The sequence below is a fragment of the Talpa europaea genome, assembly GCF_964194135.1.
Source record: "Talpa europaea genome assembly, chromosome: 16".
Classification (NCBI taxonomy): Eukaryota; Metazoa; Chordata; class Mammalia; order Eulipotyphla; family Talpidae; genus Talpa; species Talpa europaea.
In genome coordinates this window covers 24,435,492-24,507,580 of record NC_140084.1, presented here as the reverse complement: position 1 = coordinate 24,507,580, position 72,089 = coordinate 24,435,492, and positions in this window count along the sequence as shown.

Sequence of the window (72,089 nt, the reverse complement as noted above, 5' to 3'; positions counted from 1 at the left end):
CAAACCCGCGCTGCAGAGGCTGTGGACAGCCCCATAGTGCAGCACTCAACCAACTGCCTGCACCACCAAGGAGGCCCTAATAGCCTTTCTTACAGAAGGTAGGATGTTAAAGCAAAATCGGGTGGCAGATTCAGGGTGCCGGGTGGTGGGTGCCATACCTACCTTGGCTGTTGCCTCTCAGGGCTGGTTGGGCCTTGCTCCCTGTGGACTCCAGGCCTGCTCTGGGTCTGCTGTGCCTCACACATAACCAAGGAGACACTTCTTGCTCACACTCTGAAGTCACAAAGTCTCTGCAATAATGTGAATAAAGTTCTCCCCAGATACCCACATCCTCATCCTGGGAACCCATGGGTATGTTACCTTACATGACAAAAGGGACTTGGCAGATGTGGTAAATTTGACAATCATGAGCTGGAGCTACATCCTCTTGGGCCCAATGTAATCACAAGACTCCGTGTCAGTGGGAGGCAGGGGATAGAGCTAAGGAGATGTGACCTTGGAAGCAGAGGCTGCAGCGATGTGGCCATAGGTCTCCAGGAGCTGGCGATGCAGGCAGCTTCTAGAATCTGGAAAAAGCAAGGACCAGATTCTCCCCTAGAACCGGAAAGAACACAGTTGTCCCAAAACCCTGACTTCAGGCCTGTAAGACTCATTTTGGACTTCTGACTCCCAGAACAGTAAAATAAGTATGTCTTCTGTTTGAACTCACTTAATTTGTGGTAGTTTGTTACAAAAGTCATAAAACCCTAATACCATCCCAGAATCCCGCTGCCTGGGTCACCAGGCCTCACAGAGGGCTGGGCAAATGGGCCTTCATCTTCTTGTGGAACCCCCCTCTTCCTCTGTATATCCGTGGGCCTGAGCTAGAAAAGGAGCTCACGCCCTGCCCTTCCCCTCAGCCCCATGCTCTCCATCCCTCATCCTCTCCAGCCCAGCCCCCATCCCTTAGTCCCTTCCCCCACCCCATTCCTGCCATCTCATCCCCCATCCTTCAGTCCACCTTCCTCATGCTCTATACCTCCTCTCCTCCTCCCCAATCTGTCCATCCCTACCCCCATTTCCTTGCACCATCTGACATCCAAATCCATTCCCTACCCCATCCCCTACCATCCTACCCTCATTCATCGCCCCCCCATCCCTCCATCCCTCCCCTAGACCCCCACTCAGACATTATCTGTCTTGCTTAAACCCTCTGTTGGTGGGCTCTTTGGGGGAGGGGTCTATGCTCCTCTGAGGGGGGTGCTCAGCCAGCCTGTCTCTGCTGAGGCTGCCCAAGACCTCGTCTCGTCATACTCTTCCCCTGTGGAGTCTGGTCTTTAATTTTCATGGCATAGGCTCACAGTGACCCACAATCCCTCCCAACCAGAGAGGCACCTGTAATTAGAAAGCCCCGGGGTGTCACCAGAGTCAGCAGCTGGGTCCCTCAGGCTTCAGCTCTCTAGGGAGGCAGAAAGCTGCTCTCCAGCAAGGCTGGGCCCTGAGCCCAACAAGCCGAGAGAGAAAATCCAGTGAGGGTGGCAGGACAGATGGCCTTCTCCGCGCGCCCCTCCTGTGCTTGCTCCCACCTCTGGAGCATAAGCGCAGTAATGCAGTGGTGAGGTGCTGAGCCCAAGAAGAAAGCAGCGAATGCACAGCTCTGCAGATGTTTGTCTTTGGTTCTCAGCATGTGCCTCAAGGGAGCATTGAGGAAAGGGTTTCCTCAGGCTCTTTGGCACCAACCCTGGGGTCTGTGACCCTGAGGAACAGAGTTAGAAGAGGCTGATGGCTACACTCTGCCTCAGAGAAGCAGGACTCCTGGAGCACACAGTATAGGGCATCCGGAAACACTGGTCTGCAGCGTGTCTTTCCCAATAGGCCTCTGGGCACACCTGTTTGAACCTGAGCTCCATTCTCCTCTTCCTCTGCTCACTCACCCATCTGCTTCTGGTCTGAAGTAGAAATGGCACTGGGTCCTTCCTAAGTCGTAAGTGTTCTGCTGCAGGTCCACTGCCTACCACCAGCTCTCACTGACCCATGAAGACTGCTACAGAAGCTTCCATTGGCCAGCTCACATGCCTGTGAGGCTGGGGCTCACCTCGCCAGACCACTCAGTGCCAGATCACACACCCGACAGTGTCAGTGGTGGGGGCAGATTCTGTGAGAATAGGTTGTGCTCAAGGTTGACATGCAGGCAAATGTCCAATATAAAAGTTTGTCCATCACCAACTGCCCAGAAAGAAGATGAAATATCCAAAGAATGCACAAGTACCAACCAGCCTGACTAGAGGATTAGGGGGTTGATCTCTCTCACTTAGGTGTATTAAGACTAGAGTGAAACAAACAAAAATATTAAAAGGTACCTGGGCAGGGCAATGCTTCAGAAAATCCATCCTGTCTCAGCTAATGAGCACTTCACCCCCTAGTCTCAAAATTCCACACCTCACCTCATAGTTTATCCAAATATAGGGTGTGGTCATCATTAGGGCACACTCATGGACATGCTGCTGGAGCTCCAGAGAACATTCCTGGATTTTCTTAGAACCCAAGGGAGGAGGAGCAGGCTCCCCAATGTGCACCGCAGCACCCCTTCCACCAACAAAGGATAGTGGTGCTCAACTGCCCCCTCCAGGGACATATTCTTGGCTGAAGAACAACCTTGCCCAAGATTACCTTTCCCAGAGCAGCCCCCATACAGTGACCAGTCAGCAGATTGACAGGTCCCGGCCCCTCAGCACAAGCAGGGCACCTACAGGATGGTTGAAGGGGGTTGCCTGATTGGCCAGAAGCCAAATCCATGCTCCCATCAGTGCAGCATCAGTGCAGATGCCTGTGAGCTTAGTGAAGGGGCAGCGTGGCTGCCTGACACAGCCCTGGTCCCACAAGTGTGCTTCCTGTTCAGCCTCTTCCAGAAAGAGTGATCAGCAGGGACTGCCAGGAATGTTGTCCGCCCAGTTCCAATTGGCTGAGATCGTGTGATCTTGAGGAGAAACACAGGTTTGTGTTGTGATGTTGACGCTATGAATGTCCAAGGGAAATGGTAGTCATGGAAGGTCAGTCTGCTCTCTACTCAGCCCTTGGTGAGTGGACATTCACAGTCTTCTGTGGGCTGACCCTTCAGCAGGATGACCCTTGATCAAAAAGCTGGCCTTTGAGATGAATTGGTCAGTCCCTTGACCCAGGCAGGTAGAAAACTCCATATTGGGAGTCCCAAGGGTGTGACTTCTGCAGAACCCCAGAAATGAAGGGTGTTTTGGTGGAGTATTTTGGCCTCTCAGTTGATTACAGGGAATTAAAATTCTTCCTGACTGCACATTGCTCCCCTGCCCCAAGTAAACTCTCCCCACCCCCACCCCCAAAAGAAATATGTTATAAAGGTCCAAGAATTTTCCATTCATGCTGCATGATTTGCAAAATAAGGACCACCTAGGGTCTTTGTTATTTTTATGTGACACCAATAAACCATTTTTACTCCCCTATGTCACTCCCCCCCCCCCCCCAACCCACAGCCACTCATCTTTTTGCACACAGAAGCAACTTTCTGGAACTTCATTCCTTTATTATAAACAGAAACTACTCCCAGTTGGTCTTGGTCTTTAAACAACAGTCTTTAGTTCCCACTCTTCCTGCAGCTTCGTCTCCTCTATTTTGTATTTATGAGGCCATCACGGGACACTACACTGGAAATGAATCTTAACTGACTGTTGTTTTCTGAGAATGCTCATCTTAATAATTCCTAAAATATAAAAGGTCTGAGTCCTTATGAGACCGGAAATATACATACCTATAGTTCTGAGACTCACAGCCCTCACTGAGATTTGAAGAATGAATTTTTAAAAAATGTGGGCGTTGGTGAAAAGTAGCACCCCCCCCCAATCTGCTTCTGGCTTTGGGGAGTATAGCCACATTCTCCTTCTGACCTGGGCCTTTGTCTTGGGAAGTGTTTTAGTCAGTCTGGGTTCTCCAGAGAGATAGAACCAGTGGGAAATGTTTTTATCATAAGGAAATTGTTCACATGATCATGGAGGATGGGTTCTACATGATCAGATGTAGACCCAGGAGAACTGAGGGCCTAGCTCCAGTTGGAGTCCAGTCGGAAGGCAGGAGAAAATGGTGGCCCAGCTCTAAGACAGGCAGGTAGAGAACAAGAATTCTCCCTCACTCAGCTCTTTTTTCTATTCAGGTCTTCACCCACATTGGGAAGAGGACGCTAATCAGTTTTCAGATTCAAATGAAATCCAAAAACACCCTTATGGACACATGCAGAAATAATGCTTAACCAAATATCTGGACACCGTGCCAGTCAAGTTGACATAAAATTAATCATCACAGGAAGATTGAACTGATCATAGGAAGGATAATTCCAAGAAACCCACACATTCACAAGTCCTTTGGCAAGACTAGAACCAGAGAAGCAAAGAGCATCTGTGTGCAGAAGCAGCACTATGCTATAAGTGAACAAGTGGGAGTATGGTGGGTGCCTCTTAGTGCCTCAAGCCAATATGGAGGTGAAGCAAATAGAAAGGCAGGAAGGGAGAACTTGTGTTACAGTTCACCTTTGGAGAACAGGAGGGCCGTTCATGTCACTTCTCCAGGATTGAACCCATCTTCAAGCCTTGTAGACCCCCTGGCTACTCTGGCTGAAAGATCTCTCTCAGTTCCTAGTCCTGGTCCATGATTCACAATCAGATTGGGATTTTCACATCTGCTGGGTCCACTCTGTCCATAGAAAAGACATGGAAGCTGGGGGCCTCTTCCTAGGGTCTTCTGGAGAAGTTAAAAGTCAAGATTTTCATTTGGGGGCCTCCCTGGTGGCACAAGGGGTTGAACGTCAGCGCTATGAAGTTATCCATAACTACTGCAGCACGAGTTCGATCCCCAGCCAGGGACCTGACCCATATGGCACAGCAGACTTCTCCTGACTTGCCCGCTGCTCTCCTCAGCAGTGTATTTCAGTAGATCTGCCTGTTCTGCTCCCCACTCTGCCTCTGGTGAATCCTCTCATCCCCTGTACCTCTGGCCTACACCCCAGTTCTTGTGTGCATAAATAAATAAATCTTTTTTAAAAAAAAGTGATTTTTAGTGGGACAGGACAAAGCTCAAGCCAATATGGAGGTGAAGCAAATACAAAGGCAGGAAGAGCACACTTTGGGCTCCAGTCTTCCAGGGATTTCGCTTAAAAAAACATAGAAAAATAAAAGCACCTAAGGCAAAAATAGTAATGGAGATATAAGTAGCCCAGTACTGTGTGGCGTGCTACACAATCGTTGTCCTTAGGGACTTAGCATCCTTTCATCTTGCAGTCATGCTGATCCCTGCGGAGGAGTCCTCAAGGTCATGACTTCAGGATGGCAGCCGCTTTTCTGGATGGCAGCAGAAAGAAGAGAGTGTGGGGATATCTGGGATATCTGGGTGGTGGGTCAGTGTCACCTCAATCTTCTCTCCTCTCTTCTAAAGAATTTCCCAGAAGTTCTACCCTATGACTTCAGCTTGGGTACCCATATCTGTGAGGGAGATGGACTTTCTTGGTGAAACAACAATTCTTCACTCCATATGCCATCCATGCTCACTGGTGCCATTGTCTATGGGGTCACCTGACCTTCCTTGCCCTTTTAAACTCTCTTAGTCTTAGCAAAAGATTAATATGTCAGGCCCTTTGTTCTCTGTCCTGCTTGTACAGACAACAGCTGTGTTTTAGTCATCATGGGCAACATAATACTCTAAGCCAGAGGGAAATTCATTGGTTTAAGCAACCACACTGTGGAAGAGCTGCGTGGGGGTTCTCCTTCGTAATAATCCCTGGAAGACTGGAGCCCAAAGTGTGCTCTTCCTGCCTTTGTATTTGCTTCACCTCCATATTGGCTTGAGCTTTGTCCTGTCCCACTAAAAATCACTTTTTTTTAAAAAAGATTTATTTATTTATGCATACAAGAACTGAGGCATAGGCCAGAGGTGCGGGGCATGAAAGGATTCACCAGAGACAGAGCGGGGAACAGAACAGGCAGATCTACAGAAATACACTGCTGAGGGGAGCAGCAGGTGAGACAGGAGAGGTCTACTGTGCCATGTGTGTAGCTCCCTGGTCGGCTGGGGATCGAACTCGTGCTGCAGATGCTGTGGAGAGTTTCACAGTGCTGTGCTTAATCCCTTGCACCACCAGGGAGACCCTAAAATCAATTTCTTTACACATCAGCCGTCAAGGAAAAGGGGTGCATAGACTCACTTGTTAACAGCTCTATAACCAGAGCAGAGGACCATGCCACACCTACTTCGGTATGAACAACCTTGGGGAGACTGCCCCAACTTGGTGAAGTGTCCTTCTTTTGCCTACTCATGATGGGCAGGGAACGATGACCTCTTCCAACCCCATTGCTAGATCAGGCCTGGGGAAGGGCAGTCAGGAGGGAGAATGATTTAGGTCCCAGAGGCTGAGGCACAGGCAGAGCTACCAGTGGTGCTTGGCCAGACAGCACCCCTGTGACCCGTGCCCTAAGGCTTCCTATGTCAGTTCTGTGTCTGTTTTCCCATAAGTTCATATTTCATCCTCCCACTGTTCCTTTCTCTACTGCAGGAGGCCTGACTCCTGCAGGCTTCTTTTCCAGACTTCCATATCAACTTTCACTGGACTTCAGTCAATGGAGAAAGTTCTTTTCTCTGGCTCTGGGCCCTGGTTGGCTTCTCTGGCAGCACTTGATTTCCTCTGTGGCCACAGCTCTGGGGCGCAGCTCCCGCAGTGTGGGGCCTGAGATTCACAGGGTGACCTTGGTCCCTGAGTGTCCCAAACTGCCTCCTCCCTTGGTCCCATCAGCCTAAGGGAGTACTGACTTTCTGTTCTTGCTAATCTCTGGGTTTATGTCATTTATGCAATCGGTTGACTGCACTAACTTTCTCCTGTTGTAAAAACATAAAGGGAGTTGTTTCCTGGTGAGACCTGATTTGCAGACCTCCTTAAGCCACACACTCTCCCCCTTCCCTCCAGTGGACATCTGCAATAGAAACCCTGTCTCTAACCCGGTAACCAAAGGGCTCCTCTTCTGGGAGCAGCTGCAGCATAAGGGCTGGGAAGAGGAGGCTGCTGCATGTACCCCGTCCCCACTAGGCAGTCACCTATTCAAGTGCTCAGGGAAATGCAACCAGTTCTCAATTAGTTGTGAGTGGATGAGCCCAGAGAATGTGTACAGAGACCTGCATTCCCTACCTGTCTCCACCTGCCTGTCAGTGAGAATGAAGACTTTTTAATATGAGCAGAAGCAAAACCAAGAGCAGAAAGTAGACTAGCTGCAGAACAGCCAGTGTATATGGAAATCACAGCAAAATGGTTCAAGGGATCCTGTGTGACCTGCATTCTCTGTTACACGAGCAATTGAAAGTTGACACAATAATGGATTTTTTTACATTTGATTGCATACACCCTGGGATGTCACTCCAAGTAAAGATCACACTCCTGTTAAACCAGCTGGGGAAATAGCACTGGAACATTTTTCCAGCAGCTGGCTTCAGGGAACAGAAATGGTACTTATACTGTTTTTCCTTCTGGAATATCACTACATGTGAACTTATTTATTTTCTCAACATTACACCCCAAAACGACATTAAATTATGTCCCTTGCCGCCTTCTTTCCTCCTATTTTAATTAAGAGAGGATTTCTCTACTAGTCAGGATAATCCAGTTACTGCTGTGGTAACAGCATCCTAAATTCTAGGAGGCTTATAACAATAAAGACACTTAGTCCATTGAGGTTTGGGGCACTGCTCCACGTATCCTCATTCTGGGCCCCAGGCTAGTGGAGCAGCGGCTGTCTGGAATAGCAGCGGTTGTTGTGGCAGACGGAAGTGACAATACCATACTTACCACAATTCAAAGTCATAGAATGCCATCGAATCATGCAACTTCTAATGGCCATTTTATTTTCCCAGAGTTGTAGCTCTAAATTTCCATCTTGGTCTTAATAAAAATCTCTGTCGTTTTATATAATCTCAAATGTAATGTCAATAAAATGGTGCACATGATTTTTTTTTCACCTCTAATTACCCCACCTCAGTTAATTATATCACTTTCTACCCAGTTGCTTAAGTCAAACTTCTGAGCACCATCCTGATTTCTCTATTTCTTTCAGTTGCCACATTTAACCCATCTATAAGACTTATTGATTCAACCTTCAAAGCAATTTTAGAGTCTGCCTACTTCTCCCTGTATACATGATATCCATTTGTCTTAGTTTAGGTTTTCCCCAGAAGTAGACCCTGATGCAAGGATTAAAATGCATCCAACTAAAGCTTAATCTTATAAGGAACCTCTGGGAATTGATGTAAGGCGTGTCTTAGCATTATTCCACTGAAATGGGAGAGTATCACCAATGGAGAGATGCTCCTGGTGGCTATTAAGTTTTTGACTTTCAGGCTGTGCTTCAAGCAGGCAGAGTAGCTTCACATGGTTTGGAGGAAGCCTTCCAGAACCAAAGACAGAGCCATTGGCAATTTGAAGTCAGCTGCTTCATTGAAGTAACAACCAGAAGGAGGAGAACACAGCAGCTGCTGTGGCCCCAGACCCACTTGTGAGTCATACTAAGTTTACCCTCATACAACTGCTCTTCAGCGTGATGGTCTTTGCCAGCTGATAACAAAAAACAAGACAGGAAAGCTCGTGGGACAAGCTACAGCTCACCAGTTGGTCCTGAGACTGTTCAGTCTCTCCACTACCACTTACAGTTTCTCTTTGGCCTTCTGCTAGCACTTCAATAGGTTAAGGCTGTTTTCTGGTAACCTAGACTTGCATGCTTGATGGATTTGGCAAGTTATGGTTCTGAAGTTGCCCATTTGCAGTAATTAACAAATAATGAATCATGAAGAGTTGTCACCCAAGTAAATTCCCTGTGTTTCAGACAACCCCCTGCTGGCTCCCATTACTAGTAGCAATTCTATCATTCATGATAAGCAGGGCCAATTACTTCACCAGGTTAGTAATTCCTTTCTTTGCTTACAGGTATACTAGTGTGAGGCACACCAAATGACAAGGCGGTAGCTATAGCTTTAGATTTAGTGGAACCTATACTGTGTCTCCAGGTAGAAGTGTTCCCTTAAGGCTTTCTAGTCTAGCAGAGCCTGAAGTGTAGAGGACAGGAAGCATAAATTCCCCAAATGGGCCATTGGGCTTAATAGAGAGAGGAGTTACTTCTTTCCACCCTTTGGTTCCAGACAGATATCCCCTGCCTATGTGAACACAACATAGCATGTCTTTGATTCAAAATAGGTGTTGTATTTTGAAAAACACCATCTGAAGCCCCCAAAAGGCTATCCCCAATCTGGTGTCCTACCTGCATCCTGTAGCAGCCATTCCAGAATTGTCTGAGGTTGCCAGAAGCTCTGAGTGATGCAGTAAATTGGCACCACTGGTTTCAGTGCTGTGTTGATAAGTTGGCTTGTGTGTAGGAGGTATCTCTGATTTGTAGAGTTAGCCAGAGTTTTGATTTGCAAATACTTTCACTTTGGCCAATTTCAATCTACCAATGTTTTAAACAATTGCCTTACCAGCTTCCTGAAGGATCAGCTCTCTTGAGTCAGTACTAGCTGGCTCTAACAAGCATAATGCCTGGAATCCTTGCTCGGCCATTGTTGATCCTCTTTCATTATAAATCCATCCCCGTGGATAGAGGCAATGTTATATGTCTCTCCCAACAATCAGACATTGTGAGACAGCAGACAGAGGGGATAACTTCTTACCAGGAGTCCTTACTAGGAGTCTGTGGCCATCTTAGGTAAAGGTGAGCCACTGCCCTTCTTGGTACAATGTGCCTGATGTAATTGATAATGAGCCATTATCAATTGTAAGGGAGCTTAGCTCTCCTGTCAAAAGGTAACCTGTGGTTAACTGACAGTAGCCTCCATGGGTGTGTGCCCTCAGACTTTGGTTTCAAGCTGGGGCACCTCAGTCTGAGACACTACCTCCTCACATTTTTTCCCTTAGTTTTCACTGATGCAAGATTCATATCACCATTGGCAGGCTCTTCATGCCCACACTGCTCCCTCTCCCTTTATCTGTCATAGGCATCACCACTCCTCACCCCCATAAATCTATTGTGTTTTTAACTCCAGCTTGATGTCTGCTTCCTGGAAAACCCACTGACACAGTATGCTTGAGTGATGGTACCATATTTAGGCCTTAGTCTTAGTATCTGCTTCTGATTTGTCAGACATTCCATAATGGCAGCGACTAGATCAGTCCTAGCAAGAAATAGCTCAAGCTGTTGAAACTGAGCGTAACTTTTACCATGGCCACATGGCTATTCTGTTCACTGTGCAAAAACACTGTTGTGGCCAAGATGAGTCATCTGGTCTACCTAGCCGAGCAGTGCCTCTTCTATGATCGGAGCTCTACAGGGATATTTTCATTTGATGCAAAGATCCTCACAGGCCACTCTCATACATCCATCTATGTGCTTCTTCCCCAGACCCCTTTTGTCTCTTCTCATCCAATGACCTAACACTACCCATGTTCTAAATAACTAGCTAAGTCATTAAAAATGAATGAAAGTCTGGGATATCCCTATTTTGGGCCATTATTCATTCAAGTCCAGGTTAATAACCAAGTGTATTGCTCAAAGCTCTAACCACTGAGAAGTTTTCTCTTTGACACCCATGAAATGGTACTACAAAGTAGTAACAGCCCATTTTAGGCTTGTATCAAGATATTGTACTAACCAATGGTGATAAACCAAAAGTTTTCTTCCTTTTTCAGCTGGTCAAAAAGAAAAATCATAAGGTCATAGGTATGGAATGACAGGTAGGTGACATGAGGGACTGGACCATTTGTGTTCTCTGGATCTACTCAGTCTGATTCCAGATGCATCATTGTTATATTCTGATGTAATTATGTTCTGCCTGCCCAACCTTATGAATTAGTGGGTCTGACAATACTCCATGTAGGAAGCAAAGCTAGCTCAGACTATGCTGAAACACAATTTATTCTGCTGATCAGGTATCCAGTCTTTACTATAGCACCCAGTAGCATGCAGGAGTTATTGTTCAAATGGTGGACAATTTATTACTGAAGATATTTATGGATTGAATTGTGTTGTCTCAAAATTCATTTCTTGCTATTCCAGACCCAAAAATGACTGTATTTGGAGATAAGACTTTTAAGATAGTAAAGAAAATTAAATGAAGCCATAAGCATGGACTCTTAATCTAGTAGATGAATGTCCTTACAAGAAGAGGAGAGAGACCATTCTCCCCCTATACACACACCTTTCCATATGCATGGAGGAAAGGCCAGTGAGAACACAGTGAGAAGGGAGCTGTTTGCAAACCAGGAAGAGAGTGCTCACCAGACACAATCCTGGAAGCACCTTAGGATTGGGCTTCTGGTCTCCAGAACTGTAAGAAAATTAATTTCTGTTTTTTAAGCTACCTATTCCATGATATTTTGTTATAGTCATCCTGGTAGATTAATAAAGAATATCATGGATGTGCTGTAAAACTCTGCATATGCACTAAGACACTTCTGTTATGACTTTCCCAGACATAGCACTGTCCTTATTTACTGTGGGTGACCCCAGCACCCAGCACCAAGCACCAGGACCCATTGTGGTCCCCTGCAGAGCTGACCATATTGCAACCTGCATGTGACTAGAGCTCTTTTTTTTTTTTTTTTTAAATCTCTGGGTTCCCTTCAAATACAACATCTTCCTAAATCATTCAGTTGGATTGGTGCAATTTATCCAAGTGTGTTATTTGCTACTTCCAAAGTTATGGGGCCTATTAACTCTGCACATTTTCCTTAATGGTAGAAACTACAGGGTGTAACTACTGCCCAACAATTCTCAGATCACCTTGAATCTATGTGTTTATTGTACTTGTCACTTCATACTCCCCAGGTTTGACTAAAATTATGTCAATGATGTAGTTAAGTGACTATGGACTGGGAGGCAAAAGTACTATCATCTCACTATTGAGACACAACATGACAGTTAACCCAAACTTCTACCAAAACTGTAGATATATGTTGTTGTGCATTCCAAGTATGAAGGATTTTTTATTCTTCTTTGTGATGAGAATTGGAAAGACTGCATTTACCTGCTCAATAGTTATTACTTATGTGAGTGACATATTACTTATGTCAGAGAATGTGTTACCTATTCTAGTCAAAATATATCTGCTACAGCTGCTAAAATTGGGGCTACAATTTATTTAAAATGTATTAGCAGTTTTATTAATTTCTGTGACTGTTACTACAAATTACCATTTGTTGACATAAAACAACACACATTTATGCTCTTATTTTTGGTTTTGAAGATCTTAGTTTCACAGTTCTGAAGACTGAACTTAGCATCAAGGGACTAAAATCATGATGACTATAAGGCCCTGCTTCTCAGTCTCAAAGATAATTTCACTTGTCTTAGATTTTTGTTAAAGCAGGATGACATTTTCTATATGAAATTGTATTTCAGTTAGTTTTTGTCTTTTGATAAACCATCTCAAAGTTTCATGACTTAAAATAACATTTTTAAAATCACATTCTTTGAGTTGTTTGTGCTGATTTTGGTGAAGCAAGCTGCCTTACTGGGCAGGCCCATGGCGCAAGGAACTGAGTACAGTGTGAAGAAATGGTGTCCTCATCATCCCCACCGCCATCATCACCACTGCTATCCACCACTGCTACCACTCCCCTTCATAGTTTCCCTGAGGATGGGTTATTCTTCACTGTTAACTGACCAATAAGCAGAACTGGGTTTTGGGTCCTTTTGCCCAAATCCTTTCCTTTTTACCCAACCAATTCTGTGAGCAAAAGGGCCTCCCTCCAACTTGCCCCTTATTGCTTTAACTTCTCCAGCTCTAAGCAATCGGCTCTGGACTTGGCAGCCAGCACCAAGGTTAGCTAGGATCTTGTTTCTGCATTAGAGGGAGGAGATTGGTGCTCAATTTACATGCTGGTGCTTGGTTAACAGGAAACTTTGGCTATGTCCTTCCTAACTTCTCCTATGCCCCTTGTGTAGAGATACTCCCTAGGAATTCCTCCAAACACTTGGCATCGGTCTGTTGCGTCCCTGGGACTTAGGTCAGTAGTGATGCGCCTTGTCATGAACTTACCTGCTGGCTAAGTTCAATGATACTGGGGTCGTGGGCTCCAAGTTGCCCTGGCTTGAAGAAGAGGCTCTGCAACACAGCTGTGACTGTCCTGAACAGAGGCATTTCCCCCACTGTCAGACTTGGAAATCCAGCGAGCCATATAGTGTGGCCTAATGTTCTAATGTTGCTCAAAGAAACTCTAGAAATCCTTTCTTTCACCTGCTGCCTGCAGGCAGGTGTGAGCGGCCCTGCCTCCCCTCAACTGATGGGTCGCTGTTGATGGTGAGAACCTGGGAAGAGAGGCTCAGCTCATGTTCTAAAGAGGAAATCTCTCTCTATGAGCCCTGCCCCGTCTCACACTCTTCTCATTTTTCTTCCAGATGTCTTCCTCTGCATTGCATTAGACAGAAACATGGGGGGAAAATAGTGGCACTGTGAAACAGAGAGAAGACAGGGTGCCAGAAACTGGAAACCAGTGTGGGACAGGAGCGGAAAAGACACCCTGAGAGCAGAGCAGATATGATGTGGCCCCCAGGAAGGCCTCATTTGTGAATTGTCAAGGAGGTCAAGTTCAGGACACAATTGGTTTCAGGAATACTTCAAATGCGAATTTCATTAGGTTTTTAAGATCATTAAATGACCGATATAATTAAGTTAAGACAAGTATAGACATTCATAAAACTAGTTTTCAAATTCATGAGTCCTTGATATTCACTTATGAAAAGCTTAGGATTTTCTTGACTTGGCCAATATACAAGCAGACAACTCATCCCTCATAGGCCTCTCCGTATCAGGTTGAAGGAAAAGAAAGTCACAAAGTAGCATCTTAATGGATCTTCCCTGACCACCCTATTCAAAGTGGTGCCCTGAGCCACCCCTAACCCATACTCAGACTCTATGCCTGAGTCATTAATGTAGGTAAAGAGCCTGGACCAGTGCCTGGCATATAGTAGGTAGTTAATGCATTCTCCTGAATGAGTTAAAACATTTGGTAAGCTGTTCCATCCCCTGACTGTGAAGAAGAGGACACTGGGAGCTAAGGTGATGCAGCGCTGGAGGACAAGCAGCTAGAGCTTGCACGAGGACCTGGTGTCCCAGCTCCCATAGCGCTCCTCGTGTTTCACAGGGAGAAGCCAGCTATGCTTCCTCCCTGCAAACCCTGCACAACTCTCCCCATCACCCTGGTGATTGTGCCCCAGCGTCCTGCACCTCTGGGTCATCTAAGGAGTGAAAGACACTCTGTGACCTGCAGAGATACAACTACCTAGAGATGCTGGAGGGACTTCTGAGCACATTCCCTTAAAGCGGCATCCTTTCAGTCAGGCTTTGAATGGCAGAGCATCAGCACCGCAGCTGTGACAGCCACAGGGAAAAGTCTATAGAGGAAGCAGATTGAAATGAAGATCAGAAGCCAAGAGAAGTTGGTCAAAGGGCAGTGCTGACCAAGGTGCTGAGATCCAGAGCCCTCACTGGGCTCTGTCCCCTGATGTGAGCACCTGGCGAGGCTGCTGCCTGAACTGACCACCCCTGCATACTCCTCTGGCCCTGCCTCTCAACTCTCCCAGCATCTGCTACCCACTGTTCATCCTGTTCTGTCCTAGCTCTGACAGGCTTGAACAATCTTCAAGAATGAGACCTCCTGTGACCTTCCTGGACCTCTGCACTTACCTTATGGGCTATAAAAGGACCCATTCTGGCTCGGGCAGTGTCCGGAGGACTCGGAGACTGCTTTCTCAGGACTGGCCCCCTGCTGGGAAGTTGCCCAGTGCTGCAGTGTGTGGCCTGACACACCACGTGCTCCAGGGTTGCTATTTCTTCACTAATTTCTAAAACTTGGAAAGGAGTCTCAACCTACATACATGCCTCTTGTGCCCAGGCCTGTGGTAGGCACCAAGAGCAGTGGCCTGGCCCTGGAGCTGGAGAAGTGCCAATCAGGATGAGACAGGTGAGCAGTGCCTGCCAGAAAGCAGAAAGGAAGTTGAAGGGATGTGATATGAAGCATTCTGGGAGGGCTACCTGGGAGTAGTAGGCTACCCCAAAGTTCTGACTTTCCATGAAAGCTGAGGCCCAGTAGGTTTAACCATGAAAGGAAATACCCTTCCCCAGCTGTGTACGGGGTGGTGGCAATGAGGCCCCAGCTTTGCTGGGCCTGGTGGCTGGGCCTGGCCTCACCAAGCCCAGTGCAGCCCATAGGTTCTCAGAACCTATGTTGGGGACTTCAGTGGAACCCTGGCTGCCTCCTGGAGCCATGGCATTGGGAGGGAGAGGATGGGGGCAAGGCTAATCCCACACTGGGGTGCTGGACTGGAAGGCCTGGGCAGGAGAAGGGTTTAACAGGCACCTTGTATTACACTGAGCCACCTAAATCGTCCCTGCCAGAGGGAAGGCCTGACACATAGTAGGCTCAGACTCATCCTGAGCTCAGTAGGCTCAGTATGTCATTGAAGGTGTGAGAGCAAAAGTATATCCCTACATATGGTCCTTGCTCTCTCTCTCTCTCTCTCTCTCTCTCTCTCTCTCTCTCGTCTATCTATCTATCTATCTATCTATCTATCTATCTATCTATCTATCTATCTATCTATCATCATCATCATCATCAATCTAGATGTTTCAGGTAGGTCAACTCACTTAAATTAAACTCACCCCTGACAACTTTCTTTAAAAAACAATGGTGCTCCAAGAAGTGGGGACATGGCCTGTAATGCCTGTTGGCAGATGTGAGAGCAAGGGATGGGAGGTTCAACTATAAATGTCTGCACTGAGCTGCAGGATATGTGGCGGGCAGCAGGCCCCCTGTACAGTGGGGCAGATTCTCCTGTAATAGTGGGGCAGCAGTATCAGAGGAAGCTTTGTGTGGTGGGGCAGATTTTCAGGGAGAGGCAGAAGGGACCAAAGTTTGCTTTCAAAAGGTTCTATTTTGAAAGCAACATCCATCCTGTAGAGTGATTTAAATAATTCAAAGTTCACCCAATCTTTTTCTAGAATTTCTCATTTGCTCCTGACAACTAATGGTGAGACAGTAGAGAAGAGATTATTGGTCCCATTTTACAGAGGAGAACTCTGAGCCTTAGAGAGTTCGTGTCCAGCAGAAGTGGAACTCAATCAAAAATTCTTGACTCCCAGAAGACTGGGGTTTGAACTGGGAGGATCAAGAAGTGATTGGGAGAAACCTGTGCCTTCATGGAGGAGCCTCATGGGAGTCCTCACTAGACAGACATGGATAAAGACAGGACTCCATTTGTAAACTTGTCTGCAAAGTGTGAATAAACAATGGCTGGTTGACCTTTCTCTGAAAGGCTGGTTGCTAAGGGGAAACATAGGAACTGCGGGTCTTACAAGACATGACCAGGCCTCAGCAGCTAAGGTCACTATATTTAACAAGTAAAAAATACAAACTGCCCTATTTTAATCTGCATTTCATATAAATAATTAATTTTAGTAAATGTCAAAAATAATGCTAATCCTAACCCATCTTGCATTTTACTAGTAATCCAATCAACAGGTTGAGGTACTTGGAGAACTTTGTTTTCCCTACTGCCCACTATCCCTATCTAGTGCCCCACATTCTGGATCTTTCTCACCATGATCTGGTGGTATGTCCCACTTTGACAAGGGCCCTGTGGAGACTGTGGGCTTAGCTCAAAATGGCACGAGCCACAGGAGACTTCAGTCAGCCCAGCTCAGCACATGGGTTCCTGGGAGTTTGAATTTGCATCTGAGGAAAGAAGGGCCCTCTAGCCACTGTCTGGGGGATGCGGGTTGTCTAGGTAAAAGAATTAAGCGGGGGTGAGGTCACACACCTCTAAACTCTTCCCTTTCTCACTCTTGAAACTGCAGGTTTTAAAAAACCACAGGACATCTAGAATTCCAGGGATCTCAGCTCCGGTGGGCCAGGCATCACAGCCTGGATCAGAGCATGCATGCCCCAGTCAGCAGGGCTGGGTGCTGGGGCTCCCTCACCCTGCACCCTCCTCCAGCAGCTGGTGGGGTTATCCTGCTCTCACACAGGGCCCTCTTTCCATTTGCAGATTTAATTTAGATTAACATGAAAAAAAGTCATGGGCTGCTTTTCTGCAGGCTGAATGAATGCTGCTTAATTTCAGGGAGAGATAAGAGAGGGTGGGCTCATCTTACTCTACTGTCTGAGGAAAGGGAGGAAGCAGATGAGCTCCTGGCATGATGGTGGGCATCCTGGGGCTCTGCCCACACTCTGCTGTAAGTGTCAGAATCAGGGTCCCCAAGGTGCTGGCAGACTGGGCCCGCGGCCAGGGCAGCCAAGAACAAAGAAACCTTCTGTCTCTATATGGACCAGTAACTCAGGGAGACTTAGGCCTGAGCTGTTAGCTTCCTACTGCCTGCTGTTCTGCAGCACACTCTGCTTCCACAACTTGGGTTTGTGTGCTGGGTCCTGGAGAAGGCCCAGATCAGCAAGTCCCAGGAGTCAGAGCACTGCCCCCTGGTGGCTGGAGGCATGTGTGTCAGAGTGGGTCTTCTGGAGGGGAGGGTGGATCCATGCCATGCCCCCCAGACTGGACAATCTCTCCAGCTTCACACAGTTGCCAGTGGTCAGAGTCTATTTTTAATACTACGAAGTTATTCCTGTCCTTCTTCCCCTCCAAAAGAGGTGAATTAAAGCGAAGCAAGGCTGGCCATCCCTCCTCAAAGCCTCCAAGACTGTTTCCATTCTGATCAGTGTGATTTTGAAATGCAGCTGGGTTTTCACTTCCATCCTGTAATCTTTCCCCTGCCCAGATTCAATTTAGATTAAGAAGAACAAAGGCAGGGCATGTTTGCCCTCAGCTCAATCAAAGGTGCCGGAGTTCAGCTGTCATCTCTCCTGCCCCGTGTTTCTCAGCCCTCCCTTCTGGAAGGGGCAGACAAAGAGGAGGGTGTCCGGAATGGTGGGTGGGAGGCTCTTGGAGCTATTGCACCCCGAGGCTAATCCTCTCCTCCTCACCATCCCTGCGTGTATCCTCATCACTCTCAGCTGTCTTGTGGTCTGCATGCCTCCTGCACCCAAGTGTTTCTGGGCCTTCGCCTCGGCTTCCTGAGATCAGCAGATCCAGTGTCTCCACAGTCCCCCACGGTCTGTTTTCCTGTACAAAACTGTGCAGGACCAGTTGGCTTGGCGAGGAAGTCCCAGGTCCTTACCCCTTCTTAGCGCCTTCACTGCTTTCTGTCACCACCTAGAAACTACTCTCTTTTTCCCTTGAATTTTATGAATTTTTCGGTTGCTTGAATAGCTGTATAACACTTTTTTCATAAAGATTTATTTATTTATTTATGCATACAAGAATTGAGGTGCAAGCCAGAGTTGCAGGGGGTGAGAGGATTCACCAGAGACAGGGTGGGGAATAGAACAGGCTGACCGAGATACACTGCTGAGGGGAGCAGCAGGTGAGACAGGAGAGGCCTGCTGTGCCATGTGGGTAGCTCCCTGGCTGGGGATCGAACTTGTGCTGCAGTGGCTGTGCTTAACACCTTGCGCCACCAGGGAGGCCAGTCTGCACACTCCTAACTCATCTTCCTCAGTCCTCCACCTGAGTGGTCACCCTGCCTGCCCAGCAGCTGTGATGGAGGGTGCCTGCCAAGAGACTGCCACTGAGCAGCTAATGTGTGCCCTGGGATGCCCTACTGTGTGTTGACTAAGAATGTGGCCTCCAGGCACAGGGAGTCTGTGGGAGATGCCCCACAATTACAAGATGTGCAACCTTATGCAAACCATTTATTCTCTGCACCTTCTTCTATCAATTAAGAAACCTGAAGAGGTGCATTCAGCTACAAAACTCCCTGGTCTTCATCTTGCTTTCAGAGTCCAGATGTGGCAGAAGCTCACCCTTCAGTGTGTGACCACTTAGATCTGGAGAAGTCAGAGTCCTTGTCCTCTCTGAACTCACACCACAGATGCCACTGTTCTTGCCTCTCCACTTTTCACAAGAAGGGTGCAAGAGTCTAGAGGATCTGTCCACTCAAGCCCATGCTCCCCTTGCAATCCAAGCTTTGTCCACTCAGGATCCTGGGGTTCCCTGGTCCACAGCCAGAGTGTTCCTGCCACCTCTTGGGGCCCGTCCTCTGGAGGGTGGACTGCTCTGCCTGCACATGCCCTAGGCTGGGGGAGCACGCAGAGGCTGGACAGTGCTTTGCTGGACCCACACGCCCCATGTGAGATATCTCGCTACACACACACAGAGCAGCAGAATTGGGAGTGGAAAGTGAAGGGAGGTGGGCAGCGAGCTGAGGGAAGGGGCCAGTGGGCAACACTCCTTGTCTGCACCATCATGCTCCTGCCAGAAAAATTTCTAAATTCCAACCTGGTTGCAAGATCATGAAAGGGTAGGATACCTTTCATAATAGAGTTTGCTGGCTTCATTCACAATTTAAAAAGTATTTAGACATGTGGTATGTGGGCCTCTACTTGTACTTTTCCTGGACTAGGATATTTCCTCTATGTCAGGTACCCTGGTCCTCAACAACGAGGTTGTTTTGCCTCAACATCTCCTTCACAGCCTGGGAAAGTCTTAAGTCTCCCCAGGATTTGTAGTAAGACTCTAAGACTCAGATCTTAGGAAGCCAGTTTCATCCCAAGAAGTGTCCCCGTTGTGGTCTAATAAGAAATGAGCATTTGATATTGGTCCCTGGTTCCTGACACAGACCTCCTAAAACTCAGGTACTCTCCTGTGCTGGGGATTATAGGAATTTCTTTTGTTCTTGACACAGAGCTCCTGCATTCCTGGGAATTCTCTGGGTGATGGGAGCCTCTCACCCTCAGTGGCTTCCTGGACAGCTTCAGGGTGGGTGTTGGCTGCCAGAAGATTGAGTTTGATTAGAAGCTCAGAACTTCCAACTGCTCTCGCCCTCCCAGTGGGGAGGGTAGGGAGTAGGATGGGGAGTGGGGAGAGGCTGGAGATTAAGTTAAGCACCCCTCACACCCGTGTGATGGGGCCTCCAAGAAGGCCACTACATGGCACTGTTTGGTGAACTTCTGCGTTGGTGGATGCAGCCCCTGCCAGGAGGGCAGCTCACCCCAGGGTGCGGGGATGGAAGCTCCTGGGCTCAGGGAGCTTCTGGGTCTCATCCTGTGCTCCTCTCCCCGTGAATGATCCTCTGGATGCTTCATAGTGTCTTCTCGAAGAAACCTGTAAATGTAAGCAAGTGCTTCCAGAGTTCTCCGAGCAATCCTAACCATTCATCCAGCCTGGTGACTCAGGGGGTTACAGGAACCCCTGGCTTTCTGCTGGCCCCTGAGAAGTGCAGACGGTCTGGAACTTGCAGTTGGCGTCTGCAGTGGGGGTGGTCTCGTGGGACAGAGTTCTCAACCTATGGGATCTGATGCGAATGCCAGATAGTTCATGCCAGCATTGATTTAAGTTGTGGGACATCAAGCAGGTATCCAGAGTTGGAGAATTGACTATTACTAGGAACCCCCACTGCCATGCCCAGTTTTGAGAAATGAAATGGTTCCAGGTCCGGTCTCTTGGAGGTGAGTAGAGGAGGCGAGAATGCAGCCCACACATGTTGGTTTAGGCTGTTCCCAACCAGCAGGGCTGCCCCTGGCATGGTGCGTGTGCCCCAGCGGCCCTGGCGCTCTCCCCGCTCTGCGGGCCGCCAGGGCCACATCTGAGAACACTTTGCCCACGGAGGAGGGAACATGAGACCTTCCCTGGAGCAGCGTTTCCACATCGAGTGTGTGCAGCTCAAGCTTGCACAGTTAAGCCATGCACCCCCATCCCAGCAGCGGGAAAGCCTCACGTCCCAATAGGAGCACAGGGTTTTGCAGCCTCTTTGATTTTGATTTTAAAACCTCACACCCTGGAGAGATATAAAAGAGCTCAATCTGACTTCCCTGGATTTGCGAGCCAAATGACAAATGTTTACCCCCAGAGTTTCTAACTCCCATAGAACATTCTGTCCTCACTCCCCTTTGCAGAGCGGCGCTTGGAAGCACAACTCCAGTGTGGCTCAAGGTGGAGGGCGGGGCTGTCTTTGCGGCAGTCAAGGCTTCAACCTCCAGGACTTGAGACTCACAATAGATTAATGATCCCAGCTGGTCTGAAGGGAATAGAATTATTAATAATCTATTCCTGATAGAACCGGCTCTGCTTTCCTGCTCCCAGCCCTGTCGCTGGCTGTGGAAGGCTGGGGAGGCCCTATTAATCAGGCTGTTCTGATGTTCTGCCTGCTCAATCGTCACAGGAATGAATATATTGCTCAGAAAACACGTGAGGGATTGTTACAACACAGACACTATGAAGGCATTATTTTCATTGTCAGGCTGCTTGATGGTTTCATAATTTTAATAAAAGAACTGGGGTTTAGACTCAAAGGAGCAATTAATAAAGGAGTCCACAGACAAGGTGACGGCTGAAGTGCTCTCTCTCCAGGAGCCGGCTGAGTTCTGGCGGGGCCTAAGAGTGTAGCCTCCCTCTCCTGCTTGCTCTTCTGGAAAGAGATGTGGGTTCCCCAGTCAGCCCTCCAGCCCCCCTCCCTGCACCCACAGCACTCCGGCTAGAGGTCAGGTCGCTGTATGAAATATACAAACAAGAAGATGGGTAAGTAAACAAGAAGCTGTCACCCACTCACAGGAGGCGGGATTTTCTCTGAAGTCTACAATAGAAACCCAATTCTGATTTAAGAAAAAAAGAAAAAGTGGGGTAAGTGGGGGAGGTGGTCTGGTTCTAAGAACTATAAAGACCAGGAGGGTAGCTGTCCCCTCTGGCAGGGCTGAATCCAGGGACTCAAAATAAAGTCACCAGAACTTGCAGCCCTTAGCTTGGCTTTCTGTCTTGACTGCCCCATAGCAAGTGGCACCTCTGTCACCTTTGAGGAGACTTCCCAGAACTGCTGGGTCACCCTCTGCTCTGCTGCCTTTGCTCCTCAGCCCTATTCACTTCTTTGTCTGTCTGTCTTCTTGTGGAAAAAGCAGGGACTGTGCCAGGGTTATTGCTTTATACCCAGAGCCTGGAATAGTGCCTGGCACAAGAAGGCTTTCAAATACTGGCTGAATGTGAAAAAGAGCTATAGGGGGGCTATCACAGGTCAAAGGACAGGGCGCAATAGGGGACAGATCCCTGTCTGTGGGTTCTCATCCACATGCACAATTGCAAGACCACTCAGTCTCAGGGAACAGCAACAGTGGGGTTTATTTAATGAAATAGGAAAGCAGAGTTATTAAAACCATAAGTGGCCCGTTACCTAACCCCAGATAATGTCACAGTGTCCAGAAGTCCCAAGCAAAAGGCTGCTCATCCAAGATGGCCCTGCCCATCAATGGGGGTCTGGAACTCAGGGCAGCTGGCAAGAAGCAGGCCAGGATCCAACTCACAGTGACAGCTCTGGGTGCTTACAGTGGGGGCTGCTGAGATGACATGACAGCAGCCACAGCCACAGTCTGTAGGTCAGGATGGACAGCACCAGTTGCTGGACTAGACACCAACTGAGGCAACAGCACTGTGAGGCAGTGCTGGACATTGAAGAGCAGTGCACTGCTCTCAAAGGTGACCAAGACACTGAGTGCTGGTCACCGGTGCACAGTGATGGGCAGCACTGCTCAGTAGTGCCAATCACCAGTTCATCAGCGGTACAGCTCTTTGTGAGTTATCAGCCCACACCATTAACAAATAGCTCTTTGAGACACCAGGCCTGGGGCCTTTGGTGCTCCTCTCTGGTGGTGTCAGAGGCAGGCCAGAGGCAACTGTGATGCTCTTCAGCTTCTTTCTTTCTTCAGAGGTCGGCTCCAGGATTCTTTTCCTTTCTTCAGAGGCCATAAATAGTGTCTCAGTTGGCTCTTGCCCTGCCTTATATCTTCTTTCAGGGCCCCCCACCCTACCTGCCTGATTGGACCATTTCCAATTCCAAGTGACTGGAGAATTTTAGGACAGTCAGACCATTCTTGAATTTGGAGGTGAATAATTAACTAATGAGCTGATTAAATACAATTGGTTCATTTTGCTTGCACCTGATTGGTCCATTCTGCAATCCAGGCACCAAATACAAAAAGGAAAACTTGGTGCCTACATAGACCCGGCCTGCCCTGACCTCAGGGTGAGATCATGTACTGGTGGATTCCAAGAAGCCACATCCAGAGCCTGTCTCAGTGAGGTGGGAGGCTCCTCCCTACAGCCCTGAACTAGGGGCTGCAGGGCTGGTTGTTGATGCCTATGCCAGAGCTTGCTCCTGCACCGGGCAACCTGGCTTCTACAGTCCTGGAAGGGCTGCATGCACTGGGTCCTCCTGGTAAAGGAACAACTGACTCCTGCCATCCCTGCCCTACTCTACCCACAGCCTTGGCCCCAGGGGAGCCACTGGTGGCAAGCAGTAAAATGCCAGGACACCCTCTACCTCTTGCACTGCCTGTGAGCTGTTTCTGGGACTGGGCTCCAGAACCCTGAGGGGGATGGGGCTTCTGGCACTCCAAGGAGGCTAATGCCTGGCGCTGGGGGCCATCAAGCCTAGCCCTGTCTCTCCTGCACCTTTGCAGCAGGGCAGCCTGGGTGCAGCCCAGAAGTAGCACTCTGGGCAGCCACTACCACTACCAGCAGAGCCTAGGGGCCCACGACTCCTCAAGTTGGGCTGCCCAGAGGAGGGGCTGCCCAAAGGCAGCAGTTCTACAAGGCTGGTAAGAACCTTGACTCCCTCCTGCCAGCTCCTGGAGGGGAGCTTCGATTGGATTCTGAAGCAGCAGGGAGGGAAGCCGCCTCTACTCTCGGCCTTCAGGCTTGCAGCTGCCCAGGCAGCAACCTTGGCAAAACCTCCCATTGTGGCCTGGGGGTGCTGCTTCAGTTGCCCATATCCTGTGTTTAGGGGACAGGGAAAGAGCAGGTCTTGCCCTTAGGCTTCTTCCATGGGGCTCCAGTTGCAAATAAATGATTGAGCCCTCTGAGCTGCATGTGTGCATGCACTTTCCCTTTTAGATGGGGTGCATAAGATTCAGAGAGAAGTAAATCCCTCAGGTCACACAGTGAATGTGTGGCAGAGCTAAGGTTTGAACCCAGATCATGTGACTGTAGGCTCTCTGCTATGAGCAACGTGGGGTGGAGGCAGGTATTAGTGTCCCTGTGAGGGTCCTTCGATCCACAGAGACTGAGAGAGGAAGGGAAACATAGGAGAGAGACGTAGAGACAAAGAGGGAGATAGAGACAAAGTGGAAGAAAGAATGAGAGAGAAAAAGATAAAGAGAGAAAAAGAGAGGGCCTCCCCAGTGGCGCAGCAGTAGAGTGCTGAACTGCGAAGCTGCCCGCAGCCTTTGCAGTGCTGGTTCGATCCCCAGCTGCCTGTGAGTTGTACCACGTGGCATGCAGACCTCTCCTGCCGCACCCACTGCTCCCTTCAGCAATGTACTTCGTCAGTCTGCCTGTTCTGTTCCCCACTCTGGCTCTGGTGAATTCTCTCGCCCTCCCGCACTTCTGACTGTACCCAGTGCTTGTATAAATAAATAAATAAAATCTTTGAAAAAAAAAAAAGAGGGAAAAAGAGAGACAAGGAGGGAAACAGAGAGACAGAGGTGAAGAGAGAGAGAGGATGGACAAGAGACAAAGACAGCAGGAAAAAACAGAAAGGCAGAGAGAGAGGAAGAGAAAGCAAAAATGAGAGGTTGAAGGAGAAAGAGATGGACAGAGAGAGACAGAGGCAGAGACAGAGAGAGAAAGAGCAGAGTGGGGGAGAAGAGAGGGAAGTAAAAGGGGGAGAGAAGGGGGAGAGAGGGAGAGAGGCCGTAGGGAGAAGAGGGATGCAGGGGTGGGAGGGGAGCGGGAAGAGCAGTGCCTCAGGCAGCTCGCCACTCCCTTCTGGAGGTGGCGCTGGCTGGGTGGTCACAGCTACCCTGGGATGCCTTAGTGGGGGAAGTGAGAGAGGGAACCCATTAAAGGAACATTTAAAATCATTAGCAAAATCTAATTATCGAACAATTCTATTTCCCCAGGTCCTGCTTGATCATTTACCTCAAAGCAAGGATTCATTTTATATCTACCTCATTATCAGACAACTTGAGGCAGCCACCCCCAGTCTGGTTTGTCTCTCCAGGCCTCAGAGGGTCAGGGCTGGGCAGGATGGCTACGTGCTCTCCCACACGCCGAGTCAGCAGCCAGCTTGGGTGTCTGACGGCCTGGAGCCCGGCTCTGCCTTCTTGGGAGGTCCTGTCTTCCGCTCTAAGTGCCCAGGGTGCTGTGAAGGCCAAGGAGACAACAGGGACATCCTCTTTGTGCCTCCATCTCTCCTCTCATGGAGGTTTTGGGGGCATCGCCACACACTACAGGACTAAGTGCAGGTGGCATGCATGTCAATGCCAAGGCCCTGTTGTGTGCCAGGACACCCTCCACCTCTTGCACTGCCTGTGAGCTGTTTCTGGGACAGGGCTCCAGAATCCTGAGGGGGACGGGGCTTCTGGCATTCCAAGGAGGCTAAAGCCTGGCGCTGGGTGCCATCAAGCCTAGCCCTGTCTGTCCTGCAGCCCTTTGCAGCAGGGCAGCCTGGGTGCAGCCCAGAAGTAGCCTGGGTACAGCCCGTGGCTGCAAGTGGCCAGGGCAAATCCCCCAAGCTCCTATGCTCTCCCTCCCAGGCACAGCATAGCCACAGGGTAGCCCATCTCATTATGCAGCCATTACACACACATAAAGTGGTTGCTACAAAACCCATAGTTAATTATAAAGTCATCGCAAACACGTAAAATAACATCTGTTTGATTTATTCTAATTGCTTAGACATGCTTAAGTTCTCCCAATTGGATTTTGGACCTTGGTGGGATGACACTGAGCGGGGAGAGGATCCCGGGCACAGGGACCTACGTGGGGAGGCAGGGGAGGCACAGGTGTCTCTCATACAGCCTCCTGGGGCTCCAGGATGGACCCATCTTTGAAGTCTGCTGGTGCATATGAGCTGCTGAACAGGTGCCCGGAGTAACACACGGGGAATGTGCCCGCAGAACTAACACAATCCAGTACCTCTCCCCACCTGTCCCATCCCACAGCCCCTGGCACCTCAGACACCTTCTTCCAGTTTTGCTCAGGCTGTTGGGACAAACTGCTATAAGTTGGCTATGAATTTTTTTTAAAGCTTTATTTATTTATTTATGCAAGCACTGGGTACAGTTAGAAGCACGGGAAGGTGAGAGAATTCACCAGAGCCAGAGCGGGGAACAGAACAGGCAGACTGACGAAATACACTCCTGAGGGGAGTAGTGGGCGTAGCAGGAGAGGTCCCTCGCCTGTGGCCAGGGATCAAACCAGCGCTGCAGAGGCTGTGGGCAGCTTTGCAGCCCAGCGCTCAATCACTGCACCACCAGGGGAGGCCCCAAACTGTTATAAGTTGGGTGACCTAAAACAAAAGAAATGTATCGTCTCTCAGTTCTAGAGGCCAGAGCTCTGAAGTCAGGCCAAGCTCTCTCCCAAGAAGGGGGAGGCGTCCATCTCTCCTGGTTTCTGGTGGCCCCAGGCTGTCCTCGACTTGTGGCCGCATCTCTAGGCTCTTGCCTCCACCCTCACATTGTAACAGGGTGGTCCCCAGGAAAGGGGGAGGTTCCCTGCCCCACCCAAGGAAGGGTGGAGCTGAGCAGGAAGAGGAGAAGCTGCAGAAGAGACTGAGGAAGGAAGGAAGGAAGCAGGATGGAGCCAGCAGACCTGGAGGAGGCGCATGGAGCCTAGAGACACGTGAAGAAACTGTGCTTGTCTTTTGGTCGTGGACTGGGTGACACAGATGTGGGTGAGACCCATGGGGAGGTGACAATGGCAGCTTTTATCTTGATGTTGATCTGTTATAGGACAGGGAGAGGGGCAGCCCAAAGCCTGCAAACCTGCCTATTCTACATGGGTTCTGCCATCCGCCGCATCAACACAAAACATAGGAGACTTTAATGGGAAGAAACTTTAATAAAACTAGGAAACAATACAAAAAAGGCAAAGAGTCTAGTTTCTAAATCAAAAACCCAAAGTTACCCATCCCCTCGTGGGTAAAAGTCCATCCATATGGGATTGGCCCAGAACAAGGCCCCGAATCCTGCCTCAAGTCTAAAGCATCTTCCAGTGGGGATCCACAGAAAAGGGTCAGAAACAACCAGACAAGCCCGGAAGGAAAAGAGCAAAATCAACATCAAGATAAAAGCTGCCATTGTCACCTCCCCATGGGTCTCACCCACATCTGTGTCACCCAGTCCATGACCAAAAGACAAGCACAGTTTCTTCACGTGTCTCTAGGCTCCATGCGCCTCCTCCAGGTCTCCTGGCTCCATCCTGCTCCTTCCTTCCTCAGTCTCTTCCGCAACTTCTCCTCTTCCTGCTCAGCTCCACCCTTCCTTGGGTGGGGCAGGGAACCTCCCCCTTTCCTGGGGACCACCCTGTTACAACATGACCATATCCCAGTCTCTGTGTCTTCACAGGGACACCATGACTTTGGATGGCGCCGAATCCTCCCCCATGAGACCTCATTTGCACTAATTAACCTCTGCAACAGACCCATTACCAAATGAGGTCACATTTAGAGGTTCTTGGAGCCAGAATATCAACATTTATTTTTAGGGGACATAATTCCATTCATAACACTTACAGTTGTCTTATTTGCTACAACACATATGTCACTGCACAGCCCTTAAAACCAAAAGAGAAAGGAAATGCTCTTATAAGTGTTCGCTGGTGCCCAAAACATACTGCAGGAAATGTTTCGTACTAAATGTTGCGTCTCCCTCTCCTCTCCCTGCTGTCAGTCCTGCCCCATCTGTAGCATGAAGGAGTCGACAAAGGTGAGCATCTAGACCATTCAAGCTTCCAGTGCTAGGATGTAGGTCAATGTGAATATGGGATCTGTGGGCTCTTGTCTTTACTTGTTCCACAGTCTTATAATCCTGACCTCCCATATTGTCTCAGAAGGGGACTGTCCTTACATCCTCAAGCCCTTGTAGGTCCCTGTAATTGATTACACTTTATCAGAGAGGAATCTGAAAGGATAATAGCAAGACTTGTGGCCCTAATGCTCTGAATGCCCTTGCTCTGTCCTGATAAGTTGCAATGCCAGGTTGGGCTTCCAGAGGTAGCTCCTTCCCAACGACAGTCAGATGCCATGCCGGCCAGCAAAATGGGTCTCCTAAGACCGAAAGTTCAGATCATGTGTTACTTTCTAGATCAGGTAACTATTCAATTAAAATAGCCACCTGACTTTTTTTTCTTTCCTTATATGTCACCTGTGTTTGGAATGATGTTGCAGAACAAAACAGGACATCTGCTCCTGAAATATTAGCTGCAAATTGTCTTGTATTTTCTCATTGGCTTTCATAATCAAGTCAGAGATGTGTTCTCTGATCACCTATCAGGCTGCCAGATTCCCCATCTTGGCTTCTTGCTCTTAACTTTTTCCCATGCAGGGCATTAATTTTGGGCTCACAAGTAGTCTGTTCAGAGAGGATTCCAGAAGATGCTCTCTCCATTATCAATTCTGCCCAGTGCCCCACTCCCACTCAGGCCTCCCCTTTTTTGTGCCACCCATCCACCATTCCACTTCCCCATTTTCTGTCATAAGTGTTGCCTTTAATAAATTCCATACATGCATAATTCCATTTTGGCATCTACTTCTCAAGGACATGAACTAACATCATCTCAAACAATGTTAGAAGAAAATGTATGGTGTGTGTGTGTGTGTGTGTGTGTGTGTGTGTGTGCAGGAGAGAGAGAGAGAGAGAGAGAGAGAGAGAGAGAGAGAGAGAGAGAGAGAGAGAGAGAGAGAGGAAAGGAGACCCACAAGCTGAGCTCAGCATAAATTTTCAGTTAGGAGATACAGACCCTGGGGGTCACCAACTTATTGGAAATCCTGGGAAAAAGATTGGTATGTTCACCCACGTATGTTGATATGTTCACCCAGGGAACATACCATAATGAAGAAGCTAGGAGGCTGGGGATGAAATTCTGAGAATCATCAAGTTTTACAGAACAGTCATGGGAAAATAAGCCTCAGAGGGATGGGAGAAAGGAGAGCCTGGAGGACAACATTATCCCAGCTTCTGGGGAGCTACTGATCCAGTTACACATGTTCTCCAGAGTCTTGGCTGAAAGGTTGACCTTGGCGAGCTTCTAAGAGAGCTGGGGACAGAGGCAAGATGCAGTGAGGCAGGATATGAATAAAGAGGGAGATCTGGAAGTTGGGCTTGGAGGCTGGTGTGGAGTTGGGGGAAGGAACCAGTGTGGGGAAAGGATTGGAACCCATGGAAGGAATTAACTTTAATGAAGATGAAGAAAGGAAGTACTGCTTTAAGACAAAAATTCAAGAAGACTTTTACATGTTGACACATTTGCAGGAGACTCTGGGGATGAAAAGCAAAAAGTTGAGGGTATTCCTAACTGGAGTCTCTACCCCATATTTTTTCTGTGGATTATGAATGGAGATCATCTGCTGATCGGTATGGGAAAATGAGGGTGGGAGGTGGGGTCAGTGCTTGGGGTGGTGAGAAGACAAGGAATACAACAGAGGGAGGAAAGGAGGTTTGCAGTGGTCAATTTTATGTGTAAACTTTACTAAGACAGAGGATGCTCACATACCTGGTTAAATGTTATTTCTGGGTGTGTCTACGAGCATATTTCTGAAAGAGATTAGCACTTTGATGGGTAGACTATGCAACGCCAATCCCCAATGTGGGTGGGCCTCATCTAATCCACTGAGGGCCTGAGGAAGGCAAAGAAAGGTGAACTTTGCTCTTTTTCTTTTTGTAAAGATTTATTTATGCATACAAGAACTGAGGTACAGACCAGAGGTGAGGGAGGGTGAGAAGACTCACCAGAGACAGAGTGGGGAGCAGAACAGGCAGATCTACTGATATACACTGTTGAGGGAGCAGTGGGAAAGACAGGAGAGGTCTGCCGCACCATGTGGGTATCTCCCTGGCCGGCCGGGAATCGAACCTGCACTGCAGAGGCTGTGGACAGCTCCACAGCTCTGTGCTCAATCCGCTGTGCCACCGGGGAGGCCCAGAATTTGCTCTTTATGGAATCAGGGAAGTCAACCATGTGAGCCAATACCTCATAATACAATTTACATATATCTTATTGGTTCTGTTTCTCTGGATAAATCTAACACAGGGACATAGCAGGACTCCTAGGTAGCTCAAGAGGCCCAGGCCCACTGATATCACTTACCAGGTTTGACTGGTGCAGAGCTCGGGTTTGAGTGGGTGGGCATGATGGAAAGAGTCAGTTCCCCAAAAGAGGCAATTAACATGATGGACTATGGGCTGTGGACTCTACAGAGAGGGAGGAAGTAGAGACTTGAACAAATGTGTGGTTGGGGCCAAAGCGAGGGGCGGGATGATGAAGACTGTGGACTGATAATAAAAAGTGTGAGTCTTCTGAAGACAGAGACACTGCCAGGGGTGGTTACATTCACTGTAGGCCTGGGAGTGGTCTCAGATTGGGAGAATGAATGGGCCCCTGGGAAGGGGCACACACTGAGGTCTTAAGGAAGCTACTTAGGGAAACTTCTTCTAGCACTGGTTTCTGATGGAGGAATTGCTATCAGGGCTTTTATGGACTGTTGCCTCAGGTGGAGTGTGTAGTAATTATTTTCTTATGACTGTTTGTAGATATAATTGTATCCTTGCTACTCAGGAATTTATGTTCAGAAAATAATTACTATTGGATTAACTGCATTGACAATCTTTTAATTCTACTATCAACACTGTTTGCATTTAAGCTGAGCTTCCTCCTTGCCAATCTGATGTGTCTGTTACAATGAGTGTTTCAACTCAATTAGCGTCTCAGTAACAATCAAATTATCTTTAATATGATGTAATTACTTTTTTTATTAGGCTAAACTGGAGATCTTTAGCTGTGAATATCTAGCATAGCTTTGAGAAGTGATTAAAATGAACTCAGAAGCCTTTCTAAGATATGAATATATTTTCCAAAGTTCTATTTAAAACCCTGCTGGTCCATTCCAGACCTGAAAACACATGGCTTGTACTGAAATTGCTTTCTGGAGAAAATCTCCCCTATGCAGTCAGCCTGCAGCCCTCAGTCACGTGGTGACCTTCTGGCTCTCATATGCAGAGTTTATGTCTGCACCTCCTGGGTCATGACTTTGTAGCTTCTTCAAGCTGGTCACATGTGGACCTCACTGCCAGACTGAACCATGAGACTTGTCACCCTAAGAGGAAAAAATGTTTGTTGAGCCTCTTCTATGCCAAGCACTATACAGGTTGAATTGTATGCCTCATCCAAATTTGTCAGTTGAAGTCCCAAGTTTCAGCACCTTAGAATGTGACCTTGTTAGGAAATAGTCTGTGGAGGTAATTAAGTTGAAAATGAAGACATTAGGGAGGGCCCTAAGCCAATATGAATGCTGTCCTTTTAAGAAAGAGAAATCTGGAAAAAGACATGTACAGAGGGAAAAATGATGTGCAGACACAGGGAGAAGACAATCACTTACAAGTCAAGGAGAGAGGTTAGAACAGATTCAACCCTGACAGACCTCATTAGAAACCAAGCTGGCTGACACCTTATCTCCGATTCCTCACCTCCAGAACTGCAAGACAATAATTTTCTGTTGTTTAAGCCACCTAGCTCATGGTGTAAGGTTAAAGCAGTTTTAGCAAACCAATACTTGCACTAACCAAACTAATGTGGATGAGAATGAGCCAGTCCTTTGAGATGTTTCAACTAGGAAGAGAAAGCTAAGTGATGCCTTAGCAGATTTTCAGTAATTTGAATGTAGCCTAGGAGCTTTTGCAGTTTTTAACCTTGAACATGAGAGATAATTAATTTTGCTTTTATTCCCATTTTCAGTATTTTTCAAATCAGAAATTTAACTTCAGCATATCATTATAAAAATTCTCATTTTCCAATTATTTTGTTGTTATTTGGGCATAGTTAAATATGCTATCTCTGTTGCCTTTACTCCTCATCCATCATATCCATTTTCTCTTTTTTTCTTATCAACAGTTTCCTCTTTATTTTGTGTGTAATTTTTCAAAGCTATTCTGTACATTATAGATTTTAGCTTCTCTAATTGTCTCCTTTCCAGAGCCTCAAATTCTATGTAAAGTTCTCTGGTGGTGTTTCAAATTGTATATTTTTAAGTTATGCAATTTGATATTTTGACATACAATATGAAATCATCACCACACAATTACATATCCATCATCTAATTAACATATCCATCATCTCACGCTTTTATCATTGTCTTTCTATGTGTGTGTGTGGTGACAACTCTTAAGACCTATTGTTGTAGCAAATTTCAAGTATATTATAGTCACACTGCAGTACATGAGATCACCAGGACTTACTCATCTCGCAAAACTGAAACTCTGTACTTTGACCAATATATCCTCATTTTCCTCTCCAGCAGCCCTTGTCAACCACCATTCTTTTTTCTGCCTTTATGAATAGGATTATATTAGCCTCTGCATATAAGTGTGATCACACAGTATCTGTCTCTCTGTGCCTGGCTTAATTCACTTGCCATAATGTTCTCCAGGTTCATTCCTTTTGTCATGAATGGCAGATTTCCCTCTTTTTAAAGTTAAAAGATATACATTGGGGCCCAGCCTTGACCTTGTAGGACTTTGCTTTACACTAGGGACCCTCAACAACCTATTGGTGAATACATGATTCCAGATCTGACTGCTGGCGTCTTGGGAGCAGACGGAGACCCAGGTCGCAATCTTGCAATCTAGCTATTAATAGTAAGCTCCCACATGCATCTCACTTAGCCACATAGGGCCTCCTTCTTTATCAGGAGTCTTCAGCCAGCCTCTGCCTTCCTGGTCACCAGAAACAGCCCCTGAGCCAATGCTCCTGGGAAAGGTGAGTCCCAACAACACAGCCTCTTGACTCAGCATCCCACCTGCCCTCTTGGCTACAAGAATGAAGCTCAGAAGAGCTTTGGGGGAGGCTCTATAGTGCCCCAGGTACTAAGACCCTAGTAGCTGTGTCCACGTAAACACCCAGAACAGCATGGGAGAGGAGGGAAAGACACATGCACAACAAAAGCCCCAGCTACAGCAGATTAAACCCAAAAACAATGGGAAGAAGGAATAAATGCAAATAGCCAAGGAAGCCCTCAGGGGAGCCATACACCACAGAGAGAAAATCAAACTCCAAAACCCAACAACAAGATTTTTATTTCTGTCAGATGAAGAATGCAAAATTGCCATAATTAAGAAAGTTAAAGAACTCAAACACAAACAAAACTCAGGAAAACATATCAAAGATATACAAGAAGGCACAGAAAAAGACTATGAGAAACATAATCAACAAACAGAAGATAAAGATTGAAATATTAAATAAGAAGATAAAGGAACTACAGGATGTAAAAAGATCAATGGAGGAGGTAAAAAAAATTCTGGAAAAAGCTATGAAAATACTAGAGACAATATGGAAGAATGGACCAGTATTCTCTCTCTCTTTTTTTTTTTTAAAGATTTATTTATTTATTTAAACAAGCACTGGGTACAGTCAGAAGCACGGGAGGGTGAGAGAATTCACCAGAGCCAGAGCAGGGAATAGAACAGGCAGACTGACGAAGTACACTGCTGAGGGGAGCAGTGGGCATGGCAGGAGAGGTCTGTGCACCATATGGGACCCTCGCCCGGTGGTTGGGGATCGAACCGGTGCTGCAGAGGCTTCTGGCAGCTTCACAACCCAGCGCTCAACTGCTGAGCCACCGGGGAGGCCCTGGATCAGTATTCTCAAAGGTACAGCTATAACGAAGAAAAAAAGAGTGAAAGAAAGAAAGGAGAGATACAAAGGAAAAGAAGGAAGGAAAGAAGCACTTTGAGAAGTATCTGATACCATGAGGGAAAGAAATATTAGAGTCATAGGAATTATAGTAGGAGAAAAGAGAGACAAGGGAGCTGAAAAACTCTTCAAGGAAATAATTAAAGAAAACTTCTGAAACTTGAAGAGGGAATTGAAAACAGACATACTAGAACTTAAAATGATGCCAAATTACCATAAGCAAAGGAAAACTATGGCAAGTCACATAATGGTAAAACTTTCAAGAGTCAGAGAAAGAAAAAATAATGAAGCTGATGAGGGGGAGGGAACAGATATCTATAAAGGAAAACCAACTAGGCTGACATTAGTCTGCTCTGAAGAAACATTATGGGCAAGAAGACACTGGAGTGACATACTCAAAAAATTCCAAGATAAAAAATGCCAGCCAAAAGTACTTTACCCTACAAAGCTGTCTTTCCTATATGAGGAAAAAAATTAGACAAACAATAATCTTCAAAATTTTGCTGCAACTAAACACCCACCCTCCAAAAGTATTGATATTACAAATAAATCTTAGAATCTACATAAACCAATAGAGGAATGAACACAAAGAACTGAAAAAGTATTGAATAGAACCAGAGAACTATGAACAAAGTAACAATAGCAGACTTCCATGTATCAATAATCACTAAACTCTCCAATAAAAAGACACAGAATAACATGTTGGATTAGAAAACAGAATCCAACCTTCTTTGGCCTTCAGGAAGCATACCCAAGTTCCAAAGACAAATGTAAATCAAAAGTAAAGGTTTGAGAAACAATTCTGTGAACAAATGACCTCCAAAGAAGGCAGGGACAGCCAAACTTATATCAGATAAAATAGACCTCAAGCAAAAACAAAAACAAAAAACCCGACATAGATGTATACTATGTAATGATCAAGGGGACAATATACCAGGAAGACAAAACACTCATCAATATATATTCACCAAATGAGGACACGCAAAAAAATTATTTGTTAATTTCTATCATCTCTGAAAACAAACATTGGAAATAATACACATGTGGTAGGTCACTTCAACAATCCACTCTCACCAGGGGACAGATCAATGACACAAAAATAAGCAAGGACACAATAGCCCTAAATAAAGATCTAGACCAATAGGCCTAACCGACATCTATAGGACACTGCACCCCCCAAAATACTGAATACACATTTTTCTCAAGTGCACACAGATCATTCTCCAGGTTCAAGCATATACTGGGTCACAAGATAAAAATCAACAAGCACATGAAAATCAAAATCATACAAAGTATCTTCTGTGGCAATGAAGGTATCAAACTAGAAATCAGCTACTGTAAGATAGCAAGGAGATCCCCCATTGCATGGAGACAGAACAGCATGCTACTGAAAGACCACTGGATTAATGATGAAATCAAATAAGAAATAAAAAATTACCTTGGGAGAAATGATAATGAGGACACAACTTCCCAGAATGTATTGGACATAGCAAATGCAGTATTAACAAGATAGCAATGCAGGTCCACATCAAGAAATAATAAAGAACCCAAAGAAACAACCTAATCTCCCATCTTAAGGAACTAGAAAAAAAAAAAAAAAGGCCAGAAGCCAGTAAAAGAAAGAAAATAATAAAAAATAAATAAATGAAATAGAAATAAATGAAATAGAAATAAAACAGTTCAAAAGATCAAAGAAACCAAAAGCTAGTTATTTGAATAAATAATCAAAATAGAGAACCCTCTTGCTAGACTCACAAAGAAAAAGAGGGAGAAAACTCAAATAAATAGAATCATAAATGAAAGAGGAGAAATTACAACAGACATAGCAGAAATTCAGAAGACAATTAGAGATTACTATGAACATTTATATGTAAACAAGTTCACTACTATGAACATTTATATGTAAACAATCTAGATGAAATGGACAAATTCTTAGAATTATACCATCATGCAAAGATGAATAAAGAAGAACTACAGGCCTCTCTGGTGGCACAGTGGGTTGAGCGCCACGCTGTGAAGCTGTCTGCAGCCTCTGCACGCGGGTTCGATTCCTGCCCGGCCAGGGAGAAACCCACATGGCGTGGCAGACATCTTCTGCCTCGCCCGCTGCTCCCCTCGGCAGTGTCTTTGGTCCAACTGCCTGTTCTACTCCCTACTCCGTCTCTGGTGAATTCTCTCACCCTCCCATGCCTCTGACTGTATCCCAGTTCTTGTATAAATAAATAAAAAAATCTTTAAAAAAAAGAAGAAATAGAAAACTTGAATAAACCAATTGCAAGCAGAGGAATTGAAACAGTAATCAAAACCCTCCCCAGAAGCAAAAGCCTAGGACCAGATGGTTTCACAAGAGAGTTCTATCAAATGGTCAAAGATGAACTAATGTCATCCTACAAAAACTCTTTCAAAAAATTGAGAAAGAAGGAATAATACCATATACATTTTACAAAGCCAACAATACACTAATACCAAAAATAAACAAAGACAACACAGAAAGAGAAAACTATAGCCCAATCTCCCTAATGAACGTGGATGTTAAAATCCTCAATAAAATCTTAGCAGACTGAATCCAACAATGTATTAAAAGGGTTAGGCATCATGACCAAGTGGGATTTATTCCAGTGATACAAGAAATGGTTCAACATCTGAAAATCTATTTAGGTAATTCACCACATCAACAAAGAGAAAAATAAAATCCACATGATCATATCAATAGATGCTGAGAAAGTATTTGAGAAACTCCAATATCCATTTATGATGAAGGCCATCAAAAAACTTGGGATAAAATGAACATATCTTAACATAATAAAAAGCATATATGACAAACCCACAGTTAACATCATTCTCAATGGTGAAAAACTGAAAGCCTTTCTATTAAGATCTGGAACAAAACCAATGCTCTCACCAATGCTTTTCAATGCAATACAGGAAGTTTTAACTTGAGCAATTAGGCAAGAGAAAGACAAAAGAGGAATCCAAATTGGGAAAGAAGTGAAACTATCATTATTTGCAGATGATATGATAAGATACAAAGAGAACTATAAAAAAAATCCACTGAAAAAACTAAACAACAATGAATAACTATAAGAAAGTGAAAATCAAAATCAACAAAAAACTATGAACCAGAGACTCTTTTAGGGGGGTGGGGGCGGGAGGGGAGGGATTGGGGCCAGAATGGGGGGGCTGCAATTGTATGGGGAATATAAAAATAAAATTTATTATTTAAAAAAATATATAAAAATAGGATATTCAACAACAACAACAAAAAAGACAAACTTCTTCAATTTCAGTTAAAGTTTTCTGAAAGCCAATTACATGAAATAAGACTTTATTTTTGAGGTTAATATTTATTTATAAAGTGGAAATTACAAACACCTGGAGAAACTGCCTTTATATTTATGGAATTTTCAGAAATTTATTTCTTTAAACTATCAAAAAATAAAAAAATTGTCAAAAAATAAAAAATAAAAAGCTTTCTGGAAAAAAAAAAAACTAAACAACAAACAAGTGTAGGACAGTAGTGAGTTACAGAATCAATCCGCAAAAGTCAGTAGCCTTCCTATATGTAAACAATCAACCTGAAGTGGAAGAAATTAAGAAAACCACCTCATTCATTATATAATGGGACTCCAAGAAAATACCTGGAAGTAAACCTAAGAAAGGAGGTGAAAGACATACACAAGGAAAATTACAAAGTAACATTAAAAGGAATAGAAGAAGACACAAAGAAATGGACAATCCCTGCTCATCAGAAGCTATTTATCAAAAACTATCTTATCAAAATCTATTTACAGGTTCAATGCAATTCCAATAAAAATTTCAATGGCATTCTTCAAATAAATGGAACAAATGTTTTACAAGGATCTGAGAAGAGGGCATCTTGACCATACATCAAAGTATTTATGTTAGCATCAAAGTATTTGATGTTAGCAAAGTATTTGATGTTATCTCAGGTAAAGTTATCCTGAGACCACCATGGAGATAGTCACATACTCAGGCCTAGGTGTTCTTTATTGTTGAAAGTGGGGTGTTCCATTACTGTACTGCTATCAATTCCTCCCTTCACATCAGTCTATATTTGCTTTATATGTTCAGGTGCTCTGATGTTGGGTGTATATACATTTAAATGTGTCATATTTTTTCCTGTTGAATTGGCCTTTTTATCATTACATAATGACCTTTGTCTCTAGAGACAATTTTGGATTTAAAGGACAGCTGATATAAGTACAGCTATCCTTTCTCTTTTATTATTATCTTTCCTATCCCTTAACTTTAAGCTTATGTATGTCCTTAAATCTAAAGTGCACCTCTTGTAAACAGCATATGGTGGGGGCTTTTTAATTTTTGTACATTCCGTCTTCTAGGTCTTTTGATTGGGTAGTTTAATCCATTTACATTTAATGAAATTATATTTTCATTTTAAGTTGATAGCAAGTGAGATATGATTACATATAAAACTCTATGCTTTTACTCTGAATCCCCACATTTTTTTCTTTTCTTTTTTTTTTTTTTAAGATTTATTTTATTTATACAAGAACCAGGGTACAGGCCAGATGCACAGGAGGGTGAGAGGATTCACCAGAGACAGAGCAGGGAACAGAACAGGCAGACTGAATAAATAAACTGCTGAGGGGAGTAGTGGGTGAGGCAGGAGAGGTCTGCTCGCCATGTGGGTTGCTCCGAGGCTGGTGGGGATCAAACCAGCACTGCAGATGCTGCATACAGCTTCATAGCACTGTGCTCAACTGCCTGCAACACCAGGGAGACCCACATTTTTTTCTTATAGTCAGAGTTTTTTCTTTTTATATTGTGTATCAATAAGCAAAATTTTCCTTAAGCTTATATATTAGAATTAAAGGTAATTAACATACCACTGTTACAGTGTTACAAAGTTCTGCATTTATCTGTATGTGTACCTTTATCAGTAATATTTATGTTACTATGTGCTTTATATTGCTGTTTAGCATGATTTTATTTCTTTTTTTAAGAATCCCCTTAAGCATTTCTTATAAACACATCTAGTGGTGATGAATACTTTCATTTTTTGGCTTGAGAAAGATTATTTTTTCTCCTTCAATTTAAAAGAATATTTGCCAGGAATAAAATTCTTCATTGACGGTTGTTTCTTTCAAAGCTTTGAATATATCCACCAACTCACTCCTAACTTGCTAGGTTTTGCTGAGAAATCCACTGATAATCTTAATGGGGGAGGGAGGTAATTATGTGTGATAAGTGACTTTTGCTGCTTTCTCTATGACTTCCAAAATTTTCTCTTTGTCTTTGACTTCTGACTGTTTACACCATTTCTCAGTATAGACTTTTGGTTCTTACTGGGGATTATTTAGGCTTCTTGAATCTGCATGTGTTTTCATCCCATAGATTTGGGAATTTTCAATTACTCTTTGTTTAAATAAATTTCACTTTTATTTCTAGAACTCTCACAATGTGTATGTTGGTTCATTTAAAGGTGTGTCATAAATCCATAACACTTTTTTTTCACTGTTTTTCCTACTCAGATAAGAACATTTCAACTATCTTTGAGTTTACTAATACTTCCTTCTGCTTGATCACATCTGCTTTGATCCTTTCTATTGCATTTTTCATTTCATTCATTGTATTCTCAGTTCTGGGGACTCCATTTAGATCTTTCAATGATTTGTATCTTTTTGTTGAGCTTCTCATTTTTTTCCATATATTGTTTTCTTATTTCATTGAGTTGTCTATTTGTGGTCTGTAATACTTTATGTTTTCTTTTTAAATACTTTATTGTGTAGAACAGTTTTAAGTACACAACAAAATAGAGAAGATGGTACAGAGGTTTTCCACATAGCCCAAACTCCTTATACGCATGGCCTCCTGTTATCAAAATTACACACTAGAATTGTCCATTTGTTACCAAAGGATGGATTTTCATTGACAAATTATAATCATCCTGTGTTCATATCTTATGTTAGGCTCACTATTGGTGTTGTACAAGCAATGAATGGGTTTGGACAAAAATATAATGATGTATATCATGATCATAATATAATACAGAGTATTTTCACTGCTTCAGAAATCCTCTGTACTCTGTCTATTTATCTTCCCCAACTCCTCCTCAGTGACCACTGGAAAACACTGATCTTTTTATTGTCTCCATTGTTGTCTTTTCAGAATGTCAAATAGTTGAAATCACACAGTATGTAGCCTTTTCAGATTGACTTCATTCATTTTCTTTCTTTCATGACTTGGTAGAACATTTATTTTTAGTGTTGGATAATATTCCATTGTCTTGTTGTACCATAGTTTAGTTGTCCATTCACTTTCTTAAGAACATATAGATTACCTCCAAGTTTGGGTAATTATGAATAAACTGCTAAAAACATCTATATGCATGTGTTATGTGCACGTAAGTTTTCAACTCCTTTGGGAAAATGCAAAGAAGTGCAATTACTAGATTGCCTGTTAAGCTTGGTTTGGTAAGAAATCACTAATTTTTCTTACAAAGTGGTGTGCCATTTTGCATACTCACCGGTAATGTATGGGAGTTTCTGTTGCTCTACATTTTTGCCAACATTGGATGTTGTCAGTGTTCTGGATTCTAATAGCTGTGAAGTGGTGTTTCACTGTTGTGTTAATTTGCATTTTACTGATGAAAAACGATGTGGAGCATCTTTTTATATACTCATTTGCCATCTGTATATTGTCTGTGCTAGGGTATCTATTAAGAGCTTTCACACATTTTTGAATTGGTTTGCTTACTTATTGTTGAATTTTAAGAGCTCTTTGAATATCTCCAATACAGACTTTCATCAGATATGTCTTTTGCAATATTCTCTCTATCTGTGGCTAGTTTTCTCAATATTTGGAGCTGAGCAGAATTATTTAAAACCATTATTAGTTCTTTGTCAGATTATTTATAGATCTCTCTTTCTTTGGCATGTTTCTGGAAATTTTGCTCTTTTACTGATGTCGCTTCCCCTAATTTTGCATGTTCTATATAAACTTGCATTACAATCTGTACATTTTAAGAAACAATAAGCTCTTCCAGATTTTGGTGAGGAAAGATCTTTTCCTGTGAACTAGGGCAAATTAATCAGCAGAATGGGGTTGAAGTCAGTGCCAGGTTCTACACTGGTTCTGGTACAGGGCAACAAGAGGCACTAGAATTGGCCAAGGACACTGCACAAATAGTTTATTGGTCACTGTCTGAGTTTTTCACCCATGTGCACAATGACAAAGGGATTTATTTAACAAACCATGAAAAACAAAGAGTTACTGAGGCCAAAAATGGCCTTTACCTCACCCAAAGCTCTGTCCAGTGTTTTTCAGTCTTGCCCAAAAGCAGCTAAAATGGTGTCTTCCTGCCACTGAGGACACAAAACTCCTTTCCTAAACAATAGGCCACATGTCTAAGATGGCATCTTCCTGCCACTGTGGACACGCAGCAGCCAGACTATAGGCCAGGTTCTGACTCATGAAGACAGCAGAAGAGACAACAGGAGATGGTCCATGAGATGCTGAGATGCCCCAGCACAGCTTCAAATAAGTGACTCTCAAAACAGTATAGCTACAGCAGTCAAACGATGACTACACTCATGCATCTCAGTAAGATGCCTGGGTCCTGGGTCTTTGCCTTCTCTGCCAGGTGGCAACAGCCTTCTGAAAGATCAGTGCAGTGGCGGCCCAAATCTGTTGACCCCAAATGATGAAGATTCGAAAACAGAATCCTGAAACACTGAATCACAAAGACTGAATCCAATCCCACTTCTATAGTCACTTATATCACTTATCCTTTGCTCCACCCCACTTTTTAGCTTTTTCCCTGGGACTGTCTATCCTCACCAGCAACCCTCTCCAGGGGGCACCACCTGTAACAGTCTATGGATTCAGCTACCAGTTACAGTCCTGGGGGCATATAGTGAGGATAGTTTCAGGGGACACACTGGATCTGGGATATGAATGTGTGCACAGAGCCTTTGATAAAAAAAAAAATCTCATATAAAATATGATCTTTCATTTTTAAATGTACAGTTTTTGTTGCATTTGTATTGAGTTTCTGTTTTGCAAGATGAAAAATTTCCAGAGATCTCAATGTTTTTAATGTTGATGTCTTTAAGAACATAGTACAGTCTTTGTTAGAAATCTCCTTAGACTTGTGTGACAATGAATTTCCTGGGCTGAGATCCAAGACAGAAGCAAATGCTGGATTTCTTCATTTTTCTTAAAGTTTTGGCATTTGGGTTGCCTTAACATCCTTCTTAGAGTTAGTCCACAGTTCTTTGTTTAGCAGGTTAGGGTTGGGAGTGAGGACATAAAGGTTTGAAACTGAAACCTGGCACTAAGTAGCATGTGACCTGGGAAGAGCTCACTGTTTTTCAGTGCTGTGTTAATCAGTATAGGGTTTATAGTTTGTAGTTTGATTACAATTTAGTGCCAGCTTTTGGGGTCTTTTGCCTTTGTCATTTACTTCAATATCATTCTACAGGAGACTGCAAAGACTCTGGCCTCTCCACATGCTTCATTTTGAAATAGAGCACAGTGTAGGACTTTCATAAGGATCTGCCTGTTGATTTATTTTTTCCTGTACCATTCAATATGGTAGTCACTGGTCATACATGACTATTCAATGCTAAATGTAAATTGATTAAAATTAAACAAAACATTTAGTTTCTCAATTTTATCTGCCACATTTCATGTGTCCACTAGTCATGTGTAGTTGGAGACTACCATATTGGATAATGGTCTTATGCTATTATTTCCATCAACTTTAAAATTTCTGTTGGGCAACTGCAGTGTGGCTGAGGGTATCCTAAGACATTCCCAGGAATTAGCCAGCTTCCTCCCCTGAAATGATCACCCAGGAGGCAAATCTTCATGATTGTTCAGTATATTGATTGTGTCCTTAGTGTTGACATCTGTCAAAATCGTTAAATTGTGTACTTCAAGTGTATGCATTCTATTATATTTCATAATTAAAAAAGTTGATTGAAAAATAATTAAATTATCCATCCTCACTAATAAATTAAGAAAATGTTTTATTTGAAGATGAATAGTAACCTAGAGAAAACTATTTTTACTGTAATTAACTCAGAAAATTTCCAATTAGATGGTATGATTAACAGTAATCAAGAATCCTCAGGAAAGGGGGCCTCCCTGGTGGTGCAGGTGGTTGAGCACAGCACTGTGAAGCTGTCCACAGCCTCTGCAGTACAGGTTTGATCCCGGCCCGCCGGCGAGAATCACACATGGCACAGCAGACCTCTCCTGTCTCGCCCACTGCTCCCCTCAGCAGTGTATTTCTTCAGTCTGCCTGTTCTGTTCCCCGCTCTGTCTCTGGTGAGTCCTTTCACCCTCCTGTGCATCTGGCCTGTACCCCGGTTCTTGTATAAATAAATAAATCTTTTTTTTTTTTAAAAAAAAAGAATCCTCAGGAAAGGGAAGGTAGGATTTTCTTTGTTTCCTAATTGAGCGCCAGCTAGTCATTCATCCATTAAACTCTTTCCAAGACTTTCGCTGGACCATGCATGGTCCTGGGCTCAAGGGAACCTAGAAGACACCAAGACAAGTGTTCTGGGGGACTTTTCTGTCTGATGAGAGAATACTGATGGGTGTTGGTTCGAAGTCTTGAGCAGGGTGTGTTCATGCTGTGTAGGTAGGAAACTACTGGTAGGAAACTACTAAACTAATGTTTAGAAAGCTTCAAGGAGGAGAAAAAATATGAGTTGACACAAGCTTTCTTGTGAAAAGTTTTAAAGAAGCAAAATAATTCCATGTGAATAAGCTAGTGAATAGCACTGGAGGATGGAAAAAGGATAATATCTAGGAATATTGATGAGTACTGTGGTGTGAATGTGGGGGTGTATGTATGTATATGTTTATATATGTGTGTTAGGATATGTGTGTATGTGTGTGAATTAGGTTGATGCACTTTTGTATATGCTTATATATATGTATGTTAGGGGTATGTGTGTTTGTGTGTGTGTATTTGTGTGTGTGGGTTACAGTAGAATGCATTACTCTGGTATAAGATAAATAGGGAAGTCCCATTTTGACTTCAATTTATGTAAATCCATCAGCTAGAATATAACTGATGCTTTCAGGAAGACATATCTCTAATTACCATAATATCCCACATTTGTAAAACATTTAGCACCTGTGCTGAGTGCTGGGTAAACTGTAAAGGTGTTAATCCTTACAACAACTCTGCAAGGCAGATGTCATTATCTTACTTTATGACTAGGGCTTTGGGGTAAGGGCCCCATAGTTTGAAACCCCATATCTAAAAAGTGGCAAAGCTACTTCTCAACCCCTATCCCAGAACTTAGGGTAGGTGGCTCCATTCAGCAGCGAAAGGGCAGGTCCCAACCCTCTGAGAATCTTCTACCTCGTTAGCAGAATCCACATGGTTCTCAATATTTTATGTGCATAAGTCATCATTAAATGACAATCCTCCAGACCTCTCCCTAGCCACTCTGATGTGGAGGGTTAAGATTAGGGCCTGATAACCAGCATTTTAACAAAAGCCCTTGCTGATTTAGCTGAGTTGGTCCTTAGACCAGACTTTGGAGAATAGTACCCTAGAGTTTCTTCTGTATCTGGTGTTAATGTGGATTTTATTGGAAAGATATATGATATTTCTCTGAAGTTTATGGAATAAGTCCTGGGGTCCCAAGTGAGGGACAGGAAAAACCAGTCTGGAGGCCACAAGCTGTCATCCAGTTGAGACAGGACTAGTCCACAGTAACAATGGAAGTGGTGAATTGGACAGCTATTTTGCACATAATGCCGACACATGCTAAAGTTTTGGAGAAGCCAAAGCTGAATCCAGGATTTAACCTGGTCATTGCATGACAGATGGTGATGACTACTGGGATGGGATACACCTGGATGAAGTGGTGTAGGTGGGGCAGATCAGGAAATGTTGAAAGTAGAACAGGGAGGACAGCTTGACTTCTGTGAAGATGCATAGAGGATGGGAAATATTTCAGGGGCTGGGTGGCAGTTTTTGTGTAGAGACTAGGTTGAGAAGAAAGGGCAAATGGCTCAAGGAAGGGAGGAGGTTTTATAATGAGATGAAGTGAAATACTTCGTAGAGATGTAGTCATTGCTAGGTAGTGCAAAGAACATAGACCAGGAGTCTTTGGGCAGAGTCCTGGCTCCTTCACCAGCTCTGTGACCTTGGGCAAGTCCCTTGGTTTCCACAGCCATAAAAATCAGCTGGTGCCTGTGCTGTGACTTCAGTAGTGTTGTTGTGAGAATCAGTGTCAAAAAGTACATGAAAGTCTCTGTGAGTGTGTTGCTATGAGCAGACTTTTCTCTGTATGCACTTTTTGAGATCTTTAGTATTAGCCTAGGGCTATCTTTGCATGAAGAGCCTTGAAACCCTCTGGCAGAATGAACAACTGTCCCACAATGGGAGTTGTGTGAAGTGTTCGGTTTCAAATCTGATGCGCTGCCTTCAAAATCTAGCCTGTCCCTGAATGCACTTGGACCACTAAGATCACCCCTTAAGCTCTGAATGTTCTTCCACAGAAGAAGAAGTAGGAAAACCTATATCAACTTAACATTAGTGAGAAAGCTCTTGGGTGTAGGAAACAGAATTCCACATGGGCCCACTCAAGTAAAGAAAGATTTATTTAAAGGAATGGATATATCTCACAGAACCCACTGAAAAGGAAAAATTTTGAGGGCAGAGCTGGGAATAATACCCAATAAATATTGTTAAACAAATACACCCAAGTGATTGTGGGTTCTCATGAGGGCAGGGAACTGGGAGTCAGAAATCCATCAAGAGCCTAAGTAGTTGACAGCTCCATTTTTCTCATTCTCTGTCTTCTCTCCTCTCTGCTCACCCCTCCTCTCCTCTCCCCTCCCCTCATCCCCTTTCCTATCCCCTCCCCTCTTCTCCTTTCTCTCCTCTCCCCTGTATATCTGCTGAATTTTTCTCATTCTGCAAGCTGGATCCATCTGCAAGCCCCAGTGCAGACCTGGATAACCCTGGCTCTACCTCCCACTACCTGGGTCCAGTTTCACACCATAAGATAGAGAATCTAAGTGGCCTAGCCTAAATCAGGTGTCCACTCAGCTATGACCTATGGAAGAGTCACCTGGTCCTCAGACAGGAGAAGTATCTTCTTTAGAAAATTAAGTAGGGAGGAAGTTGCTGGATCTCTGTTATGTAAATTTGAACACTTAATCAATTTTCCAAGTGACCTAAATATGTGTGTGCTCATAGCAAGTGCTAGAGAGTAGAGATTATTATCCAATGTTTGGCCAGAAGCCCAAGAGCTCCTAAGAAAGTGGGCTCTTCAGCTGACTTTTTGCTGCATGCTTGCAGGCTGGTGACGGGGAAACTAGATGGAGTGGGGAAACTCCAAGATAGGAGGAAGAAAACATGGAAATATGGGAAAGTTCTGATTTTTACCAGGATCCATTACCTACTCTAGCTATAGGGACTTCCAGGGTCTTGGGTTAAATAATTCAGCAAAGTCTGTTTGGCAGGAAACATAAGGCACATGATAATCATGAATTATTTCTGTATCCTGCAAGTTACATCCCAGTGCAGAACTGATTTAAGAACTTACAACTATTTTACAAGAAGTTATAAGCAGATAGGGACACAATAAAGCACCTCACTGCACCACCTCTCATAGCCTGGATTTATTTCTTAACAAATCAACCGTGACCAGATTTTTCATGGGAGATACACATTTGACTGTAAGTTCTCTGATCATGAAATGATTGTTTTTAGGCCTCTATAGGATTTATTCCCATTATAGTTCAACATTTTTGAGATAAATATTTCCTCTACCCCCAAAAAACAGCATCCGTCATTGATTCAGGATAGACTTTAGCCACCTAGTTATTGCCTGGTATATATGTTTATATGTGATAAATAATAAGTATGAAATTTGGAAATTACATAGGAATCACATCATATATATTTTAGGAGAATTACACTTTGAAGTGAGGAGAGGATGGGAAATAAAAGAATTGCCTTTCAAGTAATGTAAGCATTTCTGCCCATGGTTCCATTGATGAGCCCAAGAGATTTGCTTTGACTTTCTTTTGTAAGTTTCATATCCATTACACCTTTCATAGCATGAGTATGCTTAAGATGGTACTTTTTGTAAGAGTTAATTCTCTTTAGCATTTTAGATAATTTTACAATAAAATTGAGAAGGAGCCTCGGCGGTTGAGCACAGCGAATCCTCTCACCCTCCCGCACCTCTGGCCTGTACCCCGTTTCTTGTATAAATAAATAAATATTTAAAAATAAATAAATAAAATTGAGAAGGAAGTCACAGAAATTTCCCAAGTATCTCTGCACATGCATAGCCATCCCCATTATCAACATCACTCACTAGAATGGTCATTTAGTACCAAAGATGAGCCTACATTGACACCATAATGACCTAGATTCTATTGTTTCTCCAAAGGTTTACTCTTGGTGTACTTTCAATGGGCTTGGTCAAATGTATAGTGATATGCATCCATTATTATAATATCATACAGAGTATTTATTTCATTGATCTGAAAATCCTCCATGCTCTGCCTATCCGTTTTTGTCCCTAGCCCTTTAATGTCTGTCACCTAATGATCATTTTATTGTCTCCACAGCTTGCCTTTTCCAGAATATAATAGAATTGGAATCATGCAGTATGTAGACTTGACAGAGAGAAGCCTCTGTTACATGCATTTAAGTTTTCTTATGTCTTTGCATAGCTTGATAGTTCATTTCTTTTTAGTGCTGAGTAACATTCTACTATGGACAGTGGGATATTATTGTACATAAACTCCACCACAGTTTATTTATATGTTCATATATGTAAGATTATTATTGATGACTTCCAATTTTAGTAATTGTTATTTTTTTTAAAACACTGTAGGTTTTTGTATGAACATCAGTTGTCAGTTCCTTTGGGTTAATACCAAGGAGTGTGATTGCTGGGTTGTGTGATAATAGTGTGTTCAGTTTTGTAAGAAACTGTCAAACTGTGCTCCAAAGTGGTGTACCTACCATTTTGCATTTCCATTTGCTATATTCCTGTTGTTCCACATCTTTGCTAGCATTTAGATGTTAGTGTTCTAGAATTTAGCCGCTCTAATAAGGTTGTAATGGGTACCTCATTATTATGTTCATTTGCATTTTCCTGATTATGTGTAACATTGAGCACCATACAAACTATGTACTTTCCATATGTTTATGTGCCAGCCATATCTCTTTTTTGGTAAGGGGTCTATTAAGATCTTTTGAAGCTAATATAAATAGCATCATATTTTTAATTTGAATTTACCCTTGCTCACTGTTGGTATGTAGGAAAGCCATTGATTTTTGTTTGCAAACTTTTATCCTGCTCCCTGGCTATAATTGCTTGTTCCGGGAGTTTTGTCCATTCTTTTGGATTTTCTACTTAGACATTCATGTCATCTGCAAACAAAAGTAGTTTTATTACTTCCTTCCAAATTGGTGAGGCTTTTATTTCCTTTGCTTGCTTATTGCACTAAAAAGGATTTCCAATATGATAATGGAAAGGAATGGCGAGAGGGGATATTCTTGTCTTGTACCTGTTCTTTGTGGGAAAATTTCAGTTTTTCTCACCATTAAATATGATGTTAGATGTAGGGTTTTTTTTGTAAATAATCGCTGTCCAGTTAGAAAAGATTGCTTCTATTCTTAGTTTACTGAGAGTTCGTATTTTTAATCTTGAATGGATGTTGAATTTCACAAATGTTTTTTCTCCATCTATTTGTATGATAATGTGATTTTTCTGTTTTTAGTTGGTTGATGTGATGGATCACATTAATGATTTTTGAATGTTGAAATATGAACCCATCCTGATATGATGCTTTCTTTGCTTTGGAAGGTTATAACTATGTATTCATCCTCTTAAATAGATCTAGGCCTATTTAAATTATCCACTTCTGGGCCTCCCTGGTGGCTCAGGGGTTAAAGACAGTACTATCAAGCTATCACCAGCCACTGCAGCATGAGTTTGATCCCCAGCCAGCCAGAGAGATACCCACATGGAGCAGCAGACCTTTTCTGCCTCGCCCACTGCTCCTTTCAGCAGTGTATTTCAATACATCTGTCTGTTTGGTGTCCCACTCTCTCTGATGAATCCTCTCACCCCCCACACCTCTGGCTTACATCCCAGTTCTCGTATGCATAAATAAATAAATCTTAATAAAAAGCTCAAAAAAATAAATTATCCACTTCTTACCATATGAGTTTGGCAGATTGTATATTTCAAGGCATTGATCCATTTCTTCTAGATTACCAAATATGTAGACCAAGAGTTAATTCCTTTATTATCCTTGTTATATCTATGAGATCTGTAATGATGTCCTTCCTTTTATTTCTGATATTATTAATTTGTATATTCTTTGTCTCTTAAATATGCCTGGCTAAAGGATTATCAATTTATTGATATTTTGAAAAAAATCAACTTTCATATGCAAAGATTCTTCAAATAGTAAAAATGGATCTATCATATGACCCAGTGATTCCACTCCTAGGAATCTACACAGAGGAAACAAAAGCATTATTTCAAAAGGAAACCTGCACTTATAGGTTTATTGAAGCATAATTTACAAAAGTTAAGATATGGAAAAAAGCTAAATGCCCCAAAACAGATGAATAGATCTAAAAGATATGCTTTATAAAACAATGGAATACTATTCAGCAACAAAAACGATAAACTCATGCTATTTACAGCACCATGGATAGAGCTAGAAAGTATTATGTTCAGTGAAATAAGTCAGAAGGAAAAAGAAAAATGATGGATGGTTTCACTTACAGGAGAAATATAGGGGAACCAAGCAAAGGGTCAAAAGGAAAAAAGAGACAAAACTTAAAGGCAAACAAAAGATCTGAGGCATAGAGCAGGGGAGGGTGCAGGAGAGGGGTCAAAACAGGAGGGAAGAGCACAAGGAAATATGGAGAGTATTCACAATGGTGAATGGGAGATTTATGGGAACTATATTTGAGGTCAGAAGTCAAATATTGTACCAAAATGACTAACAATGTAAGAAAATAAAGATGCTTAATAAAAAAAAAATATCAGCTTTAGGTTTTGTTGATTTTCTCTATTGATTTCCTGTTTTCAGTTTCATAGATTTTTGCCATAACTTTCTTCTGCTTACATGGATTTAATTTGTCCTTTTTTTTTTCTCTTAGCTTCCTTCCTTTTTTTCTAATATATGCATTTAATTCTCTATACTTTCCTCTAGATACTGTTTTTACTGCATCCAAAATTTTTGGCTAAGCTGCATTTTCATTTACTCCTCATATTTTAAAAATTTATCTCAAAAATTTTCACTGATTTTCTTCTCATGCATGATTAATATATTGTTTAATCACCATAAATTATGATTTTTTCCTGTTATCTTTCTGTTACTAGTTTCTAGTTTAATTCCATTGCTACCTGAGAGCACACACTGTATATTTATTCTATCAAATTTGTGAAGGTGTGATTTATGACCAGAATGTGGCCAACACTGGTGAAAGTTTCATGTGATCTTAAGAAGTATGTGTAATCTGCTGTTGTTTGATGTAATAGTTAATAAATATCAATTATATCCTGTTGATTGATAGTGCTATTGAATTCAATCATGTACTTACTGACCTTTTGTTTGTAATCTATTTCTGAGATAGAGGTGTTGAAATCTCCAACAGTGACAGTGAATTCATCTATTTCTCCTTGCTGTTCTATCAGTTTTTGTGTCATGTAATTTGACACCACTGTTAGATGCACATATATTAAGAATTATGTCATTTTGGGGCCTCCCTGGTGGTAAAAGGGTTAAGTCGCAGCACTATGAAGATATCCATAGCCACTGAAGCAGTTCAATCCCTGGCCAAGGAGCTACCCATATGGCTAATGGATTGGGCATCCCCGGTGGCGCAGCGGTTGAGCGCTGGGTTGCGAAGCTGCCCGGGGTCTCTGCCGCACTGGTTTGATCCCCGGCTGCTCCCCGGCCACCGGAGGAGGGTCCCACATGGCGTGCAGACTTCTCCTGCCGCCCGCTGCTCCCTCAGCAGTGTACTTCGGTCCTTCTGCCTGCTCTGCTCCCCGCTCTGGCTCTGGTGAATTCTCTCACCCTCCCGCGCTTCTGACTGTACCCAGTGCTTGTATAAATAAACAAACAAACAAATAAATAAATAAATAAATCTTTAAAAAAAATTAGATGGATTAATATCTACTGTTTTTTTTTATTTGCTACTGTTTTTTATAGTCCTTGTTCTCTGTTCTTTTTGTTTTCCATTTTTTTCTGCCTTCTTTGATTTAAATTGAACATCTTATATGATTCTATTTTATCTCCTTCTTTAGCATATTGCCATACTTCTTTTAAAACTGTTTTTAATGGTGGTCCTAGAGTATGCAATATATGCCTGCAACAAATCCAAGTCCAGTTTCAATTAACTATACCATTTCACAAGTGGTGTGAATACCTTATAATAACAAAATAATTTTAAGTCCTTCTTTCTATCTTTTATATCATTGCTATCATTCATTTCACTTATATTAAGCATGCAAAAGCAAACACATATGACACATACATAAGTATAGACAATTAAATAAAGTTTTACTATTTTTTTTTGAACAACCTTATCTGTTAGGTCAATTGAGAATAAGAAAAATAAGATTTTATTTAACTTCTTTTATTCTATTCTGATGCTCTTCCTTTATGTTGCTATACGTTTTTTACCTATATTATTTTCCTCTCTCTAAAGAAATTCTTTTATAGTGATCAAAAGTGAAGTACTGGCAACAAATTCTCTCAATTTTTGTTTTGTCTGAAAGTCTGTATTTCTCTATGATAGAAAAGTATGTAGAATTCTAGTTCTGTGGGTTTTTTCTCTCAACACTTTAAATATTTCACTCCATTCCCATCTTGTTTGCATAATTCCTGTGGAAAAGTCACATGTGATTCTTATTTTCGTTCCTTTGTAGATAGGTAACGTGTTTTTATCCTCTGGCTTTCAGAATTGTGTTTTGTCTCTTTTTTTAGTACTTTTTCCTTATATTTGATTTTCTGTTATTTAAAAATGATGTTCCACAATTCAGTTTTCTTTTATTTTTTAACATTTATCCTGTTTGGTGTTCTCTGAATTTGCTAGACCTGAGATTTGGTGTCTGACATTGATTTGGGGGATTTCAGATATTTCTTCTATTCCTTCCTCTTTTTCTTATCCTTCTGCATAACCACTAATGTATATATTATATGTGTAATTATCTCATAGTCCTTGTATGCTTTCATCTTTCTTTTAAAATCTTTGTTGTTTTAACTTTTTAGTTTTTAAGATTCTATTGATATGGTCTCTAGCTCACAGATTCTTACTCCATCATAGGCAGTCTACTAAGACAAAGACGCTTCCTTTGTCTTAGTGCTTTTTTTTTCCTAGTATTTCTTTTTGTTTCTTTCTTAGAATTTCCATATCTCTGCTAACATTACCTATGGTTTTTACATTCTGTCTTCTTTATTAATTATGCCACACAGTATATTAATCATAGTTGTCTGAAATTCTCCATTTAATAATTCCAATAATACTGGTTATGTTTGGTTCTGATACTTGCTTTATCTATTTTTTTTTCTTTTGCTTTGTAATTTTTTCTTCAAAGTCAGACATGGTGTACAGGTAAGAGGAGATGGTATATAAAAAAAAAAAAAACTTTAGTAAAGTGGTAGTCAGATATGTGGGGAAGGAAAGCATTCTATAGTCCCACAATTATGTCTTCACGGAATTTATTTTTCAGGATGGTGAATAGCACAGGTGTTTCTCAGTTTATTTCTCTTCCCTTAGGTAAAGAGGTTGACTAGAGTTGAGTATCTCCCTTTTCCTACATGGAAGCTAAAGCCAGCTGCACTTGAGTATCTTCCTTCCCCAGGTAGGTCAGATTCTGATAATATCTTAAGGATGTTTTATTTTCATATTGCATGCTCTTTAGGAGCACGGCAATCTTTCCTCGGGTGTTAAATGAAAGAACATTGGCAGTCCTGAGGCTGGAAGGGAGTACTGCTGGGCTGAGTTGTGGCAGGTGTGTCTTCTCCATGGCAACTTCCTATGGGAAATCCTGGCTATGTATATTCTTGCCTTATGTGCTTACATTGAAATTTAACTTTGTCAGATGTGACTTTGCTGACTGTTCCTTTTCTGCTCCTCATAGGAAAGGATGTGAGAACTTGTTGCAAGCCTATGTTAGAGACACCTGTGTGGACTTTTTAATAGGGTAGTCAACTTTGTGAAGCAGGATCCCTTCTCATTTGGGTGTTCCTGTTCTTTGACATAGAAGATGTCCCATTTTTCAGGAAATCCAAATCTCTGTTCAAGTGAGAAATTCTGAGGTTCAGAGCTGGTAAAATGCTTTCCCTAGAACCTACAGTGAATTGCTAAGGGAGATGGGATAGAAACTCCATCCTTGGCTCCTTCCTTTCAGCCAAATCCACATTCATTTTACCTGTTTGACATTTTTGACTGGAGGTTCCAACTAAAAATAGTGACCCAGTTAAAAGCAGCAAGTGAGAAACTCAACCTGAGGCATTGGTAGCTGTATTATTTTGGCCTAACTCTGTGGGCCTCATTAACATAGGCATCACTCTCCAGCTGCCTCTGCAGTGTCAGGATATTGAAAACAAAAGGAGATAGTGCTGAAGCATGCCAGGCTTTATCAAAGGATTCAAATACTGTTCTTTCAGCCTGGCAGTTAATTGCCAGATTATCAGCAGTTCTGAAGACTTGAGCCTAAGAGGCTTCATCAGGAGTGGACAGTTGCTGCCTGATGCAGTCATGAATGTGAGGGTTCTGAGAACAGCCCCCATGCGTTGACTCCAGGTGAGTTGGGGAGCATGGGAGGAGGGAGCAAGGCTGGGCACTCTACTGAGTTAGCCTGGTCAATACCATGTATTGGGCATCTGACCAGCTTAGTAAGAGTCACTGAGCACATAAAGTTTAAAGCCTGGGCATTTCATTCAAGATCAAAGTATCCTGTTAAGAAGCCATGGGGGCCAAGTCATATAAATATCCTCCGGAAGACAGTATCCAGAGCTCTCAACCTGTTTTCCTGAGGATACCTGACCAGTGCCTCACAGCGTTTATGTATGTGTTACCTTCATCTCCTCTCAGCCCAGGGCTGCATGAGGTGAGGGTGTTAGAGCCTGTCTCCATCCCAAGACCAGCTCAGGGTCTCACATCCAAACTATACATTTTAGTCCTTTACAGTTGTTTTTCCTCTTAGAGATGAGGCTGCTACCCACTTTCCTACTCATATCTTTGGGTGCCCCTCTGAGACCATCCCAGATCTTGCTTAAGGCATGGGGCTGTGTAGTGCCAGCAGGAAGAGCATAGAGCAGGATCTCTATGATCTGAGCAGATTGGTAAAGGAGTCCTGGAGCCCTTGGTGGCTTTTTTAGGCTTTTATTCAGTTTATCAGGTACACAGCAGGCAGGGGTACTGGAGGTCCAGGAGGCTGGCAGGCTCCCAGCCCCCAGCGAATCTTCACTCTCTCTGGGCTCTCTGACTTTCTCTCATGGTCTCCTTCTCTCTCTTCTGTTTCTCTTTCTGGTTCCGTTGCACTCGCTCGCTTGTTCTCCTTCTGGTGGTTCTGTTCCACGACACCGCCCTTATAAGCCCTGTCTCAGCCCAGGTGTACCCACCTACATATGCCCACACCCTACTCCAGGTGCCTGCCATCAGGCATGCATTTGGAACCACAGGGATCCATCATCCATCCTAGTGGTGGGAGGGCAGAAAAGCCTGACAATCATTTACCCTACAGGCTGGGTGGAAAAATGGTGGACAGTGAATTCAGAAGAGAATAATTTTCTCTTGCAGTTTGGAGTTTGGGAATTTTCCTTCTCCATTCCTTTGGCTGAGTAGAATCTTTGTTTTGCCAACATTATCCTTGTTTAGCCAATACTTTCTTTCAGAAAAGTACATTTTCCATGGAGGTTTTTATTCCTAGACTTGGTCATCTGGAAAATTCTTTCCTCCTTTTTTCACTAGTTAAGCAGAAACAAGAATGCATTTCTGCAGGGAAAAAAGAATTCTCCTGGAGGCCCAAACTCCAGAGGAAATCAGTCCAAATGTTCATTTGCATATCTGAGCTTTTAACATTCTCTTCCTCTCTGCAGGCTGGAAACTGGAAAGAAGTACTGACTCAGTGTTCCCAGCACTCCTTTTATGAAACCCAAACTAAGTTGATTGGTGAATCAGTCACCTAAAAATGTTTCCTACCAGAAATATGTCTCCCAATTCTGGGGCTAACCTTGAGCTGGGGATAAAGGAAGAGGAAGCAGAGTGATTAGACCTGCCTCTGCCATTTGCTAGTTATTATTGCAAGCAACTTTCTTCTCTGAGGCTTATCTTCCTCTTCTGCAAAATGGGCAGATATACTCCTGATGTGAAGACACTTTATTTTTTAAGCTACATTTTCACCTTTTTGTAGTTGGCTGCTTCTTTCTCAGTATGCCAGACATCCCTTAGTTGGCTCCATCTGCAAGCCTGCATCTGAATAAAGAGATAGCAGGGTCTAATTGGAAGGAAGGGAGCTGCGAGGGGGAGGCTGGAGCTGTGGCTGCTTTGCTTATGGGTGTATCTCCAGATACCTGGAAATTTCTAGGGCTCCATGATGTCCTTCACATGAGTGAGGGACACGAGTCCCCAACTGTTCGCAGAAATGCTGTGTGCTCTTACTTTGAAGAACCACCACTTTTGAAACTTGCATGCTTAGTATTCCAAGCGGATGCCACCATGGCTTCCTCCATATCTGCCCGTAACTCTCCCTCCACCCATCCCCTCATGTGACCCTCATATTGTGGGATATATATAAATAGTTTCTGAACCCCTGGGCCTAGGTTGCATTTCAAGGACGTGTTTTTGACAGGGGTGAAGGATGTGCTGAGCAAACTCCATTCAGGCTTTGTGGACTCCACCCCCACTCCATCAAGGCACTGGGAACTACAAATCCCATGATCACCAAAGGGAAGGTTGCCAGGACTTGAGGGCGGAGTTAAGCAACTAGGCTCTGGGTTTGGGTATTTAACTGGCCTGTGGCCAGGGGTCGCTGGCTTGGCCACGAGGTGTGCTAGGTTTTTGCCAGCTCCACGGTTTATTGGGATTCCAGGTCAGCGGAACACGTAGGACACATTTGCGAACTTATCTCCCTCTTTTCTCCCTGAGTTATTCATTTCCTGTTTCCCCTTCCCTTGTAAACAAACCTTTTATCAGCCTTTTGTGTGTGTCTGCAGTTTAACATTCATAAGTCCCCTTTAAGAGCGCTTGAGGACCCACAGTCAGGAAACCCGTTTTATATTGGGGTTTGCTCTGTAACAGCCTGGCACCCAATGTGGTGCAGTTGCATTTCAAAGACGTGTTTTGAGGGTCCTTGAGCATCGTCTTCCAACTTCCAACCCTTTTCCATCCCCACGTCTCCCCATGTATCAACAAGGATGTAGGTGAATGACATTATGTTTGGGATTGCCTTAAAAATGCCTGCGTAGGAGGAAGATGAAAAAGAATAGCAAAGTGGTGATAATTGTTGAACACAGGGCTTATCATATTATTTTCTCTATTTTTGAGAGTGTTTGAAAATTTCCTTAGTAAAAAGTAAAAAAAAATCAAAAACTATAATTAAGAATTAGAAATAGAGAATTGAAGGATTACCCTTGGATGTGCACCCCATTAACAGTGTGTAACTCTTGCTCAGAGCAGGGGGTATGTGCACCCCATTAACATTAGTGTATAATTCTTACTCAGAGTAGGGGGTAGGGTTGAAGTAGCATTTTTCTAGATTTCTTAATTTACTCTTGAACCTAATTACTCAACTAACTGTAGGGTGCACAAAACTGAAGTGCCAGGCCAAGGGAGCACTGTCCAGTAGTCAGCACACCTGCTTTGCCTGCTGTACTTGGGGTCTCACTGCCCCTTGGGGTGTCTCAGGTTAGAGAAACAGAAGGCAGCTTTGCTGTGAATTCAACTCCCCTATTAAAGACCTATAACCTCAAAGGGGGGTGGTAATGATGGTGCTATAATAAGAGCAGCCCACATGTTCTGAGCACCCACTGTGTATACGACTCCGGGTAGCTCTACACAGTATTCTTGCAAGATCTTACAGCCAGGGCCCATGGGGGGAGGAATCTAGACCTCAGAGAAGCTGAGCACTAGCCCTTGGCAGTATTTGAGCCCAGATCTCCCCAGCAATTCCTCCTGCCTATGGCCTTGCCCAGTGTTTTCCAAATGGCTTGAGTCTGTGCAAGGACAAGAACGAGGTTAGACAAGAGCAGTTCTGAACTGTCAGTGGAGGAGGGACCCGTCAGCCTGAGGAAAGGTGAAGGGCTCTCCAGTCTCTGGGATTCTATAGGAGTCATCGCTCCTGATGGTGACCATAATCTTACAGGCCCACCTGAGTCTATGCGGTACTGGTGAATGTCCCATGTGTGTCTCCCTCTGTGCTCCAACCAGTCCCTGGGGACAGCTGCGCCTTCTGTGTATACCTGCTCAGGGGCTGGTGTTCAAAGCCCTGACAGCTTGGGCTTGAATGTGTGCCAAGAACACGAGAGTGTGTGCCTGCCTCAAGCGAGACTGATAAGCTCTGACATTACAGGGTATTACATCTGACCTGACACACATTAGGAGATAGTCATAAAATCTCTCCTCCGTCAACAGCATCAGCCGCGTTCTGATTGCTCGCCAATGCCGATGGCTGTTATTATTCAGCTCGTACAAGGCACTTTATATTTGCAAAGTCAAGACAGGAAAGGTTATTGTGTCTTTTCTTCTGTCTTATTAGACTGTCAGTACCTATCCTAGAAGAGAGGTAAGCCAAGTTCTAAGCTGCAGGATGGTGGCATAGAAAGACACTTAGGTGGGGGCCTAGGGGTTGCCTCAGCAGTATGACCGCTAAGGACTGAGTTTGATCCCCAGCCAGGGAGCTACCCACATGGTGCAGCAGACCTCTCCTGTCCTGCCTGCTGCTCCCCTCAGCAGTGTATTTCAGTCAGTCTACCTATTCTGCTCCCCACTGTGTCTCTGGTGAATCCTTTTACCCCCTACACCTCTGGCCTGTACCCCAGTTCTTCTACACCAGAAGTAAAGAAAAGAAAGACACCTAGGTGGGGTGTGAGGTCCCAGGAACCATCTGAGGTCCAATTCTGACACATTCTGACCCTATGATCTTGGCTAGTCACTTCACTTTTCTCATCAATCAAAAAGGGAAACAACCCTTCCAGCTGTTTTGTTTTGAAGACTAAATGACCTAATTTCTCAACATGCATGTCCTGAAGTCCACATACTATTTTCATGTTAGTCCTGGACGATGCTCTTTATATAAATGCTTTGTCCTCTGGGAATACCGACTGCCTTGGGAGAAATAAGACATAACATGAGATGGTTTCTATTAATTGTAAGGAATTTATATTTCAAGGTAGAATAAGCAATCGACCCTGGAGTAATGACCCCTGTGAGCCAAGGCTTAAATTACACAGAAGCAAGTGGTATAATTAGGGTGACAGTATAATGCATCATTCAAAGTGGAAGTGAAAGGTGTACTCTTAGCAATCAATGCCAGGGAATAGAGGAAAGCAGGCACTGAGCTGGGCACACTGGGATGCAGAGGCGTGTTTAAGGATGCTTAGGGGCAACACATGTTGCATCATCCACGGTGCAGACATGTGCTTGGTTAATGCTACCGGGACCACCTGCAGGGCCAGGGCTTGTGCCTTTTCTCACATAATCTAGGATTTGTGGACAGAACAGAAATATCCATGAAGAAGCTTATACCTACATTAGAATTTCAGAACATGTTTCCTGGAAATTATTTCCATCTGCATCTCGCCTTACTAGGAGTGTTATCCAAATTGCTCATTGTGGCCGACAAGGCCCTACCCTGATTTGGTCCCTACCCTAACTGTTACCTCCATCCTCTCCCACTAGTCTCTAGCCAAAGCACATTCCCCTATCAAGCCACTGACCAACCCTTCTCCCCTGCCTGGGAAAGAAGGCAAGAAAGATGCTTTTCCCTCAGGTCTTCACATAGTGTCTTAGCTCTGTAATTCATGTGTTAGCTTGAATGTCACTCCTTGAAGAGGAATCTCAGAGTCTCTCCAATCTCCCCCTCATTTGTCATTGTCTCTAAAGCACTCAGCATAGACAATACATACTTTCTTAAGAGAGAGCTTTTTATTCCCTTGCTTGAGGAGACTCTGAAAAAGCACAGAGCCATGCCAGTTCTTGTTTCTGGTGGCATCTGCATGACTGAAATGGGCCTGACCATTCAAAAAGACTTGGTGACTAAGTGGCATGTAGGGGAGTCTTTAAACAGAAGCATGATAATTTCTTCCTGGAGACCCCATGATCATTCACATTAATGAGCTGAGAAGTTAGAAACCAGGTGATAAAGGAAGCAGGACTGTGAAAAAATGCTCCGTGTCACTAGTCATTAGGAAAATACAAGCAAAAACCACAATATGGAATCTCACACCTGTTAGAATAGGTATATTGAAATGAGAAAAGACACTAAATGCTGGTGCAGATATGGAGAAAAGGTAACCATGAATGTTATTGGTGGGATTGTCATCTGGTACTGTGGAAAGAAATATGAAGGTTTCTCAAAAAATTTAAAATAGCAAGAACACATAATTTAGCAAGTCCACTTCTTGGAATATATCCAAAGGAAACAAAAACACTAACTTGAAAAGATATCTGCACCCCATGTTTATAGCAGCATTATTTACAGTAGCCAAAACAGAAACAACCTACGTGTCCATCAATGAACAAATGGATAAAGAAGTTGGAATACACACACACACACACATTTACACGGTCCTCCACACCCTCCCCTTGTGTGCTAACTGATTTCATGAATGCTCATGCTGTCTCATTTAAAGCATTCAGCAGTTCCTGAGGCCCTTCTCTCCTCCATTTAGAGACAGGTGATGAGTGTTGGGGGACTCGCTGCTCCTGCGTGCTGCCCTCAGCCAAGCATGAGTAGTAATTTTGAGTAGTAATTGGGTGATGAATACCCCAGTTCTTGCCCCTTGGGGATGGAGGTAGAGGAAGGGCATCCTCCAAGTGGGGTTTTGGGACTGGCAGCATCAGTGTCACCCACTGAATTAGGAACTCTAGGGCTTCAGCCTCAATTCTGTTCAAATAGTCCTAGGTGGTTTGATGAGTGCTAGCATTGAGGACTCTGCTGTACACTCTTCTAGAGCCCAGATAGGTAAAGCCCCAGGTGCTCATTCACACCTTGTGTTTTCTTCCCTTTCCTGTCTCAATCCACTTCCTTATTTGTGTTTCTTGGGATTGTCTCCCCAACAAAGCACTCATCATGCACGTCTTTGTTGCAGGTTCTGTTTTGGAGTATCCCCAATAAGACAGGCACTTATAATGTCTCTTGGAGATGCTCTATAAATTCTTACCTAGAAGCTTTTTTGGAGATCCTGCCAAGCAATAGTTGTGTGTGTGTTTGTGTGTGTGTGTGTGGGGGGGTGTCTTTGTGACTATATATACATATATATAGAGAGAGTGATTATAGTCATTTGAAGATTTTCATGAAGACTGCTTCATCAAATAACCAGTTTGATTGGCTGAGTTCCTATTTGCTTAGCATTATACTAGTTAGAAAAAAAAAATGTAGAGGGAAAATGTAGGTAAGCTGAGGATTTCTCTTGCAACTGGGGCATCAAAAAAAAAAATCCTTGGCTGAGTATGTGGCCATGTGTCACTAATAGTTTTCTGTGTTTATTTGAGTATCCTGCTGAGTACGTGGCTCTTATGGCTAAAAAGATTTCCTTTAAAATGTAGGCTTTATTATCCAGGTTTGATGAGGCTAATATATTGAGAGACAATTACCACTGCAAAGATTTTTATTCATAATTCCTAAGAGGAGAGACACACCACACCATAAAGAGCCACAGAGGGGCACCAGGTCAGTCTAGGAGATCAAGGGAGCAAGGGGAAAAGTGGGCAAGAATCTTTATTGTGGTTTCCATGGGAAGGAACAGGTGAGGAAGGGTAAGTGGACTTAGAATTGGCTAGTTTGGGTCACTGCAGTGGGTTCTGGGGTACAGGGGCCATCTCCAGTGTCTGATACCTGGTCCTGGAGTGATTAGGTCATAGGGATAGTGGCCCAGAGTGTAAATGCCTATAAGGGTGATGGGGGGATAAGATTTCAGGTCAGTTTGTTTGCAAATGAAAGACATGCCCATTTGCCCCCTCTAGGAATTTGCTAGGCCTGGGAAGGGCAATTTCTTTGGGTTCACAAGACCCACAATGTCAAACTATCATAAATATAGAAAATAAGGCATGAAGGCATGATTAATAAGTGTTATTTAGTAAAGCTGTTAGTTTCTAGAGAAAGGGGTGCTGGGCCCTGGCAGGTAGGTTCCATGCAGATTAGAGCTACAAGAATACACAGGTGGGGCCTTCCCCTGGACTTGAAGTGTACAGCAGATAAAGAATGCCATTTAAAAATTTAACATAACTTTATTTCCATGTTTATTAGAGAAGAATTAGAGAACTTAGAATGTGAAAGGAAGCTATGAAACATCATGACTTTAAAATCCAGAGACAATTACTAGGGAGTCTGTATTATGACCTACCATGTGGACATACAATTCTTTTTGTTATTGTTGTTTTATAGACTTATTTATTTATGCATACAAGAACTGGGGTACAAGCCAGAGGAGCGGGGGCGGGGGGTGAGATGATTCACCAGAGACAGTGGGGAACAGAAAAGGCAGACTGACTGAAATGCACTGCTGTAGGGAGCAGCAGGCGAGACAGGAAATATCTGCTGTGCCATGTGGGTGGCTCCCTGTCTGGCCAGAGATCGAACTCGCGCTGCAGAGGGTGTGGAAAGCTTCACAGTCCTGTGCTTAACCCCTTGCATCACCAGGGAGGCCTGTGGACTTACAATTCTTTCAGGTAAAAAGAATAGAAAACCCAACCCAATCTGGCCTAAAAAGCCAAATTGATGTAAGTGACAAATCCAGAAGTTGGGCTAGCTTCAGATATAGTTTGATCCAGAGATTTAAAACATCACTCATCTATTTATCTGAGATTCTCTCCTTTGGGTTAGTTATAAGCTTTGTCTTCAGATCAGTTCCCTTTATAGCTGAAATAATGATTTTCATGTCTCAGGTCATCAAGACAATCAGACCAGTGTGAAGAGAAAGTCCTGGGTTTCCAGTCCCAGAAGAAGTCCTGGGTTTCCTCTTACCAGATAATCTGGGCCAGCGCATCATGGAGTGACAGGCACGAGGGCCTCCATGGTAAAGGGAGATTTGTTTAAGTCACATGGCCACTGTAATATCCAGAATTGTACTGAATTCCAGAACCACAGTGCCTCAATCTCAGTCCTATATCCTGAATGGAAGAAATGGATGCTGGGAAGGAAGGAAGGAAGCAGCAATGTACACGCTCATTATTTTACCAGTGACTTTTTTGTTAGCTATTTTTCCTAATGTGAATAACCTGATGACTAAATCTTCACATCCATGCTTGATTAGGAAATACTCTATTTCACTTATTTCATTCCAAGCAGTGGGGTTATATGGAAATCTCTGGAGGCTCACCTAGAACAGACAAAACCATGAATGTCAGGTACAAATTCCAAGACCAGGAGAGGTTTCCCACTGACAAATCAGTGCTCCGAAGATGCCGCTGGCTGCAGGGTTCCAGGGAAGAATGTGACTTTCCCTGACAGGCTAGGACATGTCCACCTGTCAGCTTTCTTCCTAGCATACTCCTAAACCCTGTCCATTTTTTCAGGCCTCCCACAGCACCCACCAGGCTCTGCCTGGGAGGGACAAGTTGCTGCTGTCACCCTGATCTGGGCAGTGAGACTGGCTGGTTTGGAGAGATCACCGGCTTCCTTCCCAGACCACATGGCCAGCTAAGGAGGACAGGCGAAGGTGGACTAGTTGGGAACAGTGATAGCTTTTGCTTCCTGCCCAGTAGGGAGAGGCTGTGTCACAGCCTGTCAGCTGTCAGCTTGCCGAGGGCTGCCAGTTCCCAATTCCCCTGGGCTCTGGCTCAGGGGCCTTATATCCTAAAATACCACCAAGAAAGCCCTGTGTGTTGAAGGTCTGAGTGGACTTAGTCTTGGGAGTTTGGCCACAGAAAAGGATGGATGGTGGTTGCAGGCTGGTTGAGTAGCCTCTTGCTGGTAAGGACAGGTGGGAACAGGCTGATCTCTGCAGCCTCTTCCCCATATAGAGAAAAGACACCTCTCTGTGCCAGAGGTGCAAGCAAAGCATAGGCCCTCCTCACACCTGCCGGAGGAGGTGTAGGCAAATTTCCTCACTGCCATCCACTGGAAGTGGTGAGTGGCTTATTAGGTCAGGGTGTGAGTGGAGGGAAGGGGGCAGGACCTGGAGGGAAAGTGAAACAGAGACAAGAGGAAAAAGGGCAAGCCTTGCATGAGCTTCCAGAGTCCATTTCCAGCCTGAGTTCCAGATTTAGGAATAGAGAGAGAAAGATGAGGCACCCTGAAGCACCATGGGGTCCTTCCCACCTTGCCGGAAGTGAGGGTCTGGATTCAGCAGTCAGGGGATGGTCAACGGTCACCTCAGCACGTGCCTCATTGGTCACCAAGAGACCCTTCTCCGTCCATCCAGACCACTGGATTTTCTTCTTTGATTGAACTGCTTATTGGGCAGTCTTGGGGACAATGGGGGAAATAATTGACTTTTGTGTCAGAGACACAACCGCGAGCTGCTCACGGGGCCAGAGGACAGATGGCGCATTCTCTGTCATCACTCAGATTCACTCAGTGGAATGGCAAACTCAATCGCCCATGTTTCTATCGCTTTTCTTTCCTCCTTCCCTTCTTAGTTTTTGACAGTTAATAACCTTTAGATACTTTCTTTAAAAGTTGACACATCGGTTTTGTCCTCCTGTCCCCTCAAATCTGTGGCATTTCTTCATTTTCCCCTTGTTTTCCTTGATTTTGAAAGTTCTGAAGGGGACTGGTAAGTTATTTTGTAGATGTCCCTCCTCCTGGGACTGCCTGATGTTTTCCATTGATTAGATTTAGGTTGTGGTTTTTGGAAAGGATCTGCTTCCCAATGCAGGCCACCAGGAGGTTCATGGCAATGGGGCTTAACTTTGTTTAGGATTTATTACTCCATTTTGATAAGGTGGTATCTATCAGGACTCTGTGCTGTAAACGTACTATTTTTCTCTTTGTAGTTTGAGGGCAGATATTTATAAATGGATGTAAATATCTTATTTCTGCTTAAATTTTTACCCATCCATTTTAATACCATCAGTAGATCTTGCCTGTGGTGATTATTACTCCGGTGTGCTATTGATGATTTTCTGCTTCCTTCACACCTTTTACATTTATTAATTGGAAATCTTCTGTAAGGTCAGGAAAAGTTGCTACTTCCCCTCATTTTTTGATTTATTCAGTTACTGTTTAATCAATATGGATAATGGATATTTACATTACTCTTTGGGTTATAAACCCATGCTATAGGTATGTATTTTTCTCAAGTTATTCCAATGTTGACTATTGGGAACCCTTTCATTTTTTTTAAAGATTTATTTATTTATACATACAAGAGCTGGGGTACAGGCCAGAGATGGGGGGCACACCTGTGCCAAGAGGTAAGGCATAAAAGGGCCACATCACTCTGAGATGAGAGTAGGAGATGGCATGAGATTGAGAGGGAGAATGCCAGAGAGAACACCAGAGAGATGCTGAGAGAGAAAGCCAGCCTTCCGCTGATTCAGCATTAGAGGTTTGTAAAAATCTACTAAGGGCTCCCAAATTTTCTTCCATCTGCAAGAGCTGACAACGAACCTATCTGATCTAGGAAAATTGGTCAATTCAGGTTTCATTTTTGTGTTTTTTTTTTAAGATTTATTTATTTATTCATGCATACAAGAGCTGGGGTACAGGCCAGAGATGCGGGGGGTGTGAGGATTCACCAGAGACAGAGTGGGGAGCAGAACAGGCAGATTGACCAAAGTACACTGCTGAGGGGAGCAGTGGGGGAGACAGGAGAGGTCTGCCTTGTCATGTGGGTAGCTCCCTGGCCGGCCGGTGATCGAACTCATGCTGCAGAGGCTTCAGATTGTTTTATAGTGGAGTGCTTAACCCCTTGTGCCACAGGGAGGCCCCGATTCAGGTTTTGGTAGAGAAAATACAAGGTGAGTCTAGAGCATCTTGTGGTATTCTTGTGCACTTACATGCACAAGCCTGTGTTCTCTGGGCCCAGGTGTCTGTAATCATAGGCGTGCATGCCCCATGCCCAGACCTCCTGGCCCTGGGCATCCACACAACCTAGGAGGAGTGCAAGGCCGCAGGGATAGCCATAGAGGCCAGCAGTGGGGAGGCATAAAAAAGCCTGGTTCGCTTCATTTATCCTACACCAAGTTCGTTCACTTCTTTTTATTTCCATCAGCATATAAAATCTCTACATCGCCACTTCTCAGAGGCAGAGTTAGGGGGAGGGAGATGCAGGGAGAGTACAGACTCTTTTCCTTCAACACTTTTTAAGAAGATGATGGGAGAATATGGCATGACCAGTAAGGGCTGTGGCTGAGCATTAAGGGAACACAATTTCCAAATCCCTGAGAGGGATCTTAGATAATGTGTCTGCAGTTCAGATCTTGTTCCTCCACGTGGAAGCACCATCCAAGGCTCCTGACATGTTAATGCTCAGGTAGGAGGGAAGAAACTCTTGAGATAGTTCATCTCCCTGCGTGTTGCTGCCCACCACGGAGATGGCAGTAAAACCCCATCTTCCTGTCAGTGTGGTAGGGTCACATGCAACTAGGCCAGGTTTCTCTGGCTATAACTGATTGTCTTACTTTAGATTCCTTCCAGAAGCCAGAGCCTGGGGCGAGGGTTATGTGGAGGACATGGCTTTTTGGAGGTAGGAAAGGGGTAGAGCATTGAGAAGGCTGGAAAAGGAAAAGAGGGAAGGTTGATATGGGGGGGGGGTTTCTTGAGTTGGTCAACACTGACTGGGCTCAGTCCTTCTGGAAAGCCTGGTGGTGGGGAGTGATATAGAAGTCACCTCTGGGGCCTCCCCAGTGGCGCAGCAGTTAATCGCTGCACTGCAAAGCTGTCCACAGCCTTTGCAGCACCAGTTCGATTCCCCGCCAGGCAGGGAGAACCCCACATGGTGCGACAGACCTCTCCTGCCTCGCTCTCTGCTCCCCTTAGCAGTGTCTTCGAACCATCTGCCTGTTCTTCTCCCCGCTCTGAATCTGGTGAATTCTCTCACCCTCCCATGCTTCCGACCCAGTTCTTGTATAAAATAAAATAAATAAATCTCTTAAAAAAAAAATGTCACCTCAGAATTGCCTTCCTGAGAGGTAGAAAAGAGGCATCACAGAAGGTGCTAGCTCCTGGCACCACAGACTCACAAATGCATAAGCTTGGCCAGCTAAGTCCTTGCAAAGTCCTGTGCAGAAAAGCTTGAGGGCAAAGAAAAAAATATGTCCAGCATAAATGAGCTGTCAGGTCACACTGCAGTGGCCACAACAAAAAGTGGCCTACAAGCATCTGTGGTGTGTAGCCTCCGAGCATCAGAAGGTGGCAAAACCCCATAAAACTCTAGACCAACACGTCAACTGTATTCCTTGTAAAAGGTGCCAAAACATTGAATGTCGTTAGGACGATTGGCCGAAGGAAAACTATACAGTAGAGCAGGTAAAGAGGCGGGCAACACCACAGGTTTGATTGGCTGATCACTACCCTTTAAGTCATCTTATATCTAGCAACATCCATTCCTGATTCTAGTATCATCAACTTACATCAGGTGCCATGGATTCAACATGCTTCTCCTCTGACCCTTTTCAATAGGAACCCCGGCTAACAGCTACTCCTAACCAGAGAAGTGAGTGAGTTCAGGGAAAAGATTGTGCCCTAGTGGACTGACTATCTTGAGTTTGTGCACCTTGAGGGACCTAGAATGTTCATAGCACAGGGCCTTTGCATTTGCTGCTCCTGCCTGCAATGCTTTCCTGACAGATCTCTCCCAGGTGGCTATTTCTCCCTTAATTCCAGCTTCAGGAAAGTTCTCTCTTATCAGCCATTCTAATCACTTTCACCATTTGCAGACAAGTTCTGTAACGTTCTGTCTGTGTTTTCTTTAAAGAACTTATCACTCTTGAAGAATAAAAAAAAAAATTAAAATAAATTTTCAACCACATCCTTATGATCTGATATTATGTCTCTCTTTTGCCACGTTGCCTTTATGCATATTTAGTAAATATGAGTAACAAAATATCTCTTTTATTTAAAAAAAAAACTTATCACACTTGGATATTATCTTTGGGATTTATTTCTTTTAATGTTTATTATCTTCCCCCAGAATCTAAGGGGTGCTTCTGGGAGGCAAAGGTCTTTGCTTGATTTTCTCCTACTCTATAGGGCACATTCTAAGGTGCTCAGGGACTGCTGCATGCCTTAGAGGCCTTGGGTTGGGTTGTTGCTCTGAGTGTGGGCTGCAGACCATCTCCCCAGCATGATGTGGGATCTTCTTAGAAGAGCACAATCTTGGGGCCCACTTCAGAACTATGATTTAGAATCTGAATTTTTGACAAGATGTGTCTAAGGTGATCTATTGGTATATCTACATTTGGGAAATGTTGTCTTATGTCTTTCAAGACTACAGGAGAGCTCCCCACTGTAATAAGCCAGGGACACATGTTCTGCAGCTCTGTGGGGTGCTGTACTCTATTGAGTCCCACCTACCTGTCCCTGCTTCATCTTCCAAGAGTCAGTGACGTTTCTAAATCCCATTTCAGTCCTATAGGAGAGTGTAAAGAATGTGAACATGGCTGGGAAAGTCCTTCAGCTGGACCTTTAGAGGACAGACACACACACACACACACAGAGAAGTGACATCCCCTGGGCAATTATCTTCTCATTCCAGAGTGAAAGAACTCATGTGTGACAGACATGTTCATATAAAGGGGAATCAAAACAAGAAACAGACACAGGCCTCTTGGTCAATTTTTCCTGAGAATCTTCTCGGTGAAGTACTGTGGTTGGGGGTGGTACTAGGACTTTCATAACCAAGAGTTCCCCTTATCAAAGGCAGCACCCAAGTGGATGTCCAGAGAAGATCAGGAGCCACCTACCTACTGAGCTGCTGCTCTGTCCAGCCTGCACACAGCTCTGTGTTGCTTTTCTCACCTGCCTCGCTGCACCTGGATGGCAGCTCCACTTCTTCTACCTTCCTTTTAGGGGTCATCTGTTCAGGATCCCTCGAAGAGCACCCCTTCTCTTCTTGCTGATGCACCGTGGGAATGTCTCCCCTCTGCCACCATCCTGTTTCATGATATTTATTTGCTGTTTCTGCTCCAGATGCCTCAGACTTTCTTGAGTACTTCTTTTCTTGGTATGCAGCACCTAGCACAGCAATCGCAACCCAAACTGCAATGGTGACAAAGAACTGACCATTGACAGAAAGTGTTGAAGCAGACAACATTTAACCCCTTCATCAACACTGATGTAGATGGTCTTTTTTTTTTAAAGATTTATTTATTTATACATATAAGAACTGGGGTACAGGCCAGAGGTACTGGGGATGAGAGGATTCACCAGAGACAAAGTGAGGAACAGAACAGGCAGACTGACTGAAATACACTGCTGAAGGGAGCAGCGGGTGAGTCAGGAGAGGTCTGCTGTGCCATGTGGGTAGCTCCCTTGCTGGGGATCGAACTTGTGCTGCAGAGGCTGCAGATAGTTTCATAGGTTGTGTCTTAACCCCTTTTGCCACCAGGGAGGCCCTGATGTAGATGATCTTAACCTCCATTTCCTAGCAGAGGAAACTGAGGCTCAGTAAGTTGACAGATTGTCCAAAGTACCAGACTTATTGTTTCTCACCGAGATATGTTGGAGCAATGGTGCCCAACTGGTTCACATAAGCGCGAATCACACATCCACTTTGGTTCCTAAATGCCTATAAACTTCAGGTGGCTTTTCCCAGCCGCGGGCTTGTGGAGGGCCATTTGCTCCTGCAGAGTAGCTTGGATTTCCATTTCACAGCAGGCTCTGCAAAAGAGCCGCCCTTGTGCTCAGCACGCCAGCCTTTCAGCCAGCCATCTATCTCAGACTCCTTCAAAAGCAGAATGAAAAGGAGTTGGCTGCTTCTAGAGACCTTATATCTGCCCGGTCCGTCAAAGGAACCACTTTCCTCTGCCTCTTCAACGTGAGAAGCATATCAAAGAGTGCCCCACAGCCAGCCCAGCCCTGCCTGGCACTCTCCACAGGCTTCAGAGTACATGGCAGCAGATGCTGACGTCAGCTGGATGCTGCTGATCGACTATTCCTGCCTTTTTTTGGAAAATGTCCTATTGTTTTCCATGACTTGGAGACTCTCCTATCTTGCTCCTTTTAAGCGAGATGTGAAGGCTGTCTAAGGAGTGCAATCAAGAGTGCTGCTGTCCACACAGCTTCCTAGGGCAGAGTCTCCCTGATGGACTCATGGTATACATGGGTGGTCTGTGGGATGCCCTAACTCAACCCTATAGACCCTCCTTTGTCCCTTCACATCTCTGTGCTCTGCTGCTTAAAGGCAGAGAAGAGTTCTGCTCTTCTCTAGGAAGGAGGACACATACTTAGCACAGCTGCGTTGGTCAGATGTCACCCTTTCCATAAAGGGTAATTGCAGATAACCTGAAAATACTGGACATCAAGGGGGCAGAGGCCACAGGCAAGTCACATCATAGCTCTCCCCATGGGGTCTCCTGTTCATCTCTGCACCACTATTCCCAGATCCAGTAGCATCTAGAGAGGCCTTCCCTGCAGGGTTTTTATTTATTTGTTTGTTTGTTTGTTTGTTTATTTGTTTGTTTTAAAGATTTATTTATTTATGCATACAAGAACTAGGATATAGGTCAGAGGTATGGGGGATGAGAGGATTCACCAGAGACAGAGTGGGGAGCAGAAAAGGCAGACTGACTGAAACACAATGCTGAGGGGAGCAGTGGGCGAGACAGGAGAGGTCTGCTGTACCATGTGGGTATCTCCCTGGCTGGGGATCCAACTCGTGCTGCAGTGGCTGTGGGTAGCTTCACTGTGCTGTGTCTTAACCCCTTGTGCCACCAGGGAGCACCCCCCTACAGGGTTTTAAATGCCTGCTGCACTCTGCTGAGCCTTGTTCCTGCTCAGATTCTGCTCTTCTCTAGTCTCCTCCCGGAAGCCTGTAACATGGGAGCCACCTGATCAGGTGCAGGGGCCCATGGCCCTGCAGGAACTGCGTGTGACCTTAGGCAAGCAGCTTCTCCCCTTTATTTCCTACTCTGAGTAAGGTAGGCTGGGAGAGGGACACACTGGAGTCTACAGTCCCTCTATGGGTCTTGTTAGTGATGAGAACCAGGTCCTGAGGACACAGAAAATGATCCTAACCTACTATAAATTTCCTACAGGGAAGCAGAAGGACACCAGGGATGAGCTCCTTTCCACCCAGCCTGTTCTGCTCCAATAACCACTGCAGCAATTGTCTCTAGAAAGAGGACTTTATGCATATTCATGAATTCTATCGTTCTATACATACTACTGGGGGCGGTCTTTTTTTCTGTCAAACAGAGTTTGATCAAAACAGCAAGCTCAGCTATTCCAGTACTTTCTAAAGCCCTTGCTGGCTGGCTTGGTGTTTTGGGATAATGACGTTTAGTTGTTTAGAGCACCTTCCAAATGGTGAGTCTCTGTGTCAGTGCATGAATAGAAGGTGCAGTGGAATGAGGAAGCCACAAATTTTACCTGTCCATGGGCAGACACAAATAGCTGGGGGCTGCAGATGCACGGCTGCATGCTGTGTTGCTAGGCATGGTCTTACTGGCCTGCCCGGTCTGAATAGTTTGGGAAGTGCTCTTGACCTTTATAGCTTCTTTCTGTCTTGGCACAGACTTCATTTCCATGTTCCTCCATACCCTTGAGGGCACATGGAGTGTCAGATGCTGACTTTCCCATGCATCTGTGTGGCCCTCTTTCCTCTCCATAACCTCAGTTCTCACCTGCAAAATGGAGTGGGAGAGGGGCCTCCCTGGTGGTGCAGCAGGTTAAGCCCAGCACTGTGAAGTGTCTTCAGCCCCTGCAGTGTGAGTTTGATCCCTGGCAAGCCAAGGGGTTACCCATATGGCGCAGCAGACCTCTCCTGTCTCTGCTGCTGCTCCCCTCAGCAGTGTATTTCATCAGTCTGCCTGTTCTGTTCCCTACTCTGTCTCTGGTGAGTCCTCTCACCCTCTGCACCTCTGGCCTGTACCCCAGTTCTCACATGCATAAAGAAATATTAAAAAAAAAAAAACAAATAAGAAAAAAAAGTTTAACAAAAATGGAGTGGAAGATACCACACACCCCACAGGAATCTCGCCTTCATTTCACAAGCCCAGCCTCCTCTCCTCCCTGAGCTCCCCTCCCTGCTCTTTCTTCCCTTGTACCGCTCCTTCTTGTTGCCCTTCCCACCCCCTCCAGAAGGCTCCTACCTGACACAAAAAGCCTCTGTGTTTCCAGGCCAAGGTTCATGCTGTTTTGACCTTTCAGCAAAAGTCAGAGTCATTTGCTGCCCCTCTGTGCACAGTGAATGAGGCGGCACCAGCGCAAATGGCAGGAGTGAGACCCCAGGTCAGCCTTGTGGGGGTTGGGATGTGGCCACATTGTCCCTTTCTGCTTCTGCCTGTCTTCTGGATGGTTCTCAATTATAAATTAGAGTACTCTTCCATTCACGCTTTCATTCGCACATTCATTGCACAATCTTCTGCAGCAGTTTCACAATTTGAAAACAATCCAGTCTGTAAGGGCTGGGACTCTTACTGGGAATGCTGGATAGCTCTTGGGACCAGAGCCGAGGTCAGCCCAGGTTCCCCACCTTCCTCACTGCCCCTTTCCTGGTCTAGGAGACCAGCTGGGGTGGGAAGAAGGGTGGGGGCTAGTTCCTGAATGCCCCTGGTCTGAGGCTGCAATTTAAATGACCTCTCGCTTAACACGCGTCTCCAGCAGGAATTCTTTTCTTTCTCACTCTAATTAAAAAAAATAATAATATGTTAATGGAAGTTTATTTTAATAAAATTTAAGAAATTCAAAAGTATAAATAATAAATTAAGAATTCCATTATACAGATAAAACCACTGTTAGCATTTTAGTGCATATTCTTCTTTTTAAATAAGGATAATTTCACAAAATTGTCATCACTGGACTTTTAAATTTGGCATTTTTTTCCACTTTACATAATTTGTATAACAGGGAAAAATTTTCCCTTTTTTTCAAACTTTTTTGAAAACATGATTTTAATGGGTTGTGATTTCCACATTTTAAAAAAATACTGTGCTGTTTTTAGTCATTAAGGTGAGTTTTGGTTTTTAGTATGGTTGATTTCATGCAACCAATATTTGCTCGCTAG